The following is a 72,089-nucleotide window of genomic DNA, read 5'->3' on the forward strand; positions in this document are numbered from 1 at the left end:
CTTTTTGCTTTGGATCACGACTTTAACCGCTTAGTCTAAAGCTTTTCACTTGACACCTTCACACCACAAGCACATGGTTAGGGATAGCTTGGTTAAGCCGCTTAGGCCAGTATTTTATTTTCTTTAGGCCCTCCTAACTATTGATGCTCAAAGTCTTGAATCCTTTTACTCTTGCCTTTTGAATTGAAGACATGTAGGCTTTTTTGCTATTTTTTCTTGTTTCAAAAATCAAATTTTGGATTTTTCAGATCATCAATAATATTTTTCCTTTTTCTTCATTCTTTCAAGAGCCAGCATCCTAAAATTCCGACTTCAAATATGCACTGTTTATTCTTTCATTTAGAAAACTAAAGCAATGATACCACATCAAAATTATTGACTATTCTTTATTGTAGAACTTGAAAATTTATGCATCTTTAATTTTTCTAAAAAATCTACTATTTTATTCATGTTTAAATGATGATAAGAGAAATAATTTATAGCTAATTGGAAAATTAAAATTAATTAATTACTACTAATTCTTATGTAATCCTAAAAATTAAAAAGACATAAAATAAAAAATAAAAATAAAGACTTAAATATTACTAGTGATCATGCAACTCTAAATTAGGATGGAAATATGAGAAAAAGGAATAGGAATAGTCACAGTGTTGAAACTCGACAACCTTCAGCTTGAGGGACTTTGGGCTCTTCAAGTTGAGGGACGCATGGCTCTTCAGGTTGTGGGACGCATGGCTCTTCAGGGGAGAGCTTCTGGAGATTCAACTCCTCTACCTCACGCCCTTGTAGGTTTGTGGGTTATCTTGTGCTGAATTTAGAGAATTTTATCAACTTTTCTCACATTTATTAAACAAAATAGCATAGTTTTGTGAATTTCTCCTAATTTGTACTTAAGAGTAAAAACATACTTTTTAGGCCCAAAAATTGATAAATTAAATTCATTTTAATTCTATTTGATGCCTTGATATGTTTGTTTAGTGATTTCAGGATTAGAAGGCAAAGATTGGCTTGAAGGAATGAAGAAAAAGCATGCAAAAATGGAGAATTCATGAAGAAATGAGGACTTGTTGAACTCAATGCCACGCGCATGCGTCATCCACGCGTACGCGTGGGAAGGAGATTCGCTAGTGACGCGCACGTGTCACCCACGTGTACGCGTAAGGAGGAGATTTGCCATTGACGCGTATGCGTAACCCATGCGTATGCGTGGCAAGCCGCACGTGACTTCACTAAAGGCAAAACGCTGGAGGCAATTTTTGAGCTCAAGGAGGCCCAAATCCAACCCATTTCTGATGCTTTTGAACCCAAGGATTGCAAGGGAATGGGGGTGGGGGAGAAGTCATAAGGTAGTTTTCACCATGTTGTAGGTTAGGATTCTAGAGAGAGAAGCTCTCCCTTCTCTCTAGAATTTAGGGTAGTTTAGGTTAAATTTTCTTAGATTCAACTTTCAATTCTTGTTTTGATTTAGTTTTCCCTTTTAATTTCTTGTTATTATATCTTTACTCTTCTATTTTTACTTGTCATTTCCTTTATTTTGTTGCTTTTATGTTCATGCACTCTTGTTGATTTCAATTTTCTTTTAATGCAATTTTATGTTTTCATGCTCTTTTATGTTTATCTTCATTGTTATTATTGATTTCTTGCTTATGTTAGTTATGGGTTTCATTAATTATTGCATTTTTGTGATGTTTACTTTTATTGCACTCTAGGTGTTTGTTAAAATGTTTTCACTAGTTTTAGAGTAGTTTTCTTTACTCTTGGCCTGAGCTAAGGAAATTGAGTGACCTTGAGTCATTGGGTCTCATTGAATTGGTGATTTGAGAACCCTTAGTGGTCAATTTAATAACCATTAATGCTAGCCTACTACTAAGTCAATTAGTATCTAGGTTAGGACTTATGGATTGATGTTGATCAAGCATATTTGACGTACTTCAATCGTTGAAGTTGACATTATACGTACTTCAAGCATATAAGTAGACTTAATGGGTTGGTCCCTCATAATTGTCAATACATAGTTTATAGACAGGGATGTTGATCTCAAATTCCCATGTCTTAGCCAAGAGTTCTTTTCCTTTCTTTTGTTAGTTCTTGTTATTTTCGATTCTTGCCATTTTAATTTCTTGTTTACCAAATCAAACCCCCTTTTGCCCCTTCATAGCCAATAATTGATCACTTTATTGCAATTCCTTGTGAGACGACCCGAGGTTTAAATGCTTCGGTTAATTCTTATTAGGGTTTGTACTTGTGACAACCAAACGTTAAAATCTGATATGAGGATTATTGGTTGGTTTGGAGCTATGCTTACAACGAAGTATTTCTTTTCTATAAGACAAATTCTAGACCGACAATAATCCTTGTATCAAATTTTTGGTGCCATTGCTTTAGGAGTTAGTTTTTATTAGTTCTTATTTGTTTTTATTTTCTCTTGTCACTATGGATTCTCATCATTTTGGCTATGAGTGTGGTTACAACTATGTTGTAGGAGATGGACACTACAATGAGAACATGCATCAAGGATGGAATAATCAAAGATGGGAGGAGCCTCAAGGATTTGATCAACCCTCTTGGCAACAACCTTCCCAAATGTGCTACGAGCAAGAGCCATTCCATGATGCATGCCAATCCAATGGCAATGATGGACCTCCTTGTGATTATCAACAACCACCACCATATGCTTGTGAACCCCTTCCTCAATATAGCCTTCAACCATCATACTCACAAGCCTCATACCACCAAACACCTCCATATGACCCTAACCTATATCCATCATACCAACCACCTTATGAACCATGTTAACCATACTTAAAACCACCACAATTCCAACCTTAATACGCTCAAGAACTAACACCTCCATACTATTACCAAAATGAACCACCTCCCATGTATGAGAATTTTTAACCAGAAGATGAATTTTTCTTTCTACCACAACCCTCCATGGAAGAACATCCATGCCCATCAATCCAAGAGCAATATGATCCTACCTATGTTAGTCAAGTAGAACAAGAGCCATGGAATCGTCTCAAGGAAGCAATGGATCGGCTTCAAGCAATCATCCATCAAAAGGAGTAAGAGGAAGCCCAAAGGACGAACGAAGCTATCTAGGCTAACCTTGCTAAAATTAAAGCCAACTTGGACTCATGGGATTTATACCATAGACAGAGCATCTCCACGGATGAATGTGACAAATCAACTGAAGATTGGAGCATGAAGGAGATTTTAGAATCCCAACATGAGAACAAGGAAATGGAGTGTGTTGTGTAACAAGTGGAAAGGATGGAAATTGTTGATGAAGAAGAAGTGGTTAAAAACCTAGGCGAAGTTGAACAAGAGGTGGATTTCAAGCTTAAGAACACTTTCACACCAAATGATGTTGTTGATGACTTTGTGGGAGTTGTTGAACCTTCCTCCAATGAGCTTGAATTTTGATGTTGAGGAGGATAATGCGCAACCTCCAAGACATAGTATGAATGATGAAAGAGTGGAAGAAGTTGATCGAGAGGCAAGCTCCACCAACGAAGAATGTGTAGAAGAAGTTGGTGAGTATGGAATTAAAATTAAAGAAGCTTGCCAAGAGGTGGAGGTAATCAAAGAAGAGCACAAGGGAGTGGAACTTGCAAGACTATTGGAGACATCCTTTCCTAAGTCACCATCCAACACAACATTCAAGTGGGTAAAATTCTTATGCCTAAGCTTTACTTTCTCACTTGAATATGATTTGCCTGAGACGGATGGGCAACTTAGAGCTCTTTGTGGAGTTAAAAGCAAGAGAGAATTGGTTAGTGGGTGGATATGCCAATCGAGGTTCCTTATGATTGGAAACTCAAAGTGTAAGTGCAATGGTTGGTATAGTTCTCCATTGAATGGGTCTAGGAAGATGTTTGGGTGTTTACTTGAGAATTCGGACCACTTGCCACCCAAATGGAATTGTCTTGATCAACTTGAAGATGGGTGTAGAAACAAGATTTGGGATCCGGGAATATATGAAGATCAATTTTGGGATCCCTTAGCTTGTGTGGAATGGTATGCGAAATTGTGATCACATTTTTCATAACTCCGCACAACTAACCAGCAAGTGCACTGGGTCGTCCAAGTAATACCTTACGTGAGTAAGGGTCGATCCCACAGAGATTGACAGCTTGAAGCAAGCTATGGTCATCTTATAAATCTCAGTCAGGTGGATTCAAATGGTTATGAGGTGTTGATAATTAAAAGAACAAAAAAACATAAAATAAAATAAAGTCACTTATGTAGTTCCTTTGTGAGAATTTCAGATAAGCGTTTGGAGATGCTTTGTTGCGTCTGAACCTCTGCTTTCCTACTGTCATCATCTAATCATGCGTACTCCCTTCCATGGCAAGCTGTATGTTGGTGGATCACCGTTCTCAATGGCTACCATCCGTCCTCTCAGTGAAAACATGTCATCTACGGTTTCTCGCATGGCTAATCAGCTCTCGGTTCTCGATCGTGTCAGAATAGAATACATTTATTTTTTTTCACACTATCACTGCGCCCAACAGTCACGAGTTTGAAGCTCGTCACAGTTATCCCATCCCAAATCCTACTCGGAATACCACAGACAAGGTTTAGACTTTCCGGATCTCAAGAATGCTGCCAATTGGTTCTAGCTTATACCACGAAGGTTCTAACGTCACGGATTTGAATGCTCTATTGTCAGGAGAGGTGATTCAGATCCGTGGGTCAGAGACCAAAGAGAATATACTCCAGCTGTTGTCCAATGACTACGTTGAACATCATGTAGACCGCTTTGTGGTTGTCAGGCAGGCGGATCTTGGGTAAGTGAGTAATAAAGATTGAGTGATTGTCATGGGTCACCCCTTCATTCTGACTTAACTAAATTAAATACAAGAGTATATCTTGGAGGAGAAGTAGGCGTGAATTGAATAGAAAAACAATAATACTTGCATTAATACTCGAGGAACAGCAGAGCTCCTCACCTTAATCTATGAGGTGTAAAAATTCCACCGTTGAAAATACATAAGAACAAAGGGTCTAGGCATGGCTGAATGGCCAGTCTCCAAAAAGGGTTCGAAGAACTCCCCAAAAGGTCAAAGACTCGAATACAATAGTAAAAAGTGCTATTTATACTAAACTAATAAACTAGGTTTATAGAAAATGAGTAGATAGTACAGAAATCCACTTCCGGGGCCCACTTGGTGTGTGTTTGAGCTGAGCCTTGAAGCTTTCATGTGCATAGGCCATCCTTGGAGTTAAACTCCAGCTTTGGTTCCAGTTTCAGCATTTTACGCCAGAAAAGGTCTTTGGTGGTCGTTTAGACGCCAGTTTGGGCCATCAAATCTCGGGCAAAGTAAGAACTATTAAGCATTGCTGGAAAGCCCACGATGTCTACTTTTCAACTCAATTGAGAGCGTGCAAATTGGGCTTTTGTAGCTCCAAAAAATCCACTTCGAGTGCAGGGAGGCCAGAATCCAACAGCATTTGCAGTCCTTTCTCAGCCTCTGAATCAGATTTTTGCTCAGGTCCCTCAATTTCAGCCAAAAAATACCTGAAATCACAGAAAAACACACAAACTTATAGTAAAGTACAAAAGTGTGATTTTTGCATAAAAACTAATAAAAATATACTAAAAAGTAACTAAAACATACTAAAAACTACCTAAAAACAATGCCAAAAAGCGTATAAATTATCCGCTCATCACAACACCAAACTTAAATTGTTGCTTGTCCCCAAGCAACCAAGAACAAAATAGGATAAAAAGAAGATAATATACAATAAATCTCAAAATATCAATAAAGCTTAGTTCTAATTAGATGAGCGGGGCTAGTAGCTTTTTGCTTCTGAACAGTTTTTGCATCTCACTTTTTTCTTTGAAGTTCAGAATGATTGGCATCTATAGGAACTCAGAATTAAGATAGTGTTATTGATTCCCCTAGTTCAGTATGTTGATTCTTGAACATAGCTACTTATGGGTCGTCCAAGTAATAAACCTTACATGAGTAAGGGTCGATCCCACGGAGATTGTTGGTATGAAGCAAGCTATGGTCATCTTGTAAATCTCAGTTAGGCGGATAATAAATGATTATGGAGTTTTCGAATAATAATAATAGATAAACAGAAAATAAAGATAGAAACACTTATGTAAATCATTGGTAAGAATTTCAGATAAGTGTATGGAGATGCTTCGTCCCTGTTGGATCTCTGCTTTCCTACTGCCTTCCTTCAATCCTTCTTACTTCTTTCCATGTCAAGCTGTATGTAGGGCATCACCATTGTCAATGGCTACTTTCCATCCTCTCAGTGAAAAAGATCCAAATGCTCTTGTCACAGCACGGCTAATCATCTGTCGGTTCTCGATCATGTTGGAATAGAATCCAGTGATTCTTTTGCGTTTGTCATCACGCCCAACAATCGCGAGTTTGAATCTCGTCACAGTCATTCAATCCCTGAATGCTACTCGGAATACCACAGACAAGGTTTAGACTTTCTGGATTCTCATGAATGCCGCCATCAATTCTAGCTTATACCACGAAGATTCTGATTAAGGAATCTAAGAGATATGCGTTCGGTCTAAGGTAGAACGGAAGTGGTTGTCAGTCACGTATTCATAGGTGAGAATGATGATGAGTGTCATAGATCATCACATTCATCATGTTGAAATGCAACGAATATCTTAGAATAAGAATAAGCTGAATTGAATAGAAAATAGTAGTAATTGCATTAAAACTCGAGGTACAGCAGAGCTCCACACCCTTAATCTATGGTGTGTAAAAACTCCACCGCTAAAAATACATAAGTGATGGTCCAAGCATGGCCGAGAGGCCAGCCCCCATGAACGTGATCAAAGGATCATAAGGTAATCTGAAAATAATCCAAAGATGTGGTCAAAAGACCCCTAGTACAATAGAAAAAAGTTATATTTATACTAAACTAGCTACTAGGGTTTACAGAAGTAAGTAATTGATGCAGAAATCCACTTCCGGGGCCCACTTGGTGTGTGCTTGGGCTGAGCTTGAGCTTTACATGTGCAGGGCTTCTTTTGGAGTTGAACGCCAAGTTGTAACGTGTTTTGGGCGTTCAACTCTGGTTCGTGACGTGTTTCTGGCGTTTGACTCCAGAATGCAGCATGGAACTGGCGTTGAGCGCCAATTTACGTCATCAAATCTCGAATAAAGTATGAACTATTATATATTGCTGGAAACCTCTGGATGTCTACTTTCCAACGCCGTTGAGAACGCGCCATTTAAAGTTTTGTAGCTCCAGAAAATCCATTTTGAGTGCAGGGAGGTCAGATTCCAACAGCATCAGCAGTCCTTTGTCAACCTCCTATCAGAGTTTTGCTCAGGTCCCTCAATTTCAACCAGAAAATACCTGAAATCACAGAAAAACATACAAACTAATAGTAAAGTCCAGAAATGTAAACTTTACATAAAAACTGATAAAAACATCCCTAAAAGTAACTAGATCCTACTAAAAACTACCTAAAAACAATGCCAAAAAGCGTATAAATTATCCGCTCATCAACCACTCAGTCTCAAGCTTTTCACTAGGTCCTTCATGACACAAGCACATGGTCAGGGACAGCTTGATTTAGCCGCTTAGGCCAGGATTCTATTCCTTTGGGCCCTCCTATCCACTGATGCTCAAAGCCTTAGATCCTCTTTACCCTTGCCTTTTGGTTTAAAGGGCTATTGGCTTTTTCTGCTTGCTTTTTTTCTTTTTCTTTCCTTTTTTTCTTTATTTTTCATAATTTTTTTCGCAAGCTTTTTCTTTTTCACTGCTTTTTTCATAGTGACGTGCTCGCGTGCCTGACTTGACCGCGTGGATTGGAAGTTGCAAGAACGACGCGAGTGCATGGATGACGCGCACGCGTGGTACGAAAAATGCTGAGTGACGCGAACGCGTAGACGACGCGGCCGCGTGACGTGCGCGATCTGCAGAATTACAAAAGTCGTTGGCATAGATTCTGGGCCATATTTCAACCCAGTTTTCGGCCCAGAAACACAGATTTGAGCCAGGGAAGATGCAGAGACAAAAGGAACAATTCATTCCGCATAATTTTGAGTTTTTAGATATGATTTTACTCCTCCCATAGGTTTCTCTTTTTTTGACATTCATAAATTAGGATTTGAAGATTTTTTTGCTTTAGCTTTTGAGAAGAGTCTACCTCCGAAACTGGTCATTATAGTTTGTTATTTACTTTCTATTTACTCTTTCATATTCTTAATTTGTCTAGAGTTAATATTGGATTATTTTCATAGTTTATTAATACAAAACTATTTTTACTTTTAATTAATCTCTTTCATTATTGTTTATTATGTCTCTTCTTATTTTCCCCATTGATTTTGTGAAGTCTACATTTATGATGATGGAGTAGTTCCCCAACTTGATTGGGAGTTGATTAAAAGGAGAACCTTGAGTTGGAATACTCAAGAGTTCAATTGTAATAGGTTCATTGTTGGTTGGCTTGTTAGTCACTAACTCTAATCCTTCCCAAGGGAGACGATTAGGACTTGTGAATAGAAGTTGACTTTTAATTTGACTTTCCTTCATTCGTTGAGGGTTAACTAAATGAAAACAATGACTAATTATTAATTGATCTTGACAAAATTCCAACAAGAATAGAACTTCCAATTAATCTTCTCCCGGTCAAGATTTTATTTAAATCATATAAATTCTCTAATTTAATTTTCTGTTCATCAAACTCAAAACCCATTTGGAAAACCTCTTATTGATAAAATAGCACATCTTCCTGCAACTCGTTGGGAGATGACCTGTGACTCATACTCCCAGTATTTTATTTCTAAAATTTGTGACAACTCTTTCCTAAATTGATAAGTGGATTTTCGCCGGTTAAGAACTGTACTCACAACGCCATTTTTCTAATTAATTCTTAATATGCCAATTTCCGCTCACATAAATTTTTGGCGCCATTGCCGGGGAGTTGCAATCGTGTGCTAATTTATTGATTGGAATTTATTTAATTGCATTTTTCTTTTTATTTTGTTACTATGAGCTGCACGTTTCTTTCATTAAATGACGCGTTCACTTCCTGATCCAAGCTTGCCAGTATTTGACCCTGAGATTGAAAGAATTATTTCACGTATAAGGCAAGCTCGGCGTCGGCTAGTCCTCTCCGAGGATGAATCTGAAACGTCATTTAAGGAAGAAACAAGCTCCCTCTCTACTGATTCAGTTGATTTACGTGCAACTAACATGGCAGCACCTAGGAGAGTCACTATCCAGGAGGCTGGAGCCCCTGATTTTACACTACAGCCATACCAGGCACACTACCCAGCGATAGCTGTGGACTTTGAAATAAAGACTGCACTACTCAACTTGATGCCCAAGTTTCATGGCTTACTTGCTCAAGAGCCTATCAAGCACCTTAGGGATTTCAGACAGCTTATTCTACTATTAAGCGTGATGGTACTGACGAAACTTCTATTCTATTAAAAGCCTTCCCATTCTCTCTTGAGGGAAAGGAAAGAGAGTGGTACTATACTTAACCTGGAGCAACTGTTTCTAACTGGGATACGCTTAGAAGAGAATTTTTGGAGAAATTCTATCCAGCTGAGGTTACCGATAAACTATGGAAAGACATTTCCATGATCGTTCAGGACGAATCTGAGACTCTCTACGAATATTGGGAGTGCTTCAATAATCTTCTGGAAGCATATCCCCACCATATGATTGACAAGATAGTGTTGCTCGGCTACTTTACACAGGGCATGAAATCTCAAGATAAGACTACATTGGAAGGTGCTAGCAATGGGTCTATGAAAAAGTACAAGACTACGGATGAGGCATGGCAATTGATCAGTGACTTAGCTGAATCTACTAGGAATCACAAGCAGAAACAAAGTTGGTCAAGAGCTGTTGCAGAGGTATCCTCTAGCAAAGAGACTGCTGCTCTAACTCAGAGCTTATGTGAAATGACCAACTTACTGAAGCAGATGCAACTGAGTCAACAACAAGCTCAGCAAGTTCAGCCTTCTCCACCACAGCAAAGCCAACCGTTGGTTCCACAAAGAGTATGCGGGATCTGTGCCGATTACAGTCATTATACTGATGAGTGTCCGCAACTCCAACAGGAAGACCACACTGTGGCAGCCACTCATAACTTCTATGACCGCCCCAATCAAGAGTACAATCAAGGTGGCAGCTACAACTATGGATGGCAGGATAATCCCAACCAAGGTTGGAGAGACAATTCTAACCAAGGATGGAGGGACAATCATAACAGAGGAGGCAAAGATAACAATGGAAACCAGAGGTGGAATAATAATAACAACTTCAGGCAGTAGAATCAGAATCAGGCCTACAGAGCACCTCATCTAAGGCAGCCTCAAGCATCTCAGCAGACCCCTCAGATCACTTATCCCTCTTCATCTCCTAATGATGAGTTACTACAATCTATTGATCGGAGACAGCAGGCCATGGAAAATAACCTTACTTCTACTCTAAATGGTCTGAACTCTACCTTGCAAGCCCTTGTCTCACAGATTGGATCACTGAATAACTCTAATAACTAGTCTTCAAGCTCTGGTGGACTCCCCTCTCAACCATTACCCAACCCCAACGGTGGCATCAATGCTATTACCCTGAGATCTGGAACCACACTGCAAGAGAGGAATCCAAAGGAATCAAGCCCGCCAGAACACACCCCAGCTGCGGACACGGTTGAGGTAGAGGATGTTGAAGAAGAAGATGAAGCACAAGGCATGGCTGAAGCAGAAGCAGCCCAACCAAGGAAGGCAGAACCCCAGCAAGCTGAAGCTATAAAAGACACCACTCCTATTCCATTTCCATACCTTGATAAGAAGCCTAGAAAGCAGATGGAACTTGATCCCAAAATGGTAGAGATCTTCAAAAAGGTTGAGGTAACTGTTCCCCTATTTGATGTTATTCAGCAAGTACCTAAATACGTAAAGTTTCTAAAAGAATTGTGCATACATAAAGATAAAATTAATGAATTAGAAATTATTCCTTTAGGTAGTTCTATATCTGCTTTAATGGAAAATTTACTTGAAAAATGTAGTGATCCAGGCCCATGCATGGTTAACTGTACCATTGGAGGTGTGATATTTTCTGACTGTATGTGTGATTTAGGAGCATGCGTAAGTATTATGCCCTTGTCTATATATAATGCTTTAAGGCTCCCTCCCTTAAAAAGGTCGGCAGCTCGTTTTGTGTTAGCAGATAAAAGCATTATCACAGTGGTTGGAATTGTTGAAGATGTATTAGTGAGCATTATGGGGCTCACGTTTCCCATTAACTTCTATATCCTAGAGATGCCCCAAAATGACTCAGGGAGACCTTCGTCAATCTTGCTTGGTAGACCCTTTTTGAAGACATCAAAATTCAAGCTGGATGCCTTTTCGGGAACTTATTCCTTTGAGGTAGATGGCAGAATAGTGAGCTTCAATCTGGACGAAGCTATGAAGCAACCCCCAGAAGATCACTCTATATTCCAATGTGACATCATTGACGAAATCATAGCAGCAATTCACCAGGAAGACATGGAAGAGAATCACATGGAGCAAGAACCAAGTGTGGGGACACCCTCTGAACATACTGAAGATTCATCACCATTTTCACAGCCCCAGAGAATCCAGAACCACACCATGAGCGGAAAATAGAATTAAAGCCCCTTCATCCACACCTCAAGTATGCATACCTTGAGGACAAGAAGAAGTTTCCGGTTATCATTGCAAGGGAGCTTACTTCCCAACAAGAAGAACAACTGCTTAGTGTATTGAGAACGCATAAGAAAGCAATTGGATGGAGCTTGGCAGATATAGTAGGCATCAGCCCTCAAGTTTGTGAACATAAAATATTCTTAGAAGAAGGAGCTAAGTCTGTCTGTCAACCTCAGAGAAGATTAAATCCCACCATCCTAGAAGTTGTCAAGAAGGAAGTAACCAGGTTACTTGAAGCAGATATCATTTACCCCATTTCAGATAGCGAATGGGTCAGTCCAGTACAAGTGGTGCCCAAGAAGTCTGGAGTCACAACAATAAGGAATGAGCAAGGAGAACTTCTGACAACTAGAGTGCAAAACGCATGGAGAGTTTGCATTGATTACAGGTGTCTCAACCAAGCCACTCGCAAGGATCATGATCCCTTGCCATTCATTGATCAGATGCTTGATCGCCTGTCAGGTAAATCTCATTACTACTTTCTAGATGGTTATACAGGTTATTTTCAAATCCATATAGCTCCTGAAGGTCAGGAAAAAACTACTTTTACATGTCCTTTTGGGACTTATACTTATAAAAGAATGTCCATTGGCTTGTGCAATGCACCAGCTACTTTCCAAAGGAGTATGATGAGTCTTTTCTCTTATCTCATTGAGACTTGTATAAAAGTTTTTATGGATGACTTTAGCGTTTATGGTGATTCATTTAACCTTTGCCTGGAAAGTTTATCTAAAGTATTGGACATGTGTGTTAGTTCAAACCTTGTTTTAAATTTTGAAAAGTGTCATTTTATTGTAAAACAAGGTATTGTTCTAGGACATGTTGTTTCTGATACTGGTATCTCTGTAGACCCAGCAAAGGTGGATGTTATTTCTAGTTTACCTTACCCCTCCTCTGTGAGGGAAGTCCATTCGTTCCTTGGCCATGCAGGTTTTTACAGGAGATTCATTAAGGACTTCAGTAAGGTAGCACTACCCTTATCCCGACTGCTGCAGAAAGACATTGAGTTCAAGTTCAGTGAGGACTGCAAACAAGCATTTGATAAGCTAAAGACCACCTTGACTCAAGCACCGATTGTGAGGGGACCAGACTGGAGTTAACCATTTGAAATCATGTGTGACGCCTCCAATCATGTAGTAGGAGCAGCACTGGCTCAACATGAAGGTAACGACCCTTTTGTAATTGCTTATGCATCTAAGACTTTAGATGCTGCTCAATCTAATTACACTACTACTGAAAAAGAGCTTCTAGCTATTGTTTTTCCTCTGGATAAATTCCGAGCCTATTTACTTGGTACTAAGGTAGTAGTGTACTCAGACCATGCAGCTCTAAAATATTTATTAGCTAAAAAGGAGTCTAAACCAAGGCTAATACGTTGGATGCTACTGCTGCAAGAATTTGATTTTGAAATTAAAGATAGGAGTGGTAACCAAAATTTAGTGGCTTACCACTTGAGTCGCCTTGAGCACATTAAAGATGACTCCATTCCTATCAATGATAATTTCCCATTTGATAGCTTACAGGTAGTATCTGATGTAGCTCCTTGGTATGCACCTGTAGCTAATTATCTAGTTAGCCATACTTTTCCTCCCGATTTCACTAAGCATCAGAGAGACAAGCTGAAAAGCGAGTCCAAATACTTTATATGGGATGACTCATATCTATGGAGGTGTGGTGCTGACCAGGTAATTAGACGGTGTGTACCTCAATCAGAATTCCAGTCCATTTTAGAGGCCTGCCACTCATCTGAGAGTGGAGGACATTTTGGCCCTCAACGAACTGCTAGAAAAGTTTTAGACTGTGGATTCTGGTGGCCTACTCTTTTTAAAGATGCTGCTGACCTTTGTAAATCTTGTCCTCCATGCCAAAGGTTTGGTAATATATCCCAGAGGGATGAAATGCCTCAACAAATTATGTTTTTTTTGTGAAATTTTTGATGTTTAGGGCATTGACTTCATGGGTCCATTTCCAAATTCTATGGCCACCTTTATATACTGTTAGCTGTAGATTATGTTTCTAAATGGGTGGAAGCAATTCCTACCCGTACTGATGATGCTAACACCGTTGTTTCCTTTGTTAGAAACCATATTATTTGTCGCTTTGGATCACCACGAGCAATCGTGAGCGATCAAGGCACTCACTTTTGTAACAGGAGACTAACAGGTTTACTAAAGAGGCATGGGATAATTCATAAAGTATCAACAGCCTATCACCCCCAGACTAATGGGAAAGTAGAGGTGTCTAACAGAGAGATAAAGTGCATACTGCAAAAGGTAGTCAAGCCTCATAGAAAGGACTGGAGCACCAGGCTCCAAGACGCGCTTTGGGCATATCAGACAGCATACAAGACACCGATTAGGATGAGTCCTTTCCGCTTGGTTTATGGAAAGGCCTGTCATCTCCCAGTTGAGTTAGAACATAAGGCCTTCTAGGCGGTAAAGGAATGCAACATGGACTATGAGAGAGCCGGAGCTGAACGAAAGTTGCAACTGTAAGAATTAGAGAACCTTCGCCTAGAAGCTTATGAAAACTCCAGGCTGTATAAAGAGAAGGTGAAGGTTGTGCATGACAAGAGCATTAAGAGAAGCGAATTCCAACCTGGGGACTTAGTCCTACTTTACAACTCCAGAATGCAACTCATGCCAGGCAAGCTGAGATCCAGATGGGATGGTCCCTATCGAGTAGAGAGGGTGGAACCATACGGAGTCTTTCACTTAAGCCATCCTTCAAGCTCTGAACTTATCAAAGTCAATGGACATCGCTTGAAATTATTCCATGGCGAAAATATGGCGAAAAACCAGGAAGTAGAGATCTTCCTCTTGGAAGATCCGCCCACAGCAGAAGACTGAGCTAGTGGAGCGTCCAACTTAAGGACATTAAAGCAAAGTGCTGGGTGGGAGACAACCCACCATGGTATGATCGTTCCTCCCCCTCTCCTTACCTTCCTTCGTCAATAACTCTTCTCAGTACTAATGCCTATATTCTGGATCTCATCCACATATTGCATATTGCATCTAAAAAAAAGGGAGGGTGTTAAGGCATGTGACGCGCCAGTATCGTTGACGCGCTCGCGTCATAGTGCCTTTGCAGCATTAAAGAAAAGAAACAGAGAGTTGCGCAGGAATGTGGCTGGAGGCGTGCCCCTGGCACCATTTGACCCACGCATCCGCATGGATGATGCAATCGCGTCATTTGTAAAATGGCCTCCCCATGCGAACGCGTGGCTTTGCAATTCGTCGTAAAAGGGTGTATGGCAGTGAGTTGCGTTGGAGCTGGGCTAAACCTGTGCTAGCCGCACAAGCCCTGCCGCGCGGACGCGTGCTTCACACGTCCGTGCCATTTTCTCAATTTGGCCATCCACGCGATCGAGTCAACCACGCAACCGCGTCACCCTGAAATTTGTCAAAACATGTTTCACACAGAGAGTTGTGCGAGTGCGAAGCTGCCCTTGCGCCCCTAGCGCAAATCATGTCACGTGTCCGTGTGATTGATGCGTCTGCGTCATTTCCTTCAAGGGCTCTTCGCGCGACCGCGTGCACCATGCGTCCGCGTCGCTTGCGCCGCCCAACTCATTCAAATATGCCAAATTATCTTATCTTTTCTCACCCCAATCCTATTTTTTCCTCTTTCTTCCTTCTCCCTTTTCCTCCCTTCTGCTCCTTCTTTCTCACCACCATTCTCAAGGTTTTTTTTTTCTTCTCTTTTTCCCTCTCTACTTTTTCATTCTTCTTCTTATTTTCATGTTTTCTTTTTCTTTCTCTTCTACTTTCCTTATCCATGTTTTCTTTTTCTTTCTTCTTCTTCCTATTAGTGTTAGAGATTTATTTGGGTCATTATTTTTATATTTTGCTTGTGGATTGTTTAGGACTTGTTTAATAGTTATATATTATTTTTATAGGGTTACTTGCATGTTCAAGTTAATATTTTTCATACCTTATTTAACATGCATGCTATGTGTTTGTGAAAACGCCCATATGGCATTTTGCACTATTTTTAGATTTCTTTCAATCTACTACTCTAAATGCTTGCTTTTCACAAAACCCTTTTTCTATTTTATTAATTTTTATATAATTGTTATTACAAGCTTATTGTTAGTTTGGAAGATTTGGTAATCTAACTTGAACATTGAATGCTTGATCTATGCTACTCATGCCCTTGCCGGCATGCTAATAAACACCTGGCATTTAACTGTCATCGCATGCACTTGCTATATTTCTGTTGTTGATTTGTCACATGTAGTCATGACCATGTGTTCACATCATTATCCCTTCCTGTGCATTGATTACCACCTTTCCCATTCTTTTCCTTGCTATAACCCTTGAAATATTCATGTCTTTACTCGTTTCCTTTCAGGATGGCCACCGAGAAAGAGAATGAGAAAGCTACCCCCAAATCCACAGTAAGGAGAGGAACAAAAAGAGCATTAGTGGCAGAGCCATCTTCAACTGCAGTTAAGCCCTCAACAAAAAGAATTAAAAGGATTATAAAGATCGATGAAAAGGAGAAAGCCTTCCCAACAAAGGACACTGTACGATTTCCCAATCGCTACTGTGAGCAGATGTTCCCCATTCTAGCAGCTCGGAATTACAACAACGAACACCTTTTTATCCTTTCACCTCGTATTGCCGAATTTGTTGAGCTGCGAATTGCACAAAGACATTAGGGATTCCTCTAGAGACAGCCACGATAGGTTAATCTTTCTTGGGTAGTTGAGTTCTACTCCAATTTCCACCTGCCGACCCTGCAGTCTATTTATGTCTGTCAGAAGCAAGTCCTCATTACATAAGAAGCCATTCAGCGAGCCTTAGATCTTCCCCCTGCTCCAGAAGGACTGGACGCATTTCAAGAAGCCGCACTCAAGTGCCAAGCGTACAAATTTGACTGGGACGTTGTTCTTAGTGTTATCGCACAACCTGGCAGCAGATGGATTTTTGGATACCATCGTTACCGTCCTAAGGGAATATCGGCTTCCGCACTCACCTTGGAGGCTCACGTATGGGCACAGATTATGTCCCATTATGTCTTTCCGAGCACTTATGAGTCCTCCTTCACTGCAAACATGGCCGTTCTACTATGGTGCATCCTCACAGACTAGCCTCTAAATCTACCAAGACACATCCGGAATGCTATGGGACACGTGTAAATCGCGGGCAACCTACCTTTCCCCGCCTTGGTCTCAGATCTTGTCTCAGCAGCCGGAGTCTCCTACAGATCTGGGGACACCAAAAACCATACTTCCACGGGATGATCAATACATCCCTAACGAGAGATATCTCAGGCCACCACTAGCCACTACCAGCCAGTCTGCAGAACATGCTGCAGACATTCCACCTTCTACTAGTCAGCTGTTGCATCAAATACTGGAGAGGTTGGACCGGAAAAACCAGATAGCGAAGCTACGAGAGCGCCGCAACCACTGTCGATTCAAATACCTCAAGGAGTTACTCACAGGCCACCACAGACCTAACGAGGACCCAGACACTCCGGACTCCACTTCCTTTACCAGCATAGGGAGCCATGACGGTCCCGACTATGGAGATACTGCCACCAGCCCACCCTTGTTCCTGACAGATGGCACCGAGGACGGTGCAAAGCCTTAACTGTGGGGAGGTCGGTCAGTACTAGACTTTCGGAGGTAATTCTTCCCCCTAACACCAATTTCTTTTTCTTTAGAATAGGATAGATTGCATAGTAGTAGGTTAATTGCATGCATGTTCTACCTGATTGAAAAGATAATAAGTCTCTTTTAAGACCATATATTTTTTGAAAATTTCACTAATTTAAATCAAAACATTTATGTTAAATTTGTTTGAAGTTGAAATTGGAACATGATTTTTGAGCTAAAAGAACATACAACCCGTGAGACTTTGAGCCTAAATACATGGTTACACTATTTAACCATAAACATTTTTATTTCTTGTGTGTTTACTTCTCTATGATTGTAATCTGAATTTTGTTTTATCCTATATGTCCAATGTTAATGTGTTATGTGCATGCATATGATTGAGACCATTGTTTGCTTAGCTCACGTATCCCAAATAAGCTGACCCTTTTAATTACCTTTGTTAACCACTTTGAGCCATTTTTAATCCCATTTGTTCTATATTTTACCACATTATTAGCCTTAAGTAGAAAAACAATTGAAAATTCCAATTGAATCTTTGGTTAGCTTAAGATAGAATTTGTGTGTTAATTGAGTATGGAAAAATTGTGGGAATAAAAGGTAATAGGAGAATATGTCATGATAAAATAAAGGGAATTTGGGTACCTATTCGTGTGAAACCATAAAAGAAAGATTACAAATCTATGTGCATTGATAAGATACATAAAAAAGCAAAAAAAAACAAAAATTTTTTTCTTTATTTTAGTGAATAAGGGGACAAAATCACCCCAATGATAAGTCAGAGTTTAATAATCAATGCACATATGATAAAATTAAAATAAAGGTTGATGCATGAGTATGAATGTGAAAAGGCGATTTTGGATAGCTAAGATGAATGTTGAAATTATATAGAGTATATGTATGTTAGGTGGGAGCTTAGGTTAATTAAAGATTCAATGTATAAGCTCACTTAGCCATATGTGTACCCTCACCTTACCTTAGCCCCATTACAACCGTGAAAAGACCTCATGATGTTTGCATTGGCACTTTAAAATTGTTGATTGGTTAGGTGAAAAACAAAATTTTTGAAAGCATGATTAGAGAAGGATAGAGTGATTACCATATATACTAGAGATGCTTAGAGTGCACACGCACCAACAGTAAGGGTTCAATGCTCGATCCTGTGTTCCCTGCTTTCACGAGCTATCTTCTTACAAATTTACCTGCTTTTACTATGTGATTTGAATTAGTGAAATCTGCCCCATGTTTTGTCTTAGAGAACTTATCTATTTTTAATCATATAGACAAAATCATATAGCCGCATTCATATATATATATATAGGTTGCATTGCATTGCGTGAGTCTTACATGTCCCTATTCATTCATATTTATCTCCTTCAACTTAGCATGAGGACATGCTAATGTTTAAGTGTGGGGAGGTTGATAAACTGCTAGTTTATGATTCATATTGTGTTTAATTGTGTGGTATTATCAAGTCTTCGCCCACTTATTCATATGATTTGCATGTATTTACAATTCCTTCCTAAAAATATTCTATGATTGAAAACTTGCTTCCTAAAGACCTTTTAGTTGTATATTTTTATTTTCCTTCGTACCATTCGATACCGTGATCTGTGTGTTAAGTATTTCAGGCTTCATAGGACTGGAATGGCGTAAGGAATGAAGAGGAAGCGTGCAAAAGTAGAAGGAACACAAGGAATTGAGGAGATGACCAGCGAGAAGTCACGTAGGCGCATGGCTCACGCAACCGCACGAAATAGAAGAAATCACAGTGACGCGCTCGCGTGCCTGACGCGACCACGCGGATTGAAAGCTGCACGAACGACGTGAGTGCGTGGACGACGCGCACGCGTGGTACGAAAAACACTGAGTGACGTGAACGCGTGGACGACGCGGCCGTGTGATGTGTGCGATCTGCAGAATTACAGAAGTCGCTGGCATAGATTCTGGGCCACATTTCAACCCAGTTTTCAGCCCAGAAACACAGATTAGAGCCAGGGAACATGCAGAGACAAAAGGAACAATTCATTCTGCATAATTTCGAGTTTTTAGATCTGATTTTACTCCTCCACTAGGTTTCTCTTTTTTTGACATTCATAAATTAGGATTTGAAGATTTTTTGGCTTTGGCTTTTGAGAAGAGTCTACCTCCGGAACTGGTCATTATAGTTTGTTATTTACTTTTCATTTACTCTTCCATATTCTTAATTTGTCCAGAGTTGATATTGGATTATTTTCATAGTTTATTAATACAAAACTATTTTTACTTTTAATTAATCTCTTTCATTATTATTTATTATGTCTCTTCTTATTTCCCCCATTGATTTTGTGAAGTCTACATTTATGATGATGGAGTAGTTCCCAACTTGGTTGGGAGTTGTTTAAAAGGAGAACCTTGAGTTGGAATACTCAAGAGTTCAATTATAATTGGTTCATTATTGGTTGGCTTGTTAGTCACTAACTCTAATCATTCCCAAGGGAGAGGATTAGGACTTGTGAATAGAAGTTGACTTTTAATTTGACTTTCCTTCATTCGTTGAGGGTTAACTAAATGAAAACAATGACTAATTATTAATTGATCTTGACAAAATTCCAACAAGGATAGAACTTCCAATTAATCTTCTCCCGGTCAAGATTTTATTTAAATTATATAAATTCTCTAATTTAATTTTCTGTTCATCAAACTCAAAACCCATTTGGAAAACCTTTGATTGATAAAATAGCACATCTTCTTGCAACTCGTTGGGAGTCGACCTGGGACTCATACTCCCAGTATTTTATTTCTAAAATTTGGGACAACTCTTTTCTAAATTGATAAGTGGATTTTCGCCGGTTAAGAACTGTACTCGCAACGCCATTTTTCTAATTAATTCTTAATCTGCCAATTTCCGCTCACGTCAAGCTCCTCAATGTCTATTCCTTGCCTTTGTTGCTCCTCCCTCATGGCTCTTTAGTCCTCTCTTATTTCATGGAGGATAATGGAGTGCTCTTGGTGCTCCACCCTTAGTTGTTCCATATTGGAACTCAAATCCCCTAAAAAGGTGTTGAGTTGCTCCCAGTAGTTGTGTGGAGGAAAATGCATCCCTTGAGGCATTGATGAGCGGATAATTTATACGCTTTTTGGCATTGTTTTTAGGTAGTTTTTAGTAAGTTCAAGCTACTTTTAGGGATGTTTTCATTAGTTTTTATGTTAAATTCACATTTCTGGACTTTACTATGAGTTTGTGTGTTTTTCTGTGATTTCAGGTAATTTCTGGCTGAAATTGAGGGACTTGAGCAAAACTCTGAAAAAGGTTGACAAAAGGACTGCTGATGCTGTTGGAATCTGACCTCCCTGCACTCGAAATGGATTTTTTGAAGCTACAGAACTCCAAATGGGGCTCTCTCAATGGCGTTGAAAAGTAGACATTCAGAGCCTTCCAGCAATACATAATAGTCTATACTTTATTTGGAAATTGACGACGTAAATTAGCGTTGAACGCCAAGTACATGCTGCTGTCTGGAGTTAAACGCCAGAAACACGTCATGATCCAGAGTTGAACGCCCAAAACACGTTATAACTTGGAGTTCAACTCAAAGAGAAGCCTCAGCTCGTGGATAGATCAAGCTCAGCCCAAGCATACACCAAGTGGGCCCCGGAAGTGGATTTATGCATCAATTACTTACTCATGTAAACCCTAGTAGCAAGTCTAGTATAAATAGGATAATTTACTATTGTATTAGACATCTTTTGACAGTTTAATCTTTTGACTGTTTAGTCTTTGATCATTCGGTCTTTTGATCATTCAGGGGGCTGGCCATTCGGCCATGCCTGAACCTTTCACTTATGTATTTTCAACGGTGGAGTTTCTGCACACCATAGATTAAGGGTGTGGAGCTCTGCTGTACCTCAAGTTTCAATACAATTACCATTACTTTATATTCAATTCTCTTCTATTCTTATTCCAAGATATACGTTGCACTTTAACTTGATGAAGGTGATGATCCGTGACACTCATCATCATTCTCACCTATGAACGTGCGTGACTGACAACCACTTCCGTTCTACCTTAGGCCGGGCGCATATCTCTTAGATTCCCCAACAGAATCTTCGTGGTATAAGCTAGATAGATGGCGGCATTCATGGGGATCCGGAAAGTCTAACCTTGTCTGTGGTATTCCGAGTAGGATTCCGGTATTGAATGACTGTGACGAGCTTCAAACTCCTAAAGGCTGGGCGTGATGACAAACGCAAAAGAATCAAGGGATTCTACTCCAACCTAATTGAGAACCGACAGATGATTAGCCGTGCTGTGACAGAGCATTTGGACCATTTTCACTGAGAGGATGGGATGTAGCTATCAACAAGGGTGATGCCTCCAGACGATTAGCTGTGCAGTGACAGCGCATAGGACCATTTTTCTGAGAGGATTAAAAGTAGCCATTGATGATGGTGATGCCCTACATACAGCTTGCCATGGAAAGGAGTAAGAAGGATTGGATGAAAGCAATAAGAAAGTAGAGATTCGAAAGGATTCTTGCATCTCCACACGCCTATCTGAAATTCCCACTATTGATTTACATAAGTATTTCTATCCCTTTTTATTTTCTATTTATTATTAATTTTCGAAACCCATAACCATTTAATCTGCCTAACTGAGATTTACAAGGTGACCATAGCTTGCTTCATACCAACAATCTCTGTGGGATCGACCCTTACTCACGTAAGGTATTACTTGGATGACCCAGTACACTTGCTGGTTAAGTTGAACGGAGTTGTGTCCACACATAGTCAAGAGCCATTATAATGATTCCATACAATAACAAAGAGTACTACATTGATGTGATCACAATTTCGTCCACCAAGTTTTTGGCGCCGTTGCCGGGGATTGTTTGAGTATGGACAACTGACGGTTCATCTTGTTGCTCAGATTAGGTAATTTTGTTTTCAAAAAAAAATTTTTCAAAAATCTTTTTCAAAATTTTTCTTTTCTTTTTCGTTTTTCCAAACTTTATTTTCGAAAAATTTTTTAATAAAAATCCAAAAAAATCATAAAATCATAAAAATCAAAAATATTTTGTGTTTCTTGTTTGAGTCTTATGTCATGTTTTAAGTTTGGTGTCAATTGCATGCTTTAAAAATTTTTCTTGCATTTTTCGAAAATTCCATGCATTCATAGTGTTCTTCATGATCTTCAAGTTGTTCTTGACAAGTCTTCTTGTTTGATCTTGATGTTTTCCTGTTTTGTGTCTTATGTTATTTTTCATATGCATTTTTTGTTAGAGTCCATGCATTAAAGATTTCTAAGTTTGGTGTCTTGCATGTTTTCTTTGCATCAAAAAAAAATTTTCAAAAATATGTTCTTGATGTTCATCATGATCTTCAAAGTGTTCTTGGTGTTCATCTTGACATTCATAGTGTTCTTACATGCATCAAGTGTTTTGATCCAAAATTTTCATGTTTTGGGTCATGTTTGTGTTTTTCTCTCTCATAATTAAAATATTCAAAAATCAAAAAAATATCTTTTCCTTATTTTTCTCATAATTTTCGAAAATTTGAGTTGACTTAGTCAAAAATTTTCAAAATTAGTTGTTTCTTACAAGTCAAGACAAATTTTCAATTTTAAAAATCTTATATTTTCAAAATCTTTTTCAAAAATTATATCTTTTTCATTTTTTTCTATTTTTCGAAAATTTCAAAAATATTTTTCAAAATATTTTCAAAATCTTTTTCTTATCTTTATATCAAATTTTCGAAAATTAGCTAACAATTAATGTGATTGATTCAAAAATTTGAAGTTTGTTACTTTCTTGTTAAGAAATGTTCAATCTTTAAAATCTAGAATCCTATCTTTTAGTTTCTTGTTAGATAAGCAATTAATTTTAATTTTAAAATTAAATCTTTTTCAAAATATCCTTTTCTTAAACATCTTATCTTTTTATCTTATCTTTTTCAAAACTTGATTTCAAAAATATCCTATCTTATCTTATCTTCTTATCTTTTCAAATTTGATTTTAAAATCTTTTTCAACTAACTAATTAACTTTTTGTTTGTTTCTTATCTTTTTCAAAACCACCTAACTACTCTTTCCTATCTAATTTTCGAAAATATCTCACCCCTTTTTCAAAAATTCTTTTTAATTAACTAATTGTTTCATGTTTTAATTTTAATTACATCTTATCTCTAATTTTCGAAAGTCACTAACCCCTTTTTTAAAATTATTTTCGAATTCTCTTCCTCTTCTCTTCTTCTGTTTAATTATTTAATTACTAACACTTCTCTTCACCTCTCTTCATAAAAAAAAGAAAATCCGAACCCACTCTTCTTCATTCTTCTTCCCTTTCTTTTTCTACTAACATAAAGAATCTCTATACTGTGACATAGAGGATTCCTCTTCTTTTCTTGTTTTCTTCTCTTTTATATGAGCAGGAACAAGGAAAAAGGCACTCTTGTTGAAATTGATCCAGAACCTGAAAGGACTCTGAAGAGAAAATTAAGAGAAGCTAAGTTACAACAATCTAAAGGTAATCTTTCAGAAATATTAGAGCAAGAGAAGGAGATGGCAGCCGAAAATAATAATAATGCAAGGAGAATGCTTAGTGACTTCACAAAGCCAACGTCCAAATTTGATGGAAGAAGCATCTGTGAAGATCTGTGAGACTGTAAAGACGAATGGAGTTGATCCTGAAGTCTACAGACTCATGCTTTTCCCTTTTGCTGTAAGAGATAGAGCTAGAATATGGTTGGATTCACAACCTAAGGATAGCCTGGACTCCTGGGATAAGCTGGTCACTGCCTTCTTGGATAAATTCTTTCCTCCTCAAAAGCTGAGCAAGCTGAGAGTGGATGTTCAAACCTTCAAACAAAAAGATGGTGAATCCCTCTATGAAGCTTGGGAAAGATACAAGCAGTTGACCAAAAGATGTCCATCTGACATGTTTTCAGAATGGACTATATTAGATATATTCTATTATGGTCTATCTGAATTTTCGAAAATGTCATTGGACCATTCTGCAGGTGGATCTATTCACCTAAAGAAAACGCCTGAAGAGGCTCAAGAACTCATTGACATGGTTGCAAACAACCAATTCATGTACACTTCTGAGAGGAATTCCGTGAATAATGGGATACCTCAGAAGAAAGGAGTTCTTGAAATTGATGCTCTGAATGCCATATTGGCTCAGAACAAAGTGTTGACTCAACAGGTCAACATGATCTCTCAAAATCTGAATGGATGGCAACATGCATCCAACAGTACTAAAGAGGCAGCTTCTGAAGAAGCTTATGATCCTGAGAACCCTGCCATGGCAGAGGTTAATTACATGGGTGAACCTTATGGAAACACCTATAACTCATCATGGAGAAATCATCCAAATTTCTCATGGAAGGATCAACAAAAGCCTCAACAAGGCTTTAACAATAGTGGACGCAATAGGCTGAGCAATAGCAAGCCTTTCCCATCATCTTTTCAGCAACAGACATAGAATTCTGAACAAAATACTTCTAATTTAGCCAATCTAGTCTCTGATCTGTCAAAGGCCACTTTCAGTTTCATGAGTGAAACAAGATCCTCCATCAGAAATCTGGAGGCACAAGTGGGCCAGCTGAGTAAGAAAGTCATTGAAACTCCTCCCAGTATTCTCCCAAGCAATACAGAAGAGAATCCAAAAGGAGAGTGCAAGGCCATTGATACAATCAATATGGCCGAATGCACAAGGGAGGAGGAGGACGAAAATCCTAGTGAGGAAGACCTCCTAGGACGTCCCTCAAGCAAGAAGGAGTTTCCTATTAAGGATCCAAAGGAATCTGAGGCTCATATAGAGACCATAGAGATTCCATTAAATCTGCTTCTGCCATTCATGAGCTCTAAAGACTATTCTTCCTCTGAAGAGGATGAAGATGTGACTAGAGAGCAAGTTGCTCAATATTTAGGAGCTATCATGAAGCTGAATGCCAAGTTGTTTGGTAATGAGACTTGGGAAAGTGAACCTCCTTTGCTCATTAGTGAATTGGATACCTGGATTCAGCAAATTTTACCTCAAAAGAGACAAGATCCTGGCAAGTTCTTAATACCTTGTACCATAGGCACCATGACCTTTGAAAAAGCTCTATGTGATCTGGGGTCAGGGATAAATCTTATGCCACTCTCTGTAATGGAGAAGCTGGGGATCATTGAGGTACAACCTGCCTTGTTCTCATTACAGTTGGCAGACAAGTCATTAAGACAAGCTTATGGAATAGTAGAGGACGTGTTAGTAAAGGTTGAAGGCCTTTACATCCCTGCCGATTTCATAATCTTAGACACTAGGAAGGAAGAGGATGAATGCATCATCCTTGGAAGACCTTTCCTAGCTACAACAGGAGCTGTGATAGATGTCAACAGAGGTGAATTAGTCCTTCAATTGAATGGGGACTACCTTGTGTTTAAGGCACATGGCCATCCCTCTGTGACAAAAGAGAGTAAGCATGAAGAGCTTCTCTCAGTTCAGAGTCAAAAAGAGTCCTCACAGTCAAACTCTAAGTTTGGTGTTGGGAGGCCACAACCAAACTCTAAGTTTGGTGTTAAGACCCCATATCCAAACTCTAAGTTTGGTGTTGGGACTATACAACATTGACCTGATCACCTTGTGGCTGCATGAGAGCCCACTGCCAAGCTATTGACATTAAAGAAGCGCTTGTTGGGAGGCAACCCAATTTTATTTATCTAATTTTTATTTTATTTTATTCTATTGTTATTTTGTGTTTTATTAGGTACATGATCATGTGGAGTCACAAAAAAATATAAAAATTAAAAACAGAATAAAAAACAGCAGAAGAAAAATCACACTCTGGAGGAAGCACAGACTGGCGTTCAACGCTAGTAAGGAGCATCTGGCTGGCGTTCAACGCCAGAACAGAGCATGAATCTGGCGCTGAACTCCAGAAACAAGCAACATCCTGGCGTTTGAACGCCAGGAATGTGCCTAGAGGAAAAGCTGGCGCTGAACGCCAGTAACAAGCATGAAACTGGCGTTCAACGCCAGAAACATGTTACATATGGGCGTTGAACGCCCAGAATGTGCATCACTCGGCGTTTAAATGCCAGAATGGTGTGCAGTGGCATTTTACATGCCTATTTGGTACAGGGATGGAATTCCTTGACACCTCAGGATCTGTGGACCCCACAGGATCACCTCAGGATCTGTGGACCCCATAGGATCCCCACCTAACATATTCCCCCCTTACCTCCTAATCTTATTTTACTCTTCCCAATAAACACTCCTTCCCAAAACCCTTCACCAATCACCTCAATCTCTCTTCCCAATTACCATCTTCACCATTCACATCCATCCACTCTTCCCCATAAACCCCACCTACCTTCCAAATTCAAATTTTCTTTCCCACCCAATCCCACCCTATATGGCCAAAACTTCCCTCTCCCCTTTCCCTATATAAACCCCTCCATCCCACTTCATTTTCACACAACACAACCCTCTCTTCTCCCCCTTGGCCGAATACACATTCACCCTTCTCCTCCATGTTTTCTTCTTCTTCTTCTTCTCTTCTTTCTTCTCTTGCTCGAGGGCGAGCAATATTCTAAGTTTGGTGTGGTAAAAGCATAAGCTTTTTGTTTTTCCATTACCATCAATGGCACCTAAGGCCGGAGAATCCTCTAGAAAAGAAAAAGGGAAGACAAAAGCTTCCACCTCCGAGTCATGGGAGATGGAAAGATTCATCTCCAAAAGCCATCAAGACCACTTCTATGATGTTGTGGCAAAGAAGAAGGTGATCCCTGAGGTCCCTTTCAAGCTCAAGAAAAATGAGTATCCAGAGATCCGACATGAGATCCGAAGAAGAGGTTGGGAAGTCCTAACCAACCCCATGCAACAAGTCGGAATCTTAATGGTTCAAGAGTTTTATGCCAATGCATGGATCACTAGGAACCATGATCAAAGTATGAACCCGAGTCCAAAGAATTATCTCACAATGGTTCGGGGGAAATACTTAGATTTAAGTCCGGAGAATGTGAGATTGGCATTCCACTTGCCCATGATGCAAGAAGATGCACACCCCTACACTAAAAGGGTTAACTTTAATCAAAGGTTGGACCAAGTCCTTATGGACATATGTGTGGAAGGAGCTCAATGGAAGAGAGACTCCAAAGGCAAGCCAGTCCAACTAAGAAGACTGGACCTCAAGCCTGTGGCTAGAGGATGGTTGGAGTTCATTCAACGCTCCATCATTCCCACTAGCAACCGATCTGAAGTTACTGTGGATCGGGCCATCATGATTCATAGCATCATGATTGGAGAGGAAGTAGAAATTCATGAAGTCATCTCCAATGAATTCTACAAAATAGCCGAAAATCCCTCCACCATGGCAAGGCTAGCTTTTCCTCACCTTATTTGCCATCTATGTTACTCAGCTGGAGTTATCATAGAAGGAGACATCTCCATTAAAGAGGATAAGCCCATCACCAAGAAGAGGATGGAGCAAGCAAGAGAGACCCTCCTCAGTTCTCAAGAGATGCATGAGGAAGCTCATCATCAAGAAATCCCTGAGATGCCTCAAGGGATGCACTTTCCTCCCAACAACTATTGGGAACAACTCAACACTTCCTTAGAAGATTTGAGCCACAATATGGAACAATTAAGGGTGGAACATCATGAGCACTCCATCATTCTCCATGAAATATGAGAAGATCAGAGAGCAATGAGGGAGGAGCAACAAAGGCAAGGAAGGGACATAGAAGAGCTTAAGGACATTGTTGGTCATTCAAGAAGAAGACGCCACTAAGGTGGATTCATTCCTTGTTCTTATTTCTTTCTGCTTTTCGGTTTCTATGTTATATTTTGTGTCTCTACTTCATGATCATTAGTATGTAGTAACTATGTCTTAAAGCTATGAATAAAATCCATTAATCCTTCACCTCTCTTAAATGAAATATGCTTTAATTCAAAAGAACAAGAAGTACATGAATTTTGAAAATTGTCCTTGAATTTAATTTAATTATATTGATGTGGTGACAATACTTTTTGTTTTCTGAATGATTGCTTGAACAGTGCATATTTTTTATCTTGCTGTTTATGAATGTTAAAACTGTTGGCTCTTGAAAGAATGATGAACAAAGAGAAATGTTATTGATGATCCGAAAAATCATGAAATTGATTCTTGAAGCAAGAAAAAGCAGTGAAAAACAAAAGCTTGCGAAAAAAAAAGAGAGGTGGCGAAAAAAAATATATAGAAAGAAAAAGAAAAAGCAAGCAGAAAAAGCCAATAGCACTTAAAACCAAAAGGCAAGGGTAAAAAGGATCCAAAGCAAAAGAGTGTGCTTAAGAACTCTGGACACCTCTAACTGGGGACTCTAGCAAAGCTGAGTCATAATCTGAAAAGGTTCACCCAGTTATATGTCTGTGGCATTTATGTATCCGGTGGTAATACTGGAAAACAAAGTGCTTAGGGCCACGGCCAAGACTCATAAGTAGCTGTGTTCAAGAATCAACATGCTTAACTAGGAAAGTCAATAACACTATCTGAACTCTGAGTTCCTAGAGATGCCAATCACTCTAAACTTCAAAGGAAAAAGTGAGATGCCAAAACTATTCAGAAGCAAAAAGCTACAAGTCCCGCTCATCTAATTAGAATTAATATTCATTGATATTTTGGAATTTATAGTATATTCTCTTCTTTTTATCCTATTTGATTTTCAGTTGCTTGGGGACAAGCAACAATTTAAGTTTGGTGTTGTGATGAGCGGATAATTTATACTCTTTTTGGCATTGTTTTTAGGTAGTTTTTAGTAAGTTCAAGCTACTTTTAGGGATGTTTTCATTAGTTTTTATGTTAAATTCACATTTCTGGACTTTACTATGAGTTTGTGTGTTTTTCTGTGATTTCAGGTAATTTCTGGCTGAAATTGAGGGACTTGAGCAAAACTCTGAAAAAGGCTGACAAAAGGACTGCTGATGCTGTTGGAATCTGACCTCCCTGCACTCAAAATAGATTTTTTGGAGCTACAGAACTCCAAATGGCGCGCTCTCAACGGCGTTGGAAAGTAGACATCCAGAGCCTTCCCGCAATATATAATAGTCCATACTTTATTCGGAAATTGACGACGTAAATTGGTGTTGAACGCCAAGTACATGCTGCTGTCTGGAGTTAAACGCCAGAAACACGTCATGATCCAGAGTTGAACGCCCAAAACACGTTATAACTTGGAGTTCAACTCCAAGAGAAGCCTCAGCTCGTGGATAAATCAAGCTCAGCCCAAGCATACACCAAGTGGGCCCCGGAAGTGGATTTATGCATTAATTACTTACTCATGTAAACCCTAGTAGCAAGTCTAGTATAAATAGGATAATTTACTATTGTATTAGACATCTTTTGACAGTTTAATCTTTTGACTATTTAGTCTTTGATCATTCGGTCTTTTGATCATTCAGGGGGCTGGCCATTCGGCCATGCCTGAACCTTTCACTTATGTATTTTCAACGGTGGAGTTTCTGCACACCATAGATTAAGGGTGTGGAGCTCTGCTGTACCTCAAGTTTCAATACAATTACCATTACTTTATATTCAATTCTCTTCTATTCTTATTCCAAGATATACGTTGCACTTTAACTTGATGAAGGTGATGATCCGTGACACTCATAATCATTCTCACCTATGAACGTGCGTGACTGACAACCACTTCCGTTCTACCTTAGGCCGGGCGCATATCTCTTAGATTCCCCAACAGAATCTTCGTGGTATAAGCTAGATAGATGGCGGCATTCATGGGGATCCGGAAAGTCTAACCTTGTCTGTGGTATTTCGAGTAGGATTTCGGTATTGAATGATTGTGACGAGCTTCAAACTCCTGAAGGCTGGGCGTGATGACAAACGCAAAAGAATCAAGGGATTCTACTCCAACCTGATTGAGAACCGACAGATGATTAGCCGTGATGTGATAGAGCATTTGGACCATTTTCACTGAGAGGATGGGATGTAGCTATCAACAAGGGTGATGCCTCCAGACGATTAGCCGTGCAGTGACAGCGCATAGGACCATTTTCCCGAGAGGATTAAAAGTAGCCATTGATGATGGTGATGCCCTACATACAGCTTGCCATGGAAAGGAGTAAGAAGGATTGGATGAAAGCAATAAGAAAGTAGAGATTCGAAAGGATTCTAGCATCTCCACACGCCTATCTGAAATTCCCACTATTGATTTACATAAGTATTTCTATCCCTTTTTATTTTCTATTTATTATTAATTTTCAAAACCCATAACCATTTAATCTGCCTAATTGAGATTTACAAGGTGACCATAGCTTGCTTCATACCAACAATATCTGTGGGATCGACCCTTACTCACGTAAGGTATTACTTAGATGACCCAGTACACTTGCTGGTTAAGTTGAACGGAGTTGTGTCTACACATAGTCAAGAGCCATAATAATGATTCCATACAATAACAAAGAGTACTACATTGATGTGATCACAATTTCTTCCACCAGGCATCTCAGGGATTTCTTGATGAGGGACTTCCTTATGCACTTGTTGAGGTCCATGAGTGAGCTCTCTTATTTGCTCCATCCTCTTTTAGTGATGGGCTTGTCCTCTTCAATGAAGATGTCTTCCTCTATGACAATTATGGATAAATTGCATAGGTGACAGATGAGATGAGGAAAAGCTAACCTTGCTAAAGTGGAGGGCTTGTCAGCCACCTTGTATAGTTCTAGAGGTATGATCTCATGAACTTCCACTTCCTCTCCAATCATGATACTATGAATCATGATAGTCCGATCCACAGTTACTTCGGATCAGTTGCTAGTAGGAATGATAGAGCGTTGGATGAACTCCAACCATCCTCTAGCCACAGGCTTAAGGTCCGACCTTCTTAGTTGAACCGGCTTGCCTTTGGAATCTCTCTTCCATTGAGCTCCTTCCACACAGATGTCCTTGAGGACTTGGTCTAACCTTTGATCAAAGTTGACTCTTCTCGTGAAAGGATGAGAATCTCCTCTCATGATTGGCAAGTTGAACGTCAATCTCACGTTATCCGGACTGAAATCTAAGTATTTCCCCTGGACCATTGTGAGCCAATTCTTTGGGTCCGGGTTCATACTTTGATCATGGTTCTTAGTGATCTATGGATTAGCATAGAACTCTTGAACCATTAAGATTCCGACTTGTTGAATGGGATTGGTGAGAGCTTCCCATCCTCTTCTCCTAATCTCATGTTGGATCTCCGGATATTCGCTTGGTACACGAAATCGTGATACACAACTTCGTGCAGCTGACCAGTAAGTGCACTGGGTCGTCCAAGTAATACCTTACGTGAGTAAGGGTCAATCACACGGAGATTGTCGGCTTGAAGCAAGCTATGGTCATCTTGTAAATCTCAGTCAAGCGGATTCAAATGGTTGTGAAGCTTTGATAATTAAAAGATAAATAAAAATAAAATAAAGATAGAGATACTTATGTAATTCATTGGTGGGAATTTCAGATAAGCGTATGGAGCTGCGTTATTCCTTCTGAATCTCTGCTTTCCTAATGTCTTCATTCAATCATTCATACTCCTTTCCATGACAAGCTGTATGTAGGTGAATCACCGTCGTCAATGGCTACCATCCATCCTCTCAGTGAAAAAGGTCCGGCTATGGGTTACATAGGGCTAATCATCTGTCAGTTCTCGATCGTGTCGGAATAAGATCCAATGATCCTTTTGCGCACTATCACTACGCCCAGCACTCGCGAGTTTGAAGCTCGTCACAGTCATCCCATCACAGATCCTACTCGGAATACCACAGGCAAGGTTTAGACTTTCCAGATCTTAAGAATGCTACCAATTGATTCTAGCTTATACCACGAAGACTCTGATCTCACGGAATGGAAGGCTCTGTTGTCAGGAGAGGCAACCATGCATCATGGACCAGGATGCCAAGAGATACATACTTAAGCTATAACATGTAGAACGGAAGTGGTTGTTAAGCACGTGTTTATAAGGGAGAATGATGATGAGTGTCACGGATCATCACATTCATTAGGTTGAAGTGCGAGTGAATATCTTAGAATAAGAATGAGCTTGAATTGAATAGAAAAACATTAGTACTTTGCAATAATTCATGAGGAACAACAGAGCTCCACACCTTAATCTATGGTGTGTAAAAACTCCACCATTGAAAATACATAAGTGATAAAGGTCCCAGTATGGCCGAATGGCCATCCCCCAAAACGTGATCAAGAGATCAAAAGATGATCAAAAGATGCAAATACAATAGTAAAAAGTCCTATTTATAATAAACTAGTTACTAGGGTTTATAGAGATAAGTAAATAGTGCAGAAATCCACTGCCATGGCCCATTCGGTGTGTGCTTGGGCTGAGCATTGAAGATTTTTTGTGCTTAGGCTGTTCCCGGAGTTAAACGTCAGCTTTGATGCCAGTTTGGGCGTTTTACGCCATAATTTTTATGCTGAATTAGAATGCCAGTTTGGGCCATCAAATCTCGAGAAAAGTATAGACTATTAAGCATTGCTGAAAAGCCCAAGATGTCTACTTTCCAACGCAATTGAGAGCGTGCCAATTGGGCTTCTGTAGCTCTAGAAAATCCATTTCGAGTGTACGGAGGTCAGAATCCAATAGCATCTGCAGTCCTTTTTCAGCCTCTGAATCAGATTTTTGCTCAGGTCCCTCAATTTCAGCTAAAAAATACCTGAAATCATAGAAAAACACACAACTCATTGTAAAGTCCAGAAATGTGAATTTTGCATAAAAACTAATAATTATATACTAAAAACTAACTAAATCATACTAAAAACTACCTAAAAATAATGCGAAAAAGCGTATAAATTATCCACTCATCATTGCTCCTTTTGAGCTTAAAGGGGACCTCGGAGATCACCTTTTTATTGGCCACAACTTCATAGAAGTGGTCTTGATGGACCTTTGAGATGAATCTCAACATCTCCCATGACTCGGAGGTGGAAGCAATTGCCTTCCCTTTCCTCTTTCTAGAAATTTCTCCGGTCTTAGGTGCAATTAATGGTTATGAAAAAACAAAAAAGCAATGCTTTTTCCACACCAAACTTAAAAAGTTTGCTCGTCCTCGAGCAAAAGAGGAAAGAAAGGATGAGAAGAAGAAGAAATGGAGGAGATGGAGGTGTATGAGTGGTTCGGCCAAGGGGGGTTGGGAGTGTAAGTGATGTGTGAAAATGAAGGAGTAAGGAGGGGTATATATAGGGTAAGAGAGGGAGGGGATCCGTGTGGAATTGGGTGGGTTTGGGAGGGAAGTGTTTTGAATTTGAATGGTAAGGTAGGTGGGGTTTTATGATGGGAAATAGTGAATGGATGTGAGTGGTGAAGAGATTATGGGGAAGAGGGTAGGATTTGATAGGTGAATGGTGTTTGGAGAAGAGTCTTATGGAAAGGTGTGGAGAAGGAGAGAGAATGAGTTGAGGTAGGTGGGGATCCTATGGGGTCCACAGATCCTGAGGTGTCAAGGATTTATCTCTACACCTTTCTAGTGTTCAAACGCCCTCTATGTGGTATTTCTAAGGTTTAAACGCCAGTCTGCTGCCCTTTTCTGGGGTTTAAACACCAGTCTACATGCAAGTTATGGCGTTTAACGCCCAGAATGGTGCTAGACTGGGCGTTTTCTTCCTTTACTGGCGTTTAAACGCCAGTTTACCTGCCAGTTCTGGCGTTTAACACCCAGAATGGTGCCAGGCTGGGCGTTAAACGTCCATTTTGGTATCCTTACTGGCGTTTAAACGCCAGTAGGCTCGTCCTTTAGGGTGTGCTATTTTTTATGCTATTTATTTTACTTTAATTTTTGCAGTTGTTTTTGTGACTCCACATGATCATCATCCTAAGAAAACATAAAATAGCAATGGAAAACAAAATGAAAGAGTAATTAATATAGATAAATAAAATTGGGTTGCCTCCCAATAAGTGCTTCTTTAATGTCAATAGCTTGACAGGAAGCTCTTACAGAGCTTTACAGATGCTCAGAGCATGATTGTGGCCTCCCAACACCAAACTTAGAAGTTGGATGTGGGGGCTTTACTTGACTCTGCATGGAGAGAATTGGATGAAGCTGTTCATGCTTCTTCTCCATGTTTACAGAGGAAAATCCTTGAGCCTTAAACAAAAGGTAGTCCTTATTCAACTGAAGGACTAACTCTCCTCTGTCCACATCAATTACAGCCTTTGATGTGGCTAGGAAGGGTCTTCCAAGGATGATTGATTCATCCTCATCCTTCCCAGTGTCTAGGATTATGAAGTCAGTAGGGATGTAAAGGCCTTCAACCTTCACTAAGACATCTTCTGCAAGTCCATAAGCCTTTTTCATCGATCTGTCTGCCATCTCCAGTGAGATTCTTGCAGCTTGTACCTCAAAAATTCCTAGTTTCTCCATTACAGAGAGTAGCATGAGGTTGATGCTTGACCCCAGGTCACACAGAGCCTTCTCAAAGGTCATGGTGCCAATGGTGCAAGGTATTAAAAACCTTCCGGGATCCGGTTTCTTTTGAGGTATCTTCAGCTGAACCAAGGCGTTTAGTTCATTAATGAGCAATGGAGGTTCATCCTCCCAAGTCTCATTACCAAATAACTTGGCATTCAGCTTCATGATTGTTCCTAAATACTGAGCAACTTGCTCTTCAGCAATGACTTGATCTTCTTCAGAAGAAGAATATTCATCAAAGCTCATGAATGGTAATAGGGAATTCAGTGGAATTTCTATGGTCTCTGCATGAGCCTCAGATTCTCTTGGTTCCTCATGAGGGAACTCTCTAGTGGTCAGTGGACGTCCATTGAGGTCTTCCTCATTGGGAACCACTACCTCTTCCTCTTCTCCAGGTTCGGCCACACCAGGTATGGTTATGGCCTTGCACTCTCTTTTTGGATTCTCTTTTGTATTGCTTGGGAGATTACAAGGAGGAGTTTCAGTAACTCTTTTACTGAGCTGACCCACTTGTGCCTCCAAATTTCTTATGGAGGATCGTGCCTCAGTAATGAAACTGAGAGTGGCCTTAGATAGATCAGAGACTATATTTGCTAAGCTAGAGAGGCTCTACTCAAAATTATCTGTCTATTGCTGAGAAGATGATGGAAAAGGTTTGCTATTGCTAAACCTATTTCTCCCACCATTATTGTTGTTGAAGCCTTGTTGAGGCTTCTGTTGATTCTTCCATAAAAAATTTGGATGATTCCTCCATGAAAGATTATAGGTGTTTCCGTAGGGTTCTCCCATGTAATTCACCTCTTCCATTGCAAGATTCTCAGGGTTATAAGCCTCTCCTTCAGAGGAAGCTTCTTTAACACTGCCGGATGCAGCTTGCAATCTAGTTAGATTCTAAGAAATCATATTGACTTGCTGAGTCAATATTTTGTTCTGAGCCAATATGGCATTCAGAGTATCAATCTCAAGAACTCCTTTTTTCAGAGTCAGCCCATTATTCATAGGATTGCTTTCAGAAGTGTACATGAACTGGTTATTTGCGACCATCTCAATGAGTTCATGGGCTTCTGCAGGTGTTTTCAGATGAAGGAATCCACCAGCAAAATGATCCAAAGACATCTTTGACATTTCAAACAGACCATCATAGAATATACATATGATGCTCCATTCTGAAAACATGTCAGAAGGACACCTTTTGGTTAATTGCTTGTATCTTTCCTAAGCTTCATAGAGGGATTCACCTTCCTTCTGTCTGAAGGTTTGGATGTCCACTCTGAGCTTACTCATCTTTTGAGGTGGAAAGAATTTGGTCGAGAAAACATTGACCAGCTTATCCCAAGAGTTCAGGCTTTCTCTAGGTTGTGAGTCCAACCATGTTCTAGCTCTGTCTCTTACAGCAAAAGGAAAAAGCATAAGTCTGTAGACCTCAGGATCAACCCCATTGGTCTTAACAGTATCACAGATCTGCAAGAATTCAGATAAGAACTGATGAGGATCTTTTGATGGATGTCCATGAAATTTGCAGTTTTGCTGCATTAGAGAAACTAATTGAGGCTTAAGCTCAAAGTTTTTTGCTCCAATCGTAGGAATTGAGATGCTTCTTTCATAAAAGTTAGAAGTTGGTGCAGCATAGTCACTAAGCATCTTTCTTGCATCTCTGGCATTGTTGTTATTTTCGGCTGCCATGTCTTCTTCTTTTTCAAAAATTTCTGTCAGGTCCTCTGCAGAGAGTTGTGCTTTGGCTTCTCTTAGCTTCCTCTTCAAAGTCCTTTCAGGTTCAGGATCGGCTTCAACAAGAATATCTTTATCCTTGTTCTTGCTCATGTGAAAAAGAAGAGAACAGAAAAGAAGAGGAATCCTCTATGTCACAGTATAGGGATTCCTTTATGTGAGTAGAAGAAGAGAAGAAGAGAAGAATGAGGTAGAAAGAAAATAAAGAGAATTCGAACACAGAGAGGGAGAGAGGGTTCGAATTTTAAGAAGGAGAGAAGTGTTAGTAAATAAATAAATAAATAGAAAGAGATGAGAGAGAAGAGAAATTCGAATATTAAATAAAAGAAAAGGAAAAATATTTTTGTTTTTATTTTAAATATTAGTTAGTATTCGAAAATTAAGAAAGGAATAAAATAAAATAAGAGTTTAAAACAATTAGTTAATTAAAGAGGTTTTTGAAAAAGTTGTTAGTGGTTTTTGAAAATTAGAGAGATAAAAGTAGTTAATTGAAAAAGATTTGAAAATAAATTTTGAAAAGATAAGAAGTTAGAAAAAGAATTTGAAATTAAGTTTTGAAAAAGATATGATTGAAATTTATTTTGAAAAAGATTTGAAAAGGGAATTTAAAAAGATTTGATTTTGAAAATTGAAGTTGATGAATTGACTAACAAGAAACTAAAAGATATGATTCTAGAATTTAAAGATTGAACCTTTCTTAATAAGAAAGTGACAAACTTGAAATTTTTTGAATCAAATCCTTAATTGTTAGCAAGGTTTTCGAAAATATGAAATAAAAATAAGAAAAAGATTTTGAAAATCAATTTTTAAATTTTTTTTCGAAAATATTAAGAAGAGAAATGAAAAAGATTTGATTTTTGAAAAAGATTTGAAAAGATAGAATTTTTAAATTGAAATTTTGACTTGACTAACAAGAAACAACTAAATTTTAAAAAAATCTTTGACTAAGTCAACCCAAAAATGCATGCAATAATGACTCAAAACATAAAAAATTAAGATCAAAACCAATAATGCATGCAAAAACACTTTGAATGTCAAGATGAACACCAAGAACACTTTGAAGATCATGATGGACATCAAGAACTTATTTTTGAAAAAATTTTAAGAAAACACATGCAAGACACCAAACTTAGAAATTTTTAATGCTTAGACACTAACAAATTAAAAATGCATACGACAAAAAAGAAAAGACTCAAAACAAGAAAATCACAAGATCAAACAAAGACAATCGTCAAGAACAACTTGAAGATCAAGAAGAACATATGCATGAATTTTTGAAAAATGCTAGAAAATTAAAAGCATGCAATTGACACCAACCTTAAAATTTGACTCTAGACTCAAACAAAAAACACAAAAAATTTTGATTTTATGATTTTATTAAATTTTTTTTTGAAAATAAAAATAAAAATTACCCAATCTAAGTAACAAGATAAACCGTCAGTTGTCCAAACTCGAACAATCGCCGACAACAGTGCCAAAAACTTGGTACGCGAAATTATGATTCACACTTTTTACAACTTTGCATAGCTGACCAGCAAATGCACTGGGTCATCCAAGTAATACCTTACGTGAGTAAGGGTCGATCCCACTGAGATTGTCGGCTTGAAGTAAGCTATGGTCATCTTGTAAATCTCAGTCAGGCGGATTCAAATGGTTATGAGGTTTGATAGTAAAAAGAACAATAAAACATAAAATAAAATAAAGTCACTTATGTAGTTTCTTGGTGAGAATTTCAGATAAGTGTTTAGAGATGCTTTGTTGCCTCTGAACCTCTGCTTTTCTACTATCCTCATGCAATCATGCGTACTCACTTCCATGGCAAGCTGTATGTTGGTGGATCACCGATGTCAATGGCTACCATCCGTCCTCTCAGTTAAAACATGTCTTCTACGGTTTCTCGCATGGCTAATCAGCTGTTGGTTCTCGATCGTGTCGGAATAGAATACATTTATTCTTTTGCACAGTGTCACTGCGCCCAACAGTTATGAGTTTGAAGCTCCTCACGGTCATCCCATCCCAGATCTTACTCGGAATACCACAGATAAGGTTTAGACTTTCCAGATCTCAAGAATGCTGTCAATTGATTCTAGCTTATACCACGAAGGTTCTAACGTCACAAATTCGAATGCTCTGTTGTCAGGAGAGGTGATTCAGATCCGTGGGTCAGAGACCAAAGAGAATATACTCTAGCTGTCATCCAATGACTACGTTGAATTTCATGTAGACCGCTTTGTGGTTATCAGGCACGTGGATCTTGGCTAAGCGAGTAACGAAGATTGGGTGATTGTCACGGGTCACCCCTTCATTCTGACTTAACTGAATTAAGTACAAGAGTATATCTTAGAGGAGATGTAGGCGTGAATTGAATAGAAAAACAATAATACTTGCATTAATACTCGAGGAACAGCATAGCTCCTCACTGTAATCTATGAGGTGTAGAAACTCCACCGTTGAAAATACATAAGAACAAAAGGTCTAGGCATGGCCAAATGCCCAGCCTCTAAAAAGGGTTCGAAGTACTCCCCAAAAGGTCAAAGACTTGAATACAATAGTAAAAAGTGCTATTTATGCTAAACTAGTAAACTAGGTTTACAGAAAATGAGTAGATAGTGCAGAAATCCACTTCCGGGGCCCACTTGGTGTGTGTTTGGGCTGAGCCTTGAAGCTTTCATGTGCATAGACTCTTCTTGGAGTTCAAACGCCAGTTTTGGTGCTAGTTTAGGCGTTTAACTCCAGCTTTGGTGCCAGTTCAGGCGTTTTACGCCAGAAAAAGGTCTCTCGTGGGCGCTTGGACGCCAGTTTGGGCCATCAAATCTCGGGCAAAGTATGTACTATTATAAATTGCTGGAAAGCCCAAGATGTCTATTTTTCAACGCAATTGAGACCGTGCCAGTTGGGTTTCGATAGCTCCAAAAAATCCACTTCGAGTGCAGGGAGGTCAGAATCCAACAGCATCTGCAGTACTTTCTCAGCCTCTGAATCAGATTTTTGCTCAGGTCCTTCAATTTCAGCTAGAAAATAGCTGAAATCATGGAAAAACATAAAAACTCATAGTAAAGTCTAGAAATGTGATTTTTGCATAAAAACTAATAAAAATATACTAAAAAGTAACTAAAACATACTAGAAACTTCCTAAAAACAATGCCAAAAAGCGTATAAATTATCCGCTCATCATCTTACCTAAGAGAGAGAGAGAGAGAGAGAGAGAGAGAAGGGGCACACCCGACAGATGAACCACATGCCTGGCGATTAATGAAGCACCTAGGGGAGCTTGCATGCAAGAACGCATGGCGTCCTTAAGGTAGTGTTTGTTTGTAGAGACACGACAGAACAGGACACTGAGACAAAGATAATAGGACAGAGACATTAAAAATTATGTTTTGTGTATCGTGTTTAGATACGATGGATAGGACACTAATGTAATGTCCAGTATTATGTTTGGATACACATGGACAAGACTAAAATATTATATAAAATGACTAAAATAGCCATGTGATTCCAAATTTTTTAGTATAAACTAATTTAATAAATAATGAGAGTACGTAGGAGTACAGACAGTGGGAACTTGAAAAAAATATTTGAAGCAGTCAAAAATTTTAATAAAAAATTATATAATAGTATTTACATTAAAATAAAATTTATAAATATAATTTTTTTAAAATTTATTATTAATATGTAGGAATACATATGGTTAATATTAACAAAAAAAATCTGAGTTTGATTAATAAAAAATTTTATTTAGGTTAATAAGCCAAATTAATTTTAAATACAAAATCAGTTTTAAAAAAAGAATCCATTTTTAAATGGAAAAAAATTAATTTTTGCACATAAAAATCTATTTTTATTTAAAAAATTAATTTTTTTATCTAAAATTTTATTTTTCTTTTCAAAAAATTAATTTTTCTTTAAATTATATAAAATCAATTACAATTTATAAATTATTTTTTAGCATTTTAAAATATCAATTTTACCTTTATAATATTTATCTTTTAAAAGTCTCCAGACTAATTATTTTTGTTATTATTTTTATTACAAATCAAATAATATAATATAAAGTTAAAATGATGTTGAAGTAAGAATGATAAGAAAAAAGAAATTATCCAATCCAATAAAAATTTTTATAAAAAGAAGAGAGTACCTGAGAAAAAAAGAGAAAGAAAAAGAACGTAGAGATAGAAAAAGAGCATGGAGTAAAAAAGTACTTTCTGAGAACAACGCAAAATAGGAAAAATAAGTAGGGGTAACAGTGGAATAATAAAAAATAGCACCATGGACAAAAAAGAAAAAAAATTCATAAACACAGTCCGTGTCCCTCTTCCAAATCCCGTGTCCATCATTGTCCTTCGTAAAAGAGTGGACACAAAAGTATTAAAAACTGTCCCGGAGACAATATGTTCAGTGTCCATGTCTTTGCTTCCAAACGCTTTTTAAGAATGTGCTGTCCATGTCTCCGTGTCCTGTCTCCGAAAACAAACGCTACCTAACTGACGCTAAGCGTTTTCAAATCAAATACCTCTCATTTAAAATCATGTTGATTAGGGTTTTATCTTATCCTTTTTCTTTTCATATATATATGCTCCTATCCATGATTTACACATATTATTCTGTCAATCTTTAAGTTTAATGTAAATCTCTATGTTTGGTGTTACTAACACCATGGATCATAAAGGGCCAGCACGATATTCTCTCTATTAGTGGTTAGTTATTTTCTTTCTCCTTTACTTTCATCCTTCCCGTCTTTGTTTTCCTAGTTTTTCTCTTTCATTTACTTTTTCCTTCATTGCATGCATAGCATATTCTATTTTTCTTTTTCATCTTAAACTTAAAATTTGAATGCTTGATCCTCCATTAACTATTTTTATGGAGGACATCTTGATAAAAGCATTGAATTAAATAATTTAAAAATAAAGAGTGGATGTGCTTAAATATGTGTGGTTACATTTAAAGAAATCTGAAATGCTTGAATCTTGAGGAAATAGAAAATGAACCTTCAAGAACAGAAATTTAAAGAAGTATTATGAGGATTCGACCATCAATTCACTTGAAGTAGTAAAATAAAGGTGTGGAAAGATCAAAGAAATAAAAAATTCCAAGACTCTGAGCACTAATGATTAGGGCCCAGTTAATGCCTGTGATGTTTCTGTTCCAAGGATAGACTTAGACTGGTAAATTCGAGGGGTGTTTTATCACCCGATAACTTAGGCCAATTGGACTGGGATTATTGATTAAAAGTCCACTTAAAGAGTTTCCTTAAGACAAAACATTAAGAGGCCCAAAGAGGCTCTGGGCATCAATGTTTGTAAAACCCTGGTTAATCGATAAATAATTAACTAATAAATTAATCATGATCAAGGATATTAGGAAATTAAATTTTAAAAATTGAAGAAGTAAAGATATTTATAATATGAATTAAAACACTAACTTTAAGGATTTTGGCAAAAAATTGGACCAACAAGATGAACCGGTTGAACAAAACTCAAGTTGGGCCCAATCCCAACATATAAAACCCTTGGATCAGCCTTTTTTCCCTATCCTAAGTTCATTCATGCTGAAAAGAGAAGTTTGGTAAAGAACCCTAGCTCCATTCCAATTCAACCTTCAATCCCACTAACTTTAAATCCGGAGCTCCGATTGACAAGCCGTTTGTGGCTACGCATTCGTCTTGAAGTCCTCTTTAATTGTATTTGAATAAAGTGATAAGAAACTTTGTATTTCATGCCCAATTTCCTCTTCCATTCAGAATTTGCCTTTTTGTTAAGGGTATTGATTGCTTCTCGTGATTTTGGTGGTTTAGGTGAAATCTAGCCCTGGATAATTGTTGGGTTTTACCCTAACCATCAATAGATGAGATAAGAACCCTCTCAACCCTTGTGAATTGATGAATTGGTAAACCCTAGCATTGATAAGATGGAATTGTATGAAATTAGGGTGAATATTATGTTTATTGAAGTCAAATTGGTGAATTAGAGTACTTGGAACAAAGCTTTGGTAGCTAAAACTTATTGGAGTTGTTTGGGAGTCTTAAAATCTTGAAGTTCGGTGTTTTGAGCTTTGGGGGAGAATGATGCATGAGCTAATTTGTTAGGCGCGGGTGTTTGTCAGGCACATTCGTATTAATGTGATGAAAAGAGCTAATTTGTTAGATTATCCTATTCACCACGATGAAGATTGGATATACATCTTAGAAGTAAATCAAACACGAATTGAAGAAGAAACAGTAATACTTTTATTAATTAATAGGACTCAACAGGGCTCCTCCCCTCAACCTAGGAGGTTTAGAAACTCATACTAAAGTAAAATACAATGCAAACGTGCATGGTGACTCAAAGGAATCGAAGAAGGTCTGAATTACATAAATTTAATCCCTTAAATACTAAACAGATGACTAGTAAGGGCAAAACAGTCTAATTAGTGCTAAAATCCACTTCTAGGGCCCACTTGGTGAGTGTTTGGGCGCTTTCATGAAATCCACGTGCTATGAAGTCTCTTGGGCATGGAACACCAGCTAGGGGGTCCTCTTTGGGTGTTTGTACATTGGTCTCTTCTCTTTGGGCGCTGGACGCCTAGAAGGGGGCAGGAAGCTGGCATTGGATGCCAGTTTTGGGCCTTTTAATCTATAGAAAAGTATAAACTATTATATATTTCTAGAAAGATCTAGAAGTCAGCTTTCCATAGTCGTTAAGATCGCTCCATTTGGACTTCTGTAGCTCTAGAAAAGCTCTTCCGAATGTAGGGAGGTCAGATCCAGACAGCATCTGCAATGCTTTCTCTATCTCTGAATTAGACTTCTGCTTTGGCTCCTCAATTTCAGCCAAAAAATACCTAAAATTGTAAAAAAAGCACAAAAAATCATAGTAGAATACAAAAAATGTGAATTTAAAACTAAAACCTATAAAAACTCAATAAAAACTAAACAAAACTACTAAAAACTATATGAAAGTGATGCCAAAAAGCGTATAAAATATCCGCTCATCAGGGTTGCACTAAGTCAAGTAAAAGTAAATAAAATATAACTAAAAACAACTGGAAAATGACTAGAAAAAGTTTATAAGATGCTCACGCATCACAACACCAAACTTAAACTGTTGCTTGTGCTCAAGCAACCAAAACAATATAGGACCAAGAAAAGAAAATGCTTAAGATTCTGAGTTGTCATTTGAGCTCAGGTCTAGCTACTTAATGGGGCTAATGGCACTCTATTTCTGAATTGCTATGGCATCTTACTATTCTTTGAAGCTCAGAAATATTAGTATCCTTCAGAATTAGAACTCGGATGGTATTATAGATTCTCTTCTTTAGGCTCTAATAGATTCTTGAACATAACTCTTTCATTTTTTTGGTGCTTTGCACCTTGAGCCTAGCCGTGACTCGAAGTATTCTGTCTTCAAACTTAACTTAATACAAGAACACTACAAGCACTTCACTGAGGGACTTCTTGAGTTCGAATTCTTCTTTCTATTTCTCCCAAACAGTGGTGCTAAGAGCCTTTGGCATACTCTGTAACAGCAATGGGTCACGACTTTAGGTGGTCAATTTCAAGGGTTATTTGATACTTTCACACCACAAGCATATGGTTAGGGAGAACCATTCTTTTGAGCTTTAGATCAATTTTGACCTTTCAAACCATTGATGCTCAAAGCCTTAGACCTTTTTCTTTTGATTTTTCTTTTTTTTTTAATTTTTTTGCTATTTGTTTTCCTACAAGAATCAATCTTTTTCTTATTTTAGAGAATCAATAATACTTCTCTAAGTTCTTGTTCTTCAAGAACCAAAATATGCACATTTAATTTATTCATTCAGAGTAGAGATAGTGTCACCACGTCAAAATGACTAGAACACGCAATATATAACTCATAATAGAAAGAATGGAAATCCTAATAGTGATCATGCAAACTTAGAAAAGAAAACAAGAAATAGAATGAAATGATAAAAAATAGAAATAAGATAAAGGAAGAGAGAATAAAACTCAACCACCTCAGCGATGGTGGCTGCTGCTCCCTCCGGATAATCCTTTAGAGAGCTTAAGCTCCTCTATATGATGCCCCTGCCTCCTCTGCTCTTGTATCATCTGATGGAGGAGTGTAGCGTGATTCTGATGCTCTAGCATCAGCTAATCAACTGATGATGTCAACTCTCCTATAGATGTGGTCAAATGATCTCAGTAGTCAAGGAGAGGTTAGTAAACTCCTTGAGGCATTTCCCAAAGATCCTGTGGAGCCAGTTGAACTGGCTTCTACTGCGGTCCATGCCCAAGCTCTCTAGCATGCTCCATACCTTCTTTGTGATTGGTCTCTCAATGCCAATTGTGGTATCTCCCTTAATGTGAGCTCTATCTGCTGCACATAGGCGGTAAATGAGATTAGAGAAAGCTAGTCTTGCAGTGGTAAAGGACTTGTCAGCTATCCTGTAGAACTCCTGAGGGATCACCTCGTGCACCTCCACCTCGTTGCTAAGTATGATACAGTGAATCATCACTACTCACTCGACTGTAACCTCAGATTATTTACTCGCAGGAAGGATGGAGCATTAGATGAACTCCAACCATCCTCGAGCAACTGGCTTAAGGTCATGCCTACCTAGCTTGTATGGCTTGCCTTTAGAATCCCTCTTCCACTGAGCTCTGGGGAGGCAAATGTCCTCAAGGACCTAATCCAACTGCTGGTTAGTGTTGACCCTTCGAGTATATGAATGAAGGTCCTCTCCGGATGGTGGTAACTGTAGCGCCACGCTCACACTCTCCGGGCTGAAATCCATAATATGCCTTTTGAACATGGTGCGCTAATTCTTCAGCTCTGGGTTCACACCACTGACATGCTTGTATGTCACCTAAGCATTGGTGTAGAACTTTCGCATCGTCAATACTCCAACCTCAGTCACTGGGTTGGCCAAAACTTTCCAACCTCATCTCAGAATTTAGTACAAGATCTCTGGGTACTCATTATGATTCAGATTAAAGCGGACCTCGGGAATCACCTTCTTCTCCTGCAAAGTGCTCCTCATGTGTCTTAGAAGAGAACTGAGTGAAGTCCCATAGGACGGAGGTAGGCGTCTTCTCTTTCCTTTTCCTTGATGAGGATTCTCCAGTCTTGGGTGCCATGGAGATAGTAAAAAATTGAAGGACCCAAGCAGAGCACCCAACACCAAACTTAAAAGCTTTGCTTGTTTCCGAGCAAAACAAGAATAGAGAATAATAACAAGGAAAATAGAAATAAAATGGATAAGGGGGAATGGAGGGGAAAGCTTCGGCCTTGGTGAAAGGAAATGGGAAAAGAAAAAAATGGGAGTGTGTATGGTGAAAGGGATGTAAGAAGGAGGGCGTAATGTGAGGTATGGTGAAAGTGGATGATGAAAGTGGTATTTATAGGTGAGGAGGGAATAAGGCTCGGTCATGAGGGAGGGGTGGGGGGAAATTGAATTTGAATTTGGGTTGATGGGAGGAGAGATTGATGGGATAGATGAGAGGGGATTAAGTGGAGTGGGAGGTGGGTTGAGAGAATCAAGGAAGTGATGGGTAATGGGATGGATGAATATGGATGGAAAAGTGGAGAAAATAGGAGAGAGAGAATGGATAATGTTTGAATGAGGAAAAGTGGTTGGGAAGTGGGGGTAAACTAGTGGCTAAAGACATGCTTCATTCTCAAAAACCCCTCGCTCTCGGGCGTTAGACGCTGGTTTTGGCGTTTAACGCCAGTAGGGGGCATACTTTTTTTTGGTGTTTAATGCTGATAAACCTATATTTTATAATATATTTTGTGCTGAATTTAAGTGATTTATTCAATCCTTCACCCACTTATGCATGTGAAATTGCATGGTTTTACTTTCCCTTCCTTATTATGTGATGTATGTGAAAAAAAAAAACATGTTTCCTAGCCTTTAAAAATATTAATTTTAATTACCTTGTATTGCTATTCGATGCCGTGATTTGTGCGTTAAGTATTTTCAGATCTTCTAAGGCAGGAATGATTTAAAGGATGGAAAGGAGACATACAAAAATGGAAGGAAAGCATAAAATGGAGTTTTTGAAGAAACTGGCAGTGACGCGTCCACATGGACGACGCGAACGCGTGGTTCGCACAAAAAGGAATCGACGCGAGCGCATGGATGAGGAGAACACGTGACTTGCGAAATACAACTGATGCGAGCGCATGACTGACGCGACCGCGTGGAAGAGCAACACTCCAGACGACGCGACCGCGTGACCCACGCAGACGCGTGACGTGCGCGATCTGCAGAATTTGCAGATCTCATTTTCAGCGATTTTTGGGCTCTTTTTGGCCCAGATCCAAGCCCAGAGAATACAGACCAAAGGCTGCAAATTGGAGGAATGAAGGGGAGAATTGGGAGAGAACTCATTAGGCACTTTTCATAATTTTTAGATGTAGTTTTTAGTGAGAGAGGTTCTCTCCTCTCTCTTAGGTTTTAGGATTAGGATTTCTTTAGTCATTAGGATTACTTCATCGTATCAGGTTCAATAATTTATGTTTCTCTTCTACTTTTATTTACTCCGATACTTTTAGTTGTGTGTGATTTATGTTGCCCAATTGGCTTATGAATATTGTCCATGTTAGAATTGACATCTTTATTTAATATAAATTGAGGTATTTCAGACTTATATATTATTGATGCTTGGGGTCTATCCAAATTATTTTCATTCAGGTAGATTTTATTTCCCTTTGGCTTTGGTTGATTAATTGGTAACTCTTGAGTTGTCAAACTCAGCAGTGGTTGAAATTGGCGGATCCTAATTGATCTAGATCGCTCTAAAGCTAGTCTTCCCACTAGGATTGACTAGGACTTGAGGATCAAACTAATTAGTCCACTTGACTTTCCTTTGCTTTAGTAAAGGATAACTAAGTGGGATTAAAACCCAATTCTCATCACCCTGATAAGGATAACTTGGATAGGACTTCCGATTTCTCATATCTTGCTAAGAGTTTATTTTACAGTTATTTATTTATTTTACTTGTCATTCAACATACTCCTTCCTCACTTTAAAAACCCCCAATTTACAAGACTCATAACCAATAATAAGAGCATACCTCCCTGCAATTCCTTGAGAAGATAACCCGAGGTTTAAATACTCAGTTATCAATTTTAAAGGGGTTTGTTACTTGTGACAACCAAAACGTTTGTACGAAGGGATTTTCTGTTGGTTTAGAATCTATACTCACAACGCGACTATATTTTTACAAAATTCTTTACTAGCAAAAATCCTAACGTCAAACGCCAGGAATGGAAGTTAAACGCCCTAGGGGGAGCAAGAAATTGTGTTGGTGAGCTCCCTTTTGGACGTTAAACCTCCAAGCCAAGAATCCCTCTCTTGGCGCTAAACACCCTCCCTGGCATATAGTGCCCATAACTATTTCTCTCCAGGGCATTCTGTTCTTCTATCTATGCTTTCCTGTCCCTGTTCTAAATGCTGTACATGATCACAAACATTAGAAAAACTTGAAAAACAATGAAACTCAATGAAAATTAAAAATGAAATCAAACTAAAATAAAACTGAATTAAAACAGGAATAAAGCAAAAATAAATAAAGGATTATTGTCCCAAGGTTGAGTATCCAAGATCTTGCTGCTCGTTAATTGAATAGCTTGGTATTTCTCTCTTATCTGTTTAGATATCTGCTGTTTTGCCTGGCTTAATTGTGTTTCCATGTTCTTGAGGGAAGCTCGGGTCTCCTGTAATAAGTGATGTTGGCCTTTTGTCACTTCTACAAGCATGGAAGCCAGGTCGGATGCATTGTTGCATCGTGGGGGTTGAGAAGGAGTGTTGTTGGCAGAACTCTGCAAGCATTATACTTGTTGTGTGAGGAAGTTCAGCTATTGGACTAAAGATTCATTCTGACCAAGAATGGCATCTTCAGTAGACTTTTCCTTAGCTTCCTTTTTTATTGAGGTCTTCTCGGATGAGTACAAGTATTGATTGTTAGCAACCATATCAATGAGCTCATCAGCTACTTCAGGTGTCTTCTTCATGTGTATGGAACCACCTGCAGAATTATCCAGGGACATCTTGGCTATGTCAGAGAGTCTGTTATAGAAGATATCCAGCTTGACCCAATCTATGAACATTTCAATGGGGCATCTTCTAGGCATCATCTTGTACCTTTCCCAGGCATCATAGAGGGACTCGCTCTCTCTTTGCTTAAAGGTCTGAATATCTATCCTCAACTTGGTCAACCTCCTTAGGGTAAAATACTTATTCAAATACTTATTTACTACTTTACTCCATGTGTTTAAGCTCTCTCTAGGTTGAACATCCAACCAGTCCTTTGCTTGATCTCTCACAGGAAACGAAAAGAGCATCAGCCTATAGATGTCAATCTACTCCATTGATCTTTACAGTGTCACAGATCTGCAGGAAGTCAGAGATGAATTTATTATGGTCTTTCTATGGAAGTCCATGAAACTTGCAATTTTGCTGCACTAAAGTGATCAATTGTGGGTTAAGCTCAAAATTATTTGCTCTAATAGAATGCACACTAATGCTCCTTCTATAAAAATCAGGAGTGGGAGCTGTATAAGATCCCAAGGTTCTTCTGGGTCGTGCACTCCCATTCGGATCCATAGTGAGCTCTTCCTGCTCCTGCATACACAAACAAGAGATAAAGAAAAGTGGGAGTCTTTATGTTAAAGTATAGAGAACTCCCGATGAGATATCCATAAAATTAAGAAATAAAATAATTTAAAATAAGCTATTGAACTAAAAATTTTGACAGAATTAAAAAGGGAAAAAACACAAAAAAGACACCAAACATAAAATCTGAAATTAAATGATAATAAGATAACTAGAACAAAATTTGAAAATTTGAAAATGTGATTCATTCTGTGGAAAACCATAGGTGACTAAACCCTAATCTCTTAGTGATTTAATCTCCCTTAACGATCATCAAATGCCACTTTCGTGATCACTCAATTCCGATTAGAGGGTGAAGTTTAGAAAACTAGTTTAACGCTACAAAAACCCTAATTACCCAAAGCTAACAAGATTATATGTCACATATCCTAATTAGTTCATATAGTTAGCAATTTAGGAGGAGTATTTTCAAGCTGTAGCTCAAGCGAGATAACTATCTCAAGAATCACAAGAACTCATGTAGAAAATGGTCATACTCTCGTTCCACCCAATTCATAATATTCAGAATGAAAACAACACTTTAGAATTGAATCAAACATAAACTAAAATAGAAGAATAATAGTTCTAATCCATAGAAATAAACAAAGCTCTTAACCTTAACCAGGAGGTTTAGCTGCTCATAACTTACAGAGAAAGCAGGATTCTGAAAGTGCAGAAAGAAGAAGATCTAAACCTAATTGATCTTTTCCTTTAAATACTAACCTAATAATAACCCAATTGAGTGTAATACGGACTATTGATGGCATTTAACTTCCAGATTTGGGCGTTGAACGCCAGGTGGGGAGAACGCGCTTCTAGTCTTTAGCCCCCCTGCCAGAGTTGAACGTCAAGTTGGCGTTCAGCCCCAAGGGGGAGGTGTCAGCATTTTCCTTTCTTGCTCCAGGCTTTTCCAAACTGTTCCAAATTTCACCTAAAACCATAAAAACACAAGAAAAACTCAAAGTATCATCAGGTGATTTTTGCACTAAATCCAAGTAAAAGTAAATAAAATCTAACTAAAAACAATATAAAAATAACTAGAAAAAAGGTATAAGATGCTCACGCATCACAACACCAAACTTAAACTGTTGCTTGTCCTCAAGCAACCAAAGCAATATAGGACCAAAGAAGAGAAAATGCACAATATCAGAGTTGTCATTCAGGCTCAGGTATAATTACTGAATGGAGCTATAACACACTATTTCTGAATAGCTTTGGCATCTCACTATCCTTTGAAGCTTAGAAGTATTGGTGTCTTTAAGAACTAGAATTCGGATGATATAATTGATTCTCTTCTTTAGGCTTTAGTTGATTCTTGAACACAACCTTTCTTTTCTTTAGTGCTTTGCAACTTTGAGCCTAGTCGTGACTTTAAGTGATTTGTCTTCAAGCTTAACTTAAACAAGAACACCACAAGCACTTAACTGAGGAACTATTTGAGTTTGTATTTCTCTTTTAATTTTTCCAAGACAGTGGTGCTCAGAGCCTTAGGCATACTCTGTAACAGCAATTGGTCACGACTTTAAGTTTTCAGTCTCAAGGGTTACTTGACACATTCACACCACAAGCATACGGTTAGGGAAAACTACCCTATTGAGCTTTAGATCAGTTTTGACCCTCCTAACCATTGATGCTCAAAGCCTTGGACCCTTTTTCTTTTTTATTTTTCTTTTCTTTTCAATTCTTTTTGCTGTTTGTTTTGCTTCAAGAATCAATCTTTTTCTTGTTTCAAAGAATCAATAATACTTCTCTAAATTCCTCTTCCTCAAGAACCAAAATTCTTAACTCTAATATCAAATATGCACTGTTAATTCATACATTTAGAAAATAGAGGTGAGGCCACCAAATCAAGGTAACTAGAACACATAAGGCATATATAAATCAATGCACTTTATTATTACTCATCTTCTTAAAACTTTATTTAAGTTTAATAGGTGGTACATGAGACATTTTTCAAAATTAACTTAAAATTTCAAAATTAACTTACTAAACTAGAAAGCGAGAAATCCTAATAGTGATCATGTAACTCAGAATGGAAAAACAGAAAATTGAATAAAGTACTAAAAACATAGATAAGATAAGGAAGATGAGAGTGAAACTCAACCACCTCAGTTATGGTGGCTGCTGCTCTCTCCGGAAGATCCCTTCTGGTGCTTCAACTCTTCCAATTCGCACCTCTGCTTCTTTTGCTCCTTAGTCAGCATATGAAGGATGATAGACTGGCCTCTGTGCTTGCTGAGTCCATATTTAACGATAATTTTTGGCTTAAATTAGATAGATTTCATCACATAAACTCACACTTAACCACCAAAATAGCATACTTTTGTGTTTGATCCCTAATTTGGACCTAAATGTGAAAACATGCATTTTTGTCCTTAAATTGAGCAATTTAATCACACTTATATTTCATTCGACGCTGTGATATATTTTTGAGTGATATCAAGTCAATTAGGCAAGAATAGATTGGTAGAAAGTGGAAGGAAGCATGCAAGAAGGGAGAACACATGAAGAAAAACAAGGAGAAACACACAGTCAAGTGTGCGTACGCACAACACTCTGTGTGTACGTACAAATGCAGCAATCAGCAAGTGTGCGCATGCACAACCCTCTGTGTGTACGCACAAGTAGAAAAAACTTTGTAGGTAGGATTTGCGCCGGTTTAGAATTTCTCAATTGAAATTAAGTGTTTCATTGATAGCATAGTCCAAATCGGAAATTAAATCCTACCATCAAAGTTTAATTTTCAAATACAAATATAACCAAGAGTAATTCAGCCTCGGTCGTTCTCCCTAGAAATGCAATTAAGATTTCACACTCTTGGTTGTGAGGAAAAGGAGGTTTTCAAGTAAGAAACGGAAAATTAAAGGAACTAAGAAATAAAAGAACTAAAAATGATTAAAATTGAAATTAATGGAAGTAAAAAGAAAGCAAGGTCAAAACTAGTGAAAATGCTATAAATGCATAAAAGAGCCTTGACTTGGGAATGAAAATTAAGGAATCCTATCATCATCATAACCACAACTATCGCAACTATGATGAGTCAATCTCGCTTCGCCAACCCCTAACATCGAGGATTAAGTCAAGCAAGCATAATTGGCCTTAATCCATAAGTCCTAGCTAACTTACTAATTTCTTAGTAAAAAGCTAGCATCAATCGAAACAAGAATCAACTAACTACCCAAGAATTACCACTAAATGTAGAACATTATGACTGATGGAGCACAGAAGTTGGTGAATTAAAAATTATTAAAATGGTTACGTTGTAAGTATAGTTCTTAACTCACCAAAAATCTGCCTATCAATTTAAAATGTGGCACAGAAAATTTAAATTAAAAATTACTGGGAGTATGAATCCCAGGTCGTCTCCCAACGAGTTGCAGAAGGTGTGATATTTTATTAACCAGAGGTTTTCAAAGAAGTGAATTGAGTAACAGGAAAATTAAAGTTAATAGAATTGAATAATGTAAATAAAAAGCCTTGACTGGGAGTTGATCAGTTAGAATCTCTAATGTTGTTGGAATTCTCTCAGAGTAATTGATAATTAAAGATTGGTTTGTTTAATTATCCATTACTAAGTAAGGAAAAGTCAAACAAACTGGAATGCCTGTCTGTTCACAAGTTGCAATTCAATTAATAAAAATGAGTTGGTATTAGTGACTAGAGAGCAATCCAATAATTATCCCAATTACAAATTCTCTTTCAATCCTTCCAACTCAAGAGTTCCTTTCAATCAAATCCCCATCAAGTGAGGGAACTACTCGCTCATTGTAAATAACAAATCCATAACATATGAAAAGGAATTAAAAGAAGACATGATTATTGGAATGTAAAATGGATTAAAATGAAAGGAATAATTCTCGTATTAAATAATCATAAAAATATTCAAATGACAAAATTGAACAAAACAAAGAACATGGAAGAATAAAACCAAGTTAAGAGAACGAAGTAGAATGACGAAGTCTTGATGAGGAAATAACTCTTCTCAATGTTCCAATACTAAGATCAAAATTGAAAATTAAAATTCTAAAACCTAGAGAGAAAAACCTAGAGGAGGAGTAAAACTAGATCTAAAAAAACTCTCCACTGTGTGGAATGAATGTTGTGTTTGTTTATGCATATTCTCTGGCTCTAGTCTGCTGTTTCGGGCCAAAAACTGGGTCGAAATAGGGTCCAACATTGCCCTCAACGAATTCTGCAGATTATGCAGATCGCACATGTCACGCGATCGCGTCACCCATGCGGACGCGTCACTCGCGCTTTTCCATGCCACGCATTCACGTCGTCCACGCTACTGCGTCGCTTGAGCTTTTCCAATCCGTGCGGCCGCGTGATCCATGCGGCCGCATCACTGCGATTTTCTCTCCTTCGCGCGGTCGCGTGAGCCATGCGATCGCGTCACTTCTCGCTGGTTATCTCCTCAAATTCTTGTGTTCCTTCCATTTTTCGCTAGCTTCCTTTCCAACCTCTAACTCATTCATGCCCTGTAAGGTCTGAAACACTCAACACACAGATCACGGCATCGAATGGGATAAAGGAGAATTAAAAGTACATAATTAAAGCCTTTAGAAAGCAGTTTTCAAATATGTAATGAATTCAGGAAGGAAATCTAAATGCATGCTATTTTGATGAACAAGTGGGTAAGGATCATGATAAAACCACACAATTAAACAGAATATAAACCATAAAATAGTGGTTTATCAATGACTCTAGTATCCTAGGAACTCATTTCCCAAGCCAAAGTGTGAAAATCTACTCAATATTTCCAAGTGACATTTTCACAGACACTTGGTGGGCATAAAACCAAAACATAGGAAATTGCAAAGAAAAATAAAAACTATAACCAAACTATTCACAATATCAATAATAAACATTCAATCAAGAAAATATAAACCATAAAATAGTAAATTAATCAGCCAAAACTTCAAGAAACCAAAATTCATATATTAACAAAGTAACTTGAACCATAAAACAAAGTAGCAAGAGTAGTGAAATTAAAGAGGAAATTAAGGAGTACTTACAATAAGAGAAGCAAAATCCAAGATCAAACTTGAAACTATAAAATGCTACAACTAAGAGAAAATTTCTATACTACATTACTCCTACTCCTAAATTATGTTCTAACTAAAAGAAAAGTGTCCTAAAACTGATGAAAACCTAATGCCTTGATATGTGTTGATGTCCCCTTCATATAGCACCTCCAACTAGCTTCAGCACACTCAAAACTGGGCCAAGAGGCCCCAAAAATCACGAGCCACATGCCTCATGATGATGAAAAAAAATTTTATTCTCCGTATTAACTACCGACAAGTGCACCGGGTCGTATCAAGTAATAAAACTCACAAGAGTGAGGTCGATCCCACAAGGATTAAAGGATTAAGAAATCAATAGTAAGTTGATTATTCTAGTTAGACAAGCATAGTTGGATGATAGTTAGCAAGAAATGTAAATAACTTGAGAGTAAAAGAAAGCAATAAAGAACAGGAAAAGTAAATAGCAAGAATATAAAAGGCAAGAAAATAATGTACTAGAAAATTAAAGAGCAAGAAAAGTAAAATGCAAGAAATAAAGGTGCAAGGAAATAAAATGCAAGAAAGTAAATAACAGAAATTATAGCTAGAAAACATAAGGGAATGTAGATGTTGATTTTTTTTGAATCAATGGGTCTCACTCCTTCTCAATCTTATGAAGTAGATCTATGGCAGATTATAAATAATTGAGTTCCATTTCCCTGGCAACCCAATTTCTCTTGACACAATCAATTGCCAATTCCTTGATCTAATTGTTTATGAGAAGAGGTTAAGTTCAAATTTCTAATCCATAAGCCACACAACCCTTAGGATCTCAATTCAAAGAGGTTATATGTCACGTATGAGCTAAGAATGTGTTGATCAAAAGAGTTATGAGGGAGAAGCTTCAAACTGAATCCTATGATACCTTTTCCAAGGCTCACATAGAGATTCAAGTAGATCCAAACTCCCTTCCAGTAGTGAATGGATCTATGAAGCACAAAAGCTTTTTCTTAGCTACAATAAGCGGATTAAGAAGAAGAAGAAGTTCTTTAATTCATTTGAGTTACAACAGAGCTCCTTTCCCAAATGATGGGGTTAGTTGGTCACTGCTCTAAGAAATCTCAAAAGAGAGTTAAAGTACGTGAAAGTAAAACTGAGAATTAAAGATTCATAAGAAAAATGGAGGTTAAAGATTCATAAATGAAAATATAAGATTGATAACTAAACTATTACAAAGTAAGAAAAGAAGTGGAAGAGAAGAAGAGTGTATGAGGGGAGGGGTCCGAAGACCCACTCCCAGAGGAGTGTGCCAATTCACAGAATTCTGAATTGGTCTCCCACCCAATGTGTTTTTCCCTGTATATGTGAAAACTAATGCCTATATATAGGCTTTTCTAGAATACAAATTGAAATGAAAAGCAAATTACAATTAAATAAAAATTCTTATTCTAGATGCTTCTTGTGCCTTTGATTGAGTGATATTAATGGGCTCTGCTTGCTTGAAAATTGAATGCACGCTCCAGGGGTGGATTGACATTAGCGGGGTCATTATTGGTGTTGCTAACTCTAAGAAAATGCTCCCAGGCCCTTTCTAGCATTAATACTGGCATTAACATGCTAATGTTGTCACTAACGCTTTCCCAGTCACGCGTACGTGTTGCCAATGAGTACGCGTCATCACTGTTTTTAGTCAAGCTATGCGTACGTGTCGCCCATGCATACGTGTGACCTTCATCGTTGGCATTAGTGACATAGCATTATTGCGTTAACGCTTTTCTCACGCGTACGTGTCACTCCACGCGTACGTGTTGCCGCTGATTTTTTTCCATGCATTGTCGAAGACGTTAGTGTGGCAACATTGGCATTGGCAACGCTGGACATCACGTTAGTGCTGGCGTTAGTATGCTAACTTTGCCACTAACGCCACAATTCATCTTTGATAAACGTTATCCCTGGCATTAGTGTGCCAACGTTGCCACTAATGCCACCACCTCCTTGCTTTCCTCTGCTTCTGCTTTGCCTGTCATCAAACAAACAAGTGCATCAAAGTAATATACAAGATGATCTTAATATACTAAGTGTGCTAATAATACTCAGAATCGCAACTTTACTTAGTGTTATCTATTTAATCACATTTACCTTTTATATTAGCTACAATTTCACCTATGCTTGAGATTTTACTTCATGTAGAGATATTTCATGGCATTACTTATTTATTAACAAAATTTTAATGAAAACTTAACTAAAATCTACTAAAATAATAACTAAAAATGGGCAATGATGCACATGCATCACCTCATTAATGAAGTCACGCGCTGGTACCTGTGCGTATGCACAGATGTGTGCGTATGCACAGATGTGTGCGTACGCACACTTGCTGAATTTTCTACTTGTGCGTACGCATAGAGGGTTGTGCATGCACACACTTGCTGATTACTACATTTGTGTGTACGCATAGGGTGTGTTGTGCGTACGCACGCTTGACTGTGTGCTTCTCCTTGTTTTTCTTCATGTGTTCTCCCTTCTTGCATGCTTCCTTCCACGTTTTACCAACCCATTCTTGCCTAATTGACCTGAAATCACTCACAAAATATATCACGGTATCAAATGAAATAAAAGTGGAATTAAATTGCTCAATTTAAGCACAAAAATGCATGTTTTCACATTTAGGTGCAAATTAGGGATCAAACACAAAAGTATGCTATTTTGGTGATTAAGTGTGAGTTTATGTGATGAAATCCATCCAATTCAAGCCAAAAATCATCGTCAAATATGGACTCATCAATTCCCCTACACTTAAACAATAGCATGTCCTCATGCTAAACACAAACAAGGAGAATAATCAAAGAGTAAAAAACTTATTAAATGCAACTACCTATATGCATGCAAGTATACTATATACTATCTATATTTATCTATACTATAGTATCCTATTGATTTGGTGAAACAAACCAACAAATTTCCAGGTAAGTATATGAACATATAGGGCTAAGCAAAGAAGTAGTTCAATGCAATCAAAATCTAAAGAATTGATTTAACTCATCAAAATGAAGTAACTTGCAAGAATGCATGACAAGAGGGGTGGAAACATAGAATTGAGTGATCGAACCCTCACTAGGTGTATATACACTCTCATCACTCAGTGTTTAGGGTTTAATCACTCAAGTCTCCTCTAATGATGCTTTCAAGGATTTGCTCTTCATCTAATAATCAACAAACATATGATGCATTTATGCAAATATCATGAGGTCTTTAGAGGGTTATAATGGGGTTAAGGTTAAGGTGGGATAAATATGGCTAAGTGGACCAAGGAATTGGATCTTTGATTAGCTCAAGTATTTCACTTAACCTATATCAACCAAATCACAAAAATGCAACCTAACTTCCCATCGTTTCCTTTCCCACATATCCATGCGTTGATTTTCATTCAATTCTCATATGCCTTTCTTATTCATTTTTTTCTTTTTCTTTGGGATAACTATTGTCCCATCTTATTTCTACTTTTTTTCATTTTTTTCTTTTCTATTTCTTTTTTTTCTATGATAAATGCATATGGTTAAAGCAAATTGGTACATGAATGTACACCCATTTTCTAAAATTTTCAATGAATATCCAAAATAAAATTTTTCTCTACCAATGCCTCCCAAAATTCACCCACACTTAAATGTCACACACATCTCAACCTAAGCTAATCAAAGATGCAATTTAAGGTTATTTCATGGTTTTACGCTTAGAGTTTTAATGTGATTACAATTAGAACAAAGGGGATTGAAAAGTTCAAAAGTGGCTACTTGGTGCACGAAATTGTGATCTTAATGGCGCCAACAACTTGGTACGCACAATTGTAATCTCAACTCTTTTTCACAACTTCACACAACTATACTCAAATGAAAGCCCAAAAATCTTAAAATGGTGTTAAAGAAGCTTACAACCTTGTTGGGAAGGGGAAATAGTTGAAAACAAAGCAAAATTTGAGAAACAGGGTGTGTGCATCCGCACAGGGATGTGCGTGTGCACGCCCAGGAAGTTTTTAAAAGTGTGCATACACACAGGGGTGTGCGTACGCATAGATGTCAAAATTCAAAATGGTCTGTTCACTCGTACAACATGTGCCAGCGTCCCCAATAGACTGGCCTCCCCAACGCATGCGTGCGCACAGGTTGCAATTTCCAATTGGTGTGTGCGCGCACAAGCTGTGCCAGTGCCACAAGCAGATTGCTTGTCTCTGTGTGTGCACAGGTCACAATTTTTGCAAAATGTGCGTGTGCACATTCCAGAAAACTCATAATTTTGAAACTTTGCAAAATTTCAAGTTTTCAACACCAACTTTGAATGATCATACCTTCCTCTATAAAATTTCAAATTTGGCAAACTTTATATCAAATTAAAGGGTTTTCAATTAGCTTTCATTTCAGACAATTTTCAATCAACTTTGAAAACTGAAGCAAAAGTTATGATCAGACAAATTTCACTAAAAACCAACTTTTGCCCAAAATCATAAATTCCACAATTTCTTTGCAAAACACAACCAAAACCAAAACAACCCAATCCAAACTCCACTTTTCATCAAAATCAACCCTCTATAACATATCACACCAAACTTACCACATTTTTCCTTCATCTTTCCTCATTCACAACATCACGTCAATATATTACATATATCAAACCTTATTAACAATGTCCAACTATATTACCAACCAATCCACATCAATATCACATCTATCAACATAACTCACTCCTCAACCTCTCAATCCTTCATCCTCATCATATCCACATCACTCATTACAATTAAACTCAACATTCATCAAATCATCAAAAATCATCATATAAGATCATTCAACAACTTAACAACCATTCAAATCCAAACCTATCCTATGGGTCACTAGCCTAAGTGTCCATGAATAATATATACTACATAGAAAAAATCAAAATCACACCTTGGCCGATTCCCAAAATATCAAAAACTCAAAATTAAGCACCAAATGAGATTTCTTACCACAATCCAAGCTTCCAATAATCACCAACAAGCTCCAAACTCACAACAAACAAGCTATATACACACCAACATCACTAATCAAACTAGGGCTCAACATAAACATAATCTCACAAGGGTTTCAAGAGCTCTTACCTTACCCAACAGTTTTGGAAGCCAAAACCACCAACAATCAAGTGCTAGCATGTACCTAAAACACCTAAGACACAAGATTTCTCTCAAAACCAAACCCTAAAACTCGAAATGCACAAGGGCACGAAAGCTGGAAAGGGAAACTTGAGAGACTTACCACAAAGCCTAGATAGAAAAGATGGGCTCGACAAGAGCTTCACGTAGCTGCTGACGGCACGCAAATCGGGGCACCGTAGCTCAAGATATCGCGGATTGAATGGAGACGTGAATAGTGTTCTTCACTTTTCTCCTCTCCCCTTTGCAGCTGTGTGTGTGTGTGTTTATGGGTGAAGGGTTCATTAACGAACCCTTATATATGTTGGACTTGGGCCCAACTTGGACCCGGTTCAACCCGTTAGCGTTTTTAGCCCATTTGGCCCAACTTCGGGCCAAACTTTTAAGACTAACACTCAGTTTTCCATCTCTAATATTTTTCTAAGGTTTTCAGCTATTTTTACTGCTTCTTGTGCTGCACCGAGCAGACTTGAATCGGTTCAACCGGTTTGACTTTCGATTTGCAGTTTTTCATGATTTTTCGCAGAAAACACATTGTCTGACTCGAAACGACCTACTGAATCTAAAAATCATATTTAAATCCCCAAATTCTCATCCTAACTTTTCAGAATTTAATTTGGGCATTTAAATAATTTTATCCTTGAAAAATCTGATTCTTAACATGGCATGTAGTGCACAAATTCAACGATTTCAAACCGAAATTCAAGCATCAACAACCCACAAATCAACAATTGAACACTTGCAATTTAACAACAACTAATTAAGAAAAAAATAAACTAGATTACCAAAGTTAAATAAAGAAAATAAAAATTAACCAAACAACTAAACAAAACAAGAAAGGGAAAAGAGATAAGAAGAAGAAGAAAGAATAAGGAAAGAGAGAAATGAGAAGAAAGATAGAGGGGTGGGTCGGCGGTGGTGGCTCCGGCGGCGGTGCGGTCGCTAGAAGGATGGGTAGGGTGGGTTGTACCAGACAAAGAAGAAGAAGATTGGTTTGGGGTGTTGGCTGGCGCATAGGGCATCCTTCCTGATTAACACTCAGAACGCAGCCTGTGCGCACGCACAAGACAGTGTGCGCTCGCACAAAAAGGAAAAACAAAGGGGATGTGAATGCATAGGGTGTGTGAGTGCTCCTGGCAAAAGGGTGTGAAGAAATGTGTGTACGCACAGAAGACTCTTTTCTTTTTTACGAAAAAGGGTGATATGTGCGTGCGCATAGGGTTGTGCATACGCACAGGGGGGAAAAGGGTAGGATGCACACAGACAAACAGGTGCGAGTGCTCTCAACAGAAGGGCTATTTAAGGGTGTGCGTGCACACAAGGCTGTGCGTATGTGCAGATGTCAAAATTTAGGGAAAGTGTGTGTGCACACAAGGCTATGCATACGCACACTGCTTTGTTTCTACAAAAATTTTAATGCCTCCAAAGAACTAAACATGACTTCCAAAATAGTTTTTTAATCCCCAAAACATATCAAAACCCCAAAAGCATGTTATTCATCAAAAGCACATGACCAAAACTAAAATGCAACTAAACTAAACAAATAAAGATAAGTAATTATTCAAGAAATAAAAGCTAAAAGAGAGAAAGGGATAGAAAGATATTACCATGGTGGGGTGTCTCCCACATAGCACTTTGGTTTAAAGTCCTTAAGTTGGACTTTTTGAGTGAAGCTTGTGTCATGGTGGCTTGTGCCATGGTGGCTTGTGCTTCCACTCATCCTTGAGTCGCCACCGATGTTTGCTCTTCAAAGCTCCTCCGAGATCCCAAACGAAGTTCATCAAGCTCTCAAGCAACCTTAAGCAAGCAATCGGGACCTAAGATAGTTGGTTGTAGAAATGTATGCCCGGATCCCAACTTTAGTTTCCAGGTCATCCTCTTGTAGATCTTCACGCTTGTACTTGGAAGAACACTTTCCCAAATTTCCTTTGAAGCACCCACTTGAATGTTAGACTCCTCCTAATTGAACCTTGCACCATTTATACCTTGAACTCCTTTGGCAACCAACATCCACTCCTTCACCATTTAACACTCCAAGAAGTGCCTTAAGTTGGTGATCCGTTTCCAAGATAACAAATTGATGTGGGCCTATGAAGCTCATTGAGGATATTTCACCCACTCAATTTGCTCTTGGAATGGAGTTAACCTATCCGACTCTTGTATGAATACCTCCACTTCTTGGGTGACTACCTCTTCCTCTCCACCCATATCTTTCTCAAACTCAAAAGGAGAAGGTTCCTCAAGATCATTTAGGGGGTTGACTAAGGTGGACAAAAAATCATGTATGATGTAATCTACTTCTTTTCCTCAATTATCCATTCACCATTTCCGGTTCAATTGTTTTACCTTCCTCCTCTTGCAACTCTAGCCTCAACTCCACTTCTCTTTTAGCCTCTATGTTCTCCTCCTCACTACACTCCTTAGTTGATCCTCCACATTCCTCAAGGGAGATGTCTTGATTGCTTGAGTGTAGCAAGGCTAAGCGGTTTACCGTTTTAGCTATGGTAGCCATGAACTCCCCTTGCTTCTTTCGAAACCCTTCTTACTCTTGGAAGAATGCTTGAAGGTCTTGTTGTTCTTGGGGCAAGGGTTAGAGAACTTCACATTTTTTGTGAAAAAGAAAGTTCAATGGTTGGGAGGAAGATAGTATAGTTGGGAGGTGGTGTATAAGGATGTGGTGGTTCATACAGTTAGTGGTAAGGTGTATAAACATTAGAATTCCATGGGGTGGAGGGTGTGGTTCTTGAAGCTTTGGTGGTTCGGGGTTATGTATGGGATATCTTTCATATCTTTGGGTTTGGTATGCACATTGGGGAGGGTTTGGCTCATTGTAGTATGGGAAAGATTGCTCCTCCCTCAGTTGATTCTCCCACTCCATGATGCAATCCCAATTTGAATTCATTATACCCTACAATATGATCACAACCAAACTCCAAGCAACAAGGGTGATATCTCATAGAGAAAGTGGAAAATAAAAGCAAAAGACATCAATAACCAAAAGAAACAAAATCGTAATTGCTAGAAAAAACAACCAAATAACTAGAAAGTAAGCTATTTACACTATGAACATATTGATGAGTGGATATTTTATACACTTTTTGGCATCATTTTCATATAGTTTTAGCATATTTTGTTTAAGTTTTATTATATTTTCATAGGTTTTAGTGTAAAATTCACATTTTTGAATTCTACTATGAGTTTTTGTGTTTTATGGTGATTTCAGGTATTTTCTGGCTGAAATCTGAGAGTTTTGACAAAGTCTAATTCAGAGGCAAGGAAAGCGTAGCAGATGCTGTTAGGATCTGACCTCTGTGCATTCAAGCAAGCATTTCTGGAGCTACAGATATTCAAATGGAGCACTCTCAATGACTATGGAAAGCTAACATCCAGGGCTTTCCAGAAATATATAATAGTTTATACTTTGCTTTGGAGATAAAGGCCCAAAAATGCCATTCAATGCCGGCCATCTACCACAGTCCTGGCGTCCAACGCCTAAAAGGGGGCCCCTAGCCAGCGTTCAATGCCCCTAGGGAGTTCTAGCACGTGTGAGACACTAAAGCTCATCCCAAAAACTCACCTAGTGGGCCCCTAAAGTGGATTTTCACACTACAAGCCTAGGTGATGTGTGAAAAATGATCCAACACAAAACTCACCGGCAAGTGTACCGGGTCGCATCAAGTAGTAATTACTCACAAGAGTGAGGTCGATCCCATAGGGATTGATGGATCAAGCAACTTTAGTGGGTGATTAGTTTAGTCAAGCTAATATTGAGTGAATTGTGTGAAGTGTAACCAACAGAAAGGAAATTTGCAGGAATTTAAATTGCAGGAAGTAAATTGCAGTGAAAGTAAATAGCAGAATGTAAATTAGCTGAAGCTTGAATGACAAGGAAAGTAAAATTGCAGCAGATCTCACTTGCAGGAAGTAAATTGACAAAATCTTAAAGATCTAGAAATGTAAATTGCAGTGAATGTAAAGGGGAGTGGATGCTGGAAATTAAAGAAAGTAATAGATCAAGCAACTGGAAATTTAAATTGCAGGAAGAATAAAGGAAATTGGATGCTGGGAATTAAAATAAAATTGAAAATGTGAAGTGCAGTGAATTAAAGAACTCTCATATGAGGAAATTCAGTAACAGATCAAGTTAATACCAAAACAGAAGTGTAGAATTACAGAAGAATCAAAATGGAATGAAAGCTTAAATCTCAATTGTTCTCTTAGCAAAACAGAAAAGAAGAGATTGCAAAAGAAGAAGTTGAAATTGCAGAAGAGTGGAAATGAAACAGAAAGCAAAACTTATATTTGATCTTCAATTCTTCAAATTCAAAAAGGAAAACTAAAAGAGAGAGCTCTCTACTCCTACTGCTCCCTAGTGGAGCCAGCCCTCTTAATAAAATGGAATTGATGCCTTTATATAGGCTTTACAAAATGAAAATGAAGTTGAAATGAAAAATAAATTATAATTAAATGAAAATCCTAATTCTAGCTTGTTCTTGTGCCTTTGAGTGATGATGTAGGCTTTTTAATTTTGTTAAGAATTGAATTCAAATGGAATTTTAATTGAATTTTGGACCCAGGGTGCTGCTCCCAGTAGAGTGCTCAGTTGAAAAAGAGAGCGCAGCGCTCTATGCTTGTTTCCTTAGGCCTATGCCAAGCTCTTGAGTGCAGCAAAGTAGCGCTCAGTTAACAAAGAGAACGCAGCATCCCTTTGTTTTTGGTGGAGCTGCCGTGTTCAAGTCCCAATGAATCCATTTCACTCATTTTCCTTTGTGAAGAGTAGCGCTCCTTCCTTGCTAGCACAAGGCCCCCATTTCGAATCATGGTGAAGCCACTTTGCCTTGTTTTTGGTCCTTAAAGATGCCTTTCACTTGTGCCTCAATTTCATGCCAAATATAGATTTTCATATATTGTTGGAAAGCTCTGAATGTCAGCTTTTCAATGCAACTAGAAGTACATCAATTGGACATCTGTAGCTCAAGTTATGGCCCTTTGAAGGAGGCATGGTCATGTTGTGAATGCCCAAGTTAACTTAGTGAAAAAATCTTGCTTCCAAGCTGAATTTTCACGAGAAAGTTAACTTAGTGAGCGCTAAGTTAACTTAGTGAACGCTGATTGCCAAATTTTCTTAATTTGGTCATGGGCCACGCTTTTAAAAGCGTGGCCTAAGGCTCCAAAGTGCGCTCTAATTTCAAAGTGTGCCCCAAAACTCTTTTTTTAGCTTATTTTGTGCTTCTTTGTTTTTTTTTTCTTCTTATTTCCTACAAAGTTTATAAAATTAAAAGATCACGGAAATATACCATTTGAGCACAAAAGAATGCAATATTTAAGCACTAATTATCAATTACTTGTATGAAAAAGCATAGAAAAACATGACATGATGACATGTCATCACTAGGCCTATCATATTTTTGTAATCCTTAGTCATTATATTAGTATATATAGACAAGAATTCATCATTATACTTTTATGTTTCATTCTGTATTACTTCTATCAGCATGAGTCACTAAACCTCCTAGGTTAAGGTTAGGAGCTTTGCTGAGTTTTATGGATTAATAAAAGCACTAATGTTCTATTCCAATCGGTGTTTGATTCTATTCTAAGATGTATCTTCGTTCTTCACCCTTATGAATGAGTTGAATTGGCACAAGGTTATCTCTATTCTACATGGGTTCATCGAGCATCATTCATCGGATATTAATGAACTACTAGCTTGAGGATACGTCTCTTAGACGGCTAATCCACGACTTTGTTGGGGACTTCTCGAGACATTAGTTCAGCCGAGGTCTGCGGAGCTTAGAGTCTTTATGGTAAAGGCTAGAATTAAGGCGCAACATTCTCTAATCCGGAAGATTCAACCTTGTCTGTGACATTTTGAGTAGGATCACCAAAGGGATGAATTGCAAGAGCTTCACCCTCATTCAGACTAGATGCGCACTAAACCTAGTGTTAAGCCTAGAGGAAGATTGGCTGCCGCTCAAACCAGCGTTGATCACATACAGCCTGCTATAGAAGAAATCATTCACAGTTGGAGTAGACAGTAAGAAAGTATTGATCCAGAAGAACAAAGCATCTCTAGAGCCTTAACCATCTTTTTATCATTAGATTCACACTTACTGAGTAACGTTATCTTTATTTTACTTTTATGCGTTTCAACAACTAAATAACTTTTCTAACCACCTAACTAAGATTTACAAGAAAACCACTATTTGATCCAAGCTGACAATCCTTGTGGGATCGACCCTAACTCACCTCAGGTATAACTTGGACGACCCAGTGCACTTGCTGGCTCAGTTGTACGGAGTGTGGGAATTCGTGCACCACATATATTTACAACAACAAAAAACATGACATCAATTCATTCCCCGGCAACAGCGCCAGAAACTTGGTAGGTAGGATTTGTGCCAGTTTATAATTTCTCAATTGAAATTAAGTGTTTCGTTGATAGAATAGTCCAAATCGACAGCTAAATCCCACCATCAAAGTTTAATTTTCAGATAAAAATAACCGAGAGTAATTCAACCTCGGGTCGTTCTCCCTAAGAATGCAATTAAGATTTCACACTCTTGGTTATAAGGAAAAAGGGGTTTTCAAGTAAGAAACAAAAAACTAAAGGAACTAAGAAATAAAAGAACTAGAAAATGATCAAAATTGAAACTAATGCAAGTAAAAAGAAAGGAAGGTTTAAACTAGTGAAAATGCTATAAATGCATAAAATAGCCTTGACTTGGGAATGAGAATTAAAGAATCCTATCATCGTCATAACCACAACTATGGCAACTATGATAAGTCAATCTCGCTTCGTCAACCCCTAACATTGAGGAGTAAGTCAAGCAAGCATAATTGACCTTAATCCATAAGTCCTAACTAACTTACTTATTTCTTAGTAAAGAGCTAGCGTCAATGGAAAAAAGAATCAGCTAACTACCCAAGAATTACCACTAAATGTCGGACATTATGACTCTAGTATCCTAGGAACTCATTTCCCAAGCCAAGGTGTGAAAATCTACTCAAAATTACCAAGTGGCATTTTCACAAACACTTGGTGGACATAAAACCAAAACATAGGAAATTGCAAAGGAAAATAAAACAGTAAATTCATCAACCAAAACTTCAAGTAACCAAAATTGCATATATCAACAAAGTAACTTGAACCATAAAACAAAGTAGCAAGAGTAGTAAAATTAAAGAGTACTTATAATAAGAGAAGCAAAATCCAAGATCAAACTTGAAACTATAAAATGCTATAATGAAAATTAAATAAACCCTAAGAGAGAATTTCTATACTACACTACTCCTACTCCTAAATTACGTTCTAACTAAAAGAAAAGTGTCCTACAACTAATGAAAACATAATGCCTTGATATGTGTTGATGTCCCTTCATATAAAACCTCCAACCAGCTTTAGCACACTCAAAATTGGGCCAAGAGACCCCAAAATTGCGAGCCACATACCTCATTAATGAAGTCACACGCTAGTACCTGTACGTATGCACAGAGGGTTGTGCGTGCGCACACTTGTTGATTGCTGCATTTGTGTGTACGCACAAGGTGTTGTGCGTATGCACACTTGATAGTGTAATTCTCCTTGTTTTTCTTCATGTGTTCTCCCTTCTTGCATGCTTCTTTCCACTTTCTACCAACCCTTCTTGCCTAATTGACTTGAAATCACTCACAAAACATATCACGGCATTGAATGGAATAAAAGTGGAACTAAATTGCTCAATTTAAGCACAAAAACTCATGTTTTCACATTTAGGTCCAAATTAGAGATCAAACACAAAAGTATGCTATTTTGGTGATTAAGTGTGAGTTTATGTGATAAAATCCATCAAATTCAAGCAAAAAATTATCATTAAATATGGACTCATCAGTGCTTGGTGCACGAAATTGTGATCTCAATCGCGTTAATAACTTGGTACACACAATTGTAATCTCAACTCTTTTTCACAACTTCGCATAACTAACCAGCAAGCGCACTGGGTCATCCAAGTAATAAACCTTACGTGAGTTAGGGTCGATCCCACGGAGATTGTCGGCTTGAAGCAATCTATGGTCATCTTGTAAATCTCAATCAGGCGGATTCAAATGATTATGGAGTTTTGATAATTAAAATATAAATAAACATATAATAAAGATAGAGATACTTATGTAATTCATTGGTGGGAATTTCAGATAAGTGTATGGAGATGCATTATTCCTTTTAAATCTCTGCTTTCCTATTGCCTTCATCCGATCCTTTATACTCCTTTCTATGGCAAGCTGTATGTTGGGTGTCACCATTGTCAATGGCTACTTTCCGTCCTCTCAGTGAAAATAGTCCTCTACGGTCTCTGTACGGCTAATCAACTGTCGGATTTCTTGTCTCGGATGAAAAATACCATGCACAGATATCATTTGGCTAATCAGCTGTTAGTTCTCGATCGTGTAGGAATAGGATTTACTATCCTTTTACGTTTGTTACTACGTCCTACAGTCGCGAGTTTGAAGCTCGTCACAGTCATCCCATCATCCCATCCCAGATCCCACTCGGAATACCACAGACAAGGTTTAGACTTTCTGGATCTCAAGAATGCTGCCAATTGATTCTACCCTATACCACGAAGGTTCTAATCTCAGATTCAGATGCCCCATTGTCAAAGGGGAGTCGATGTGAATCGTTTATTAGAAACCCAAGAGATATACCTTCAAGCTTATTTTCATGTAGAATGGAAGTGGTTGTCAATCACGCGTTCATAAGTGAGAATAGTGATGAGTGTCACATAATCATCACATTTATCATGTTCTTGTGTGCGAATGGATATCTTAGAATAAGAATAAGCATGAATTTAATAGAAAACAGTAGTAATTGCATTAATACTTGAGGAACAGCAAAACTCCACACCTTAATCTATGCTGTGTAGAAACTCCACCGGTGAAAATACATAAGTGATGAAGGTCCAGGCATGGCCAAATGGCCAGCCCCCAAAACGTGATCAAGAGATCAAAAGATGATCAAAAGATGTCTAATACAATAGTAAAAGGTCCTATTTATACTAGACTAGTTACTAGAGTTTACAGATATAAGTAAATGATGTAGAAATCCACTTCCGAGTCCACTTGGTGTGTGCTTGGGCAGAGCATTGAAGCTTTTACGTGTAGAGGCCTTCTTTGGAGTTAAAAGCCAGTTTGTAACTTGTTTCTGGCGTTTGACTCTAGCTTGCAACTTGTTTCTGGTGTTTAACGCCAGAATAGGGCAGAAAGCTGGCGTTGAACGCCAGTTTACATCGTCTAAACTCGGGAAAAGTATGGACTATTATATTGCTGGAAAGCCCTGGATGTCTACTTTTCAACGCAGTTGAGAGCGCACCATTTGGATTTCTGTAGCTCCGAAAAATATATTTCGAGTGCAGGGAGGTCAGAATTCAACAGCATCAGCAGTCCTTTTTCATCCACTGAATCAGATTTTTGCTCAAGTCCCTCAATTTCAGCCAGAAAATACTTGAAATCACAAAAAAACACACAAACTCATAGTAAAGTCCAAAAATGTGAATTTTTCTTAAAATCTAATAAAAATATACTAGAAAATAGCTAGATCCTACAAAAAACTATCTTAAAATAATGCCAAAAAGCGTATAAATTATCTGCTCATCACAACACCAAACTTAAATTGTTGCTTGTCCCCAAGAAACTGAAAAACAAAATAGGATAAAAAGAAGAGAACATACAATGAATCTCACAATATCAATGAAACTTAGTCCTAATTAGATGAGCGAGGCTAGTAGCTTTTTGCTTTTGAACAGTTTTGGCATCTCACTTTATCCTTTGAAATTCAAAATGATTGGCATCTATAGAAACTCAGAATTTTAGATAGTGTTATTAATTCTCCTAGTTCAGTATGTTGATTCTTGAACACAGCTACTTTATGAGTCTTGGCCGTGGCCCTAAGTACTTTGTTTTCCCGTATTACCACCGGATACATAAATGCCACAGACACATAACTGGGTGAACCTTTTCAGATTGTCACTCAGCTTTGCCAGAGTCCCCAGTTAGAGGTGTCCAGAGTTCTTAAGTACACTCTTTTTGTTTTGGATCACGACTTTAACCACTCAGTCTCAAGCACTTGGACCTTCATGACACAAGCACATGGTTAGGAACAGCTTGATTTAGCCACTTAGGCTAGGATTTTATTCCTTTAGGCCCTCCTATCCATTAATGCTCAAAGTTGTGGATCCTCTTTACTCTTGCCTTTTGGTTTAAAGGGCTATTGACTTTTTCTGCTTGCTTTTTTTTTCTTTCTTTTTCTTTTAATTTTCGTTACTTTTTTTTTCACAAGGCTTGTCATTCACTGCTTTTTCTTGCTTCAAGAATCAATTTTATGATTTTTCAGATTATCAATAACATTTCTCTTTGTTCATCATTCTTTTAAGAGCCAACAAATTTAACATTCATGAACTTCACTATAAAAAATATGTACTGTTCAAGCATTCATTCAGAAAATAAAAAGTATTGCCACCACATCAAAATAATTAAACTAATTTCAAGATAAAATTTAAAATCCAAGTACTTCTTGTTCTTTTGTAATTAGGCACATTTTTCATTTAAGAGAGGTGAAGAATTCATGGAATTATTCATAGCATTAAGACATAGACACTAGACACTAATGATCATGTAATGAAGACACAAACATAGATAACACATAAAGCATAAAATCAAAAAATAGAAAAAAATAAGAACAAGAAAATTAAAGAATGGGTCCACCATAGTGATGACGGCTAGTTCTTCCTCTTGAAGATCTTGTGGAGTGCTTGAGCTCCTCAATGTCTCTTCCTTGCCTTTGTTGCTCCACCCTTAGTGCTTTTGGTGCTCCTATCCTTAGTTGCTCCCAATAGTTGTGTGGAAGAAAATGTATCCCTTGAGGCATCTCAGGGATTTCTTGATGAGGGAATTGCTCATGCTCTTGTTGAGGTCCATGAGTGGGCTCTCTTGTTTGCTCCATCATCTTTTTGGTGATGGGCTTGTCCTCTTCAATGAGGATGTCTTCCTCTATGACAATTCCAGCTGAATTGCATAGGGATCACCTTTTTCTTGGCCACAACTTCATAGAAGTGGTCTTGATGGACCTTTGAGATGAATCTCTCCATCTTCTATGACTCGGAGGTGGAAGCTTTTACCTTTCCTTTCCTCTTTTTAGAGGTTTCTTCGGCCTTAGGTGCCATAAATGGTTTTGGAAAAATAAAAAGCAATGCTTTTACCACACCAAACATAAAAGGTTTGCTCATCCTCGAGCAAAAGAAGAAAGAAAGAAGGGGAAGAAAAAGAAAATAGAGGAGATGGAGGGTGGTATGTGGTTCGGCCAAGGGGTAGAAGTATTGGTGGTAATGTGTAAAAATGAAGGAGTGAAGAGAGGTATTTATAGGGAAAGAGAGGGAGAGTGGCCGAATGGAATTGGGTGGGTTTGAGAGGGAAAAGTGGTTGAATTTGAAAGTGAGGTAGGTGGGGTTTTTGGGGAAGAGATATAGAGGTGATTGGTGAAGAGAATATAGGGAAGATGATAGGATTTGATTGGTGAGTGGTGTTTTGGATAGAGTGTTATAGAGATGTGTGAGGGGGAGAGAGAGAGAGAGGTGGGGTAGTTGGGGATCCTGTGGGGTCCACAGTTCTTGAGGAGTCAAGGATTTCTCATCCCTGCTCCTTTTAGGCATGCAAAACGCCCTTATTGTGCAATCCTGGCGTTTAACGCTAGACTGTTGCTTGTTTATGGCATTAAACGCCAGTTTTATTCCTTTCCTAGTGTTGAACGCCAAGCTACAACATGTTTCTGGCATTTAACGTCAGTCTGGTGCTTCTTTCTGGCGTTTAATGCCCAGAATGGTGCCAGACTGGGCGATAAACACCCATTCTGCTACCCTTACTGGCGTTTAAACGCCAGTAATTTTCTCCTCCAGGGTATGCTGTTTTTAATGCTATTTTTTATTTATCTTTAACTTTTTGCAGTAGTTTTTGTGACTCCACATGATCATCAACCTAAAAAAAGGAAATAACATAGATAAATAAAATTGGGTTACCTCCCAATAAGCGCTTCTTTAATGTCAATAGCTTGACAGTGAGCTCTCATGGAGCTTCACAGATGTTCAGAACATTATTGGGACCTCCCAACACCAAACCTAGAGTTTGAATATGGGGGGTTCAACACCAAACTTAGAGTTTGGTTGTGGCCTCCCAAAACCAAACTTAGAGTTTGACTGTAGGGGCTTTGTTTGACTCTGCATTGAAAGAAGCTTTTCTTGCTTCCTCTCCATGGTTACAGAGGGAGATCCTTGAGTTTTAAACACAAGGTAGTCCTCATTCAATTGAAGGATCAACTCTCCTCTGTCCATATCAATCACAGCTTTTGCTGTGGCAAGGAAGGCTCTTCCAAGGATGATGGATTCATCCATCATCCTTCCCAGTGTCTAGGATTATGAAATTGTGATCTCAATGGTGCCAAAAACTTGGTACGCACAATTGTAATCTCAACTCTTTTTCACAACTTCACACAACTAACCAGTAAGTACACTGGGTCGTCCAAGTAATAAACCTTACGTGAGTAAGGGTCGATCCCACAGAAATTGTCGGCTTGAAGAAAGCTATGGTCATCTTGTAAATCTTAGTCAGGCGGATTCAAATGATTATGGTGTTTTGATAATTAAAATATAAATAAACATATAATAAAGATAGAGATACTTATGTAATTCATTGGTGGGAATTTCAGATAAGCGTATGGAGATGCGTTATGCCTTCTGAATCTCTGCTTTCCTACTGCCTTCATCTGATCCTTCATACTACTTTCTATGGAAAGCTATATGTTGGGTGTCACCATTATCAAT

General features: G+C 38.2%; 2 non-coding genes across 2 annotated transcripts; one reads left to right on the forward strand and one right to left on the reverse strand.

Moving 5' to 3' along the window:
- Positions 1-24,113: 24,113 nt before the first annotated feature.
- LOC130983693 (small nucleolar RNA R71) lies at positions 24,114-24,217 on the reverse strand. The gene has a single exon (XR_009087672.1). It is a non-coding gene; the product is annotated as a small nucleolar RNA R71 (small nucleolar RNA).
- An 11,666-nt stretch (positions 24,218-35,883) lies between these two features.
- Positions 35,884-35,987, forward strand: LOC130984648 (small nucleolar RNA R71). Its single transcript, XR_009088566.1, has one exon. It is a non-coding gene; the product is annotated as a small nucleolar RNA R71 (small nucleolar RNA).
- The last annotated feature ends 36,102 nt before the right edge of the window (positions 35,988-72,089 follow it).

Source organism: Arachis stenosperma, chromosome 5 (assembly GCF_014773155.1).
Source record: "Arachis stenosperma cultivar V10309 chromosome 5, arast.V10309.gnm1.PFL2, whole genome shotgun sequence".
Classification (NCBI taxonomy): Eukaryota; Viridiplantae; Streptophyta; class Magnoliopsida; order Fabales; family Fabaceae; genus Arachis; species Arachis stenosperma.